We start from the raw sequence: 60,948 nt of genomic DNA on the forward strand, positions 1-60,948 counted from the left end.
TAAATATCGAAACAAAGCATAAACTGAATGTCAACCGAGAAATAAACAGCTGAATAAATTCTTATATGCCCATGCTGTAGAATTTATGACACTGTTAACATAATAAATTGTATGCTGTACTGGCAAACACATGCGCTAAAACTCTTTTTTTTTTGTGAAGATTTTATTTATTTATTCATGAGACACAGAGAGAGAGAAAGAGAGACACAGGCAAAGGGAGAAGCAGGCTCCCTGTGGGGAGCCCGATGTGGGACTCGATCCTGGGTCTCCAGGATCACGCCCTGAGCTGAAGGTGTCGCTAAACCACTGAGCCACCCGGGCTGCCCCTGCTAAAACTCTTCATGATAGAAGTGAGGTGGCTACACGGTGGCAGACTGGCAGCTCGAGGGCAAGCACGTCGTCTGGTTTGTTCATTGCTGTATCCCAGCATGCACAGAACAGTGCCTGGCACATAGTAGGTGCTCCATAAATATCTGTCGAGTTGAATTTCTGTCCTTAGTTTAAACACATTCATATGTAAATTCTCCTGTATCTTGAAAAGTAATTAGATCCAAGTGATTTATCTGGAGTAACATAAATTGAAAAAAAAATCTGATTGCAAATGCATCTATCGTATGATGGTATTTCAAAACACTAACAATTTTAAGACCATATAAATGTGTGTATGTTTTTTATTTATCCTTTTGAAAAATTGGAAGGTACACAGCAAACATAATGTTGGTGACTCTGGTGGATAGGGACTGGAAGGAGGGTGATACTCTTTTGAAATTATTTTAAAGTCTTTTTGGAAATTTTACTGTTTTCCTCCGCGTTTTGGTCAGCAATCCCAGTCTCAAGTCAACTTCCATCTGCGTATTGAAAAGAGCGTCGGAGTCCCAGGATCGAGTCCCATGTTGGGCTCCCTGCATGGAGCCTGCTTCTCCCTCTGCCTGTGACTCTGCCTCTCTCTCCCTCTCTCTGTGTATCTCATGAATAAATAAATAAAAATCTTAAAAAAAAAAAAAAGAAAGAAAAGAGCGTCGGGTGTGGAGTAAGATGACTTCGGTTTGATTGCTGACTCAGCCACTAATTGGTTTCTTTATGCAAAGCACTTAAAATCTTTGCATTTCAATTTTTATTATGTATAAAATGGGAATTAAAATACATCCCCCCCCCAAAAAATACATCCTTCCCAATGCTATGAGAATCAAATGAGAATATGGAAAGCATTTGAAAAAATAAATTACTTTTCAAATGTGAGGTGTTGTGGATGCTGTGCATTGAGGATAACATTTTGAGAACGGAATATTTCCTGTGCAAATGTGCAAAGGGCACGGGTATGTAGTATAACGGATCTGTGCTTGTATTCTTGTTCTGCTGATTATAAGCTGGTGACCTTGAACAACCCAAGCTACTTAACCTCTGAGGTCCCCAGGTTTTTCATTTGTTTAATGATAGTGGTAACATATATGATGCTCATGGAATCCAATGAGATTGTGTAAAGCAAGAGTATCAGTCACATAATAGATACTTAATAAATTGTAGCTATTTTTGTTTATTTGAAAATATGTTACTAGATTCTAAGGTCTCTAGTGTTATTACCTCAAATCTGATGTCCTTAAACGTTGTCTATCCACAGGGCCACCGTTATTGCTCTTCTTTTAGAGATTGGTAAGTTTAGCCCAAGTGAATGGTGCACATGGTAGAGGAATCAAGCTAATAATTTTCCATGTTCACGGTCCATTCTTTGGGCTAAATTCATATTATAGACTTCAAAAAGCAATCAGCATTATGACACAAGACGTAGCTGTGTGTGTAGGTGTGTGTGTATACATGTGCATATATATAAAGTCCAATCCCAGTACTCTTGGCTGCTTTCTTTTTCATTTAATCCATATTTAGCTACAGTTTGACATCTATAAGAGCTCTTTCTTTCTTTTTTTATTTTTTATTTATTTATTTTTAAAGATTTTTTAATTTATTATTCATGAGAGACACAGAGAAAGAGAGAGGCAGAGACGCAGGCAGTGGGAGAAGCAGGCTCCATGCAGGGAGCCCGACATGGGACCCGATCCCAGGACCTCGAGATCACACCCTGAGCTGAAGGTGGTGCTAAACCGCTGAGCCACCTGGGCTGCCCTCTTTCTTTTTTTTTTTAAATCAGTGTCAGTAATTTATGACGTACCAGACTCCTCCTGCTTCAGATGGACTTGGCATCAGAGATCTCAACTAGTTTACCCTCTATTTTAGACTTTAGACGACTTCCTCTCCTAGTTTCACTCGCTAGACTTGAAGTCAAAGCCGTTCTCCTAGGCCAATCCCAAAGAATCCACACCCTACGTTAGGCCCAAAGGATTTTGTAGTCACGGCGACCAGCAATGGGCCTCCTGTCGGTCTGCTGGACTCTTGGGGGAATTACCTTTATACACAGTTACTGTGCAGACTCTGGCTCAGGGATGCTGATCCTAACATCAATTCTTGCTTGCATTTGCTCTGGGCCAATTTAGCCTGAGAATTTACATCCAAATAAAACATTTGTTGATTCCTGCCATCGATGTTATCTGTGACCAACCAGGAGAACAGTACTCACTTTTTCTTCACAAATGTAAATAAATATTCAATGAAAGCTAGATTTCATAGAGATGGCTTTCCATTTGTTCTGCTATTAATACAGACCTTTAAAAAGCAATTGTGGTTAAAATACACATAATATAAAATTGACCATTTTAACCCGTTTTAAAAAAGTGTACAGTTCTGTGGCATTAAGAACATTCATCATTGTGCAAGCATCACTGACATCCAACTCTAGGATGTTTTCATCTTCCCCAACTCAAACTTTGAAAAACTAAGTTCCTGTTCTCCCCTCCTCCCAAATCCCTGTAATGCTATTCTTTTGCACTTCTGCGTTGCCTGTTTCTTTCTCTCCATTCAGGACCAAATGTTGCTCATTAGAAAGGCCTAAATTTAGCCTCCATGCCCCTACTTTATTATTTTTTTCAGAACATTTGTCAGCATCTGGAATTATAAAATATACATTTACTTGTCTACTTGTACACTTTTTACCAGCATGTAAATACCTTTAGGGCAGGGATTTTATCCTATTACAACCTTCTTCCCAGTACCTAGAAATGAGCACAGCAAATAATAGGTGCTTAATATTTGTTGAATGAATCAGTGAATGATTAATTTTTCAGAATTATTAGTAATTAACCCATCCACCAAAGCCCAAGTCAAGTCTTGCCTTCTCCTTAAAGCTGTTACTGAGTGGCCCAGCCCTCACCAATATTCCCTTCCTTCGAAGTCTTAGAGCAATCACAATATAGTCAACTGACAACTAATTGGAATATTGGGGGCAGTGGCAAACTACAAGAGGAAAAGATGGACATGGATAGCTCTAATTAATAATAAAATCTAGTCATAGTCAAAATCTAGTACAAAATGAATATGGTATTTATAGTACATCTAAAATTTAATTTAATTTAATTTATTTGCTTGTTTTTTAAGTAGGCTCCATGCCCAGTAGGTGCCCAATGCAGTGCTTGAACTCACAACCCTGAGATCAAGACCTGACTGAAGATCAAGAGTCCGAGCCTTAACCTACTGAGCTACCCAGGCACCGCAAGAGTACATCTAATATTTTAGAGCAATATTTTTTGCTTTATAGATTCCTTCCAAAAGGTGAAGGTTATACAACTACTTTTAGAGTCTCGGAGAAGCTATCTTCTCTTCTTTGACTGCAAAAATCTTTAGTTCAATGCAGAAGAAACCAGAGCAGGGCATTCACCGAGTCTCCTGTGATAGGTTCAAACCATCACCGTATTTTCCCTTCCAATAGGAACGCTTTTTAAAAAAATGGCCCCTCGCTTTTCTCACTGTGTTTAATGCAAATGACAAGGATGGAGATGGGTTGATCTTTTCCCCTCTTGCCGTTTTTCCATTTGTTCAAATATTTTGAAATTTTCTTCAATGTCAGGATGTCGACATTTTGAATCATACTTAAACTTTCAGATGTCCAACAAGAGAGTGTAGCTCAGATTTTCATAGGACAATGACAGAATGTCTGTCTATGGCACAATATTGTAGATTGTCTCTGTTTGGTGGGGGTTTAATGCTGAGCGTATGATAATAACTAATAGATGTCTTTTAACACGCAAGTGTTGTGGCCATTTTAATAATTTTTTTCACAAATGGAATATTGCTTGTTTATTTATTTATTTATTTATTTATTTATTTATTTATTTATTTATGTAGGCTTCATGCCCGGTGTGAATGTTCCATGGGGCTTGAGCTCACAACCATGGGATCAAGACCTGAGCAGACATCAAGAGCTGGACACTTAACCCATTGGGCCACTCAGGTGCCCTAGAATATTGCTTTCGAAATGTTCTTTAGCTAATGTCCACTTAATACACCACCAAGACATGGTTACTATGATAATTATATTTATGTGCTCTCTTACATAATTCTCTAATTTTTTTTGCATGTCTTGTGTTTCAGTCAGGCCATAATTTCCTGTTCTTTTATTTACACCATGACACATAGCACAGTTGAATTAGGATGAATTTGCAAGTGCTCACAAGTCAAGGAACTCAGTTCTAACCAGTTTAGGTAAAGACGGACTAGGTATCTGATGAAAACCAAAGGAAGAGTCTATGCAACAGCACATCGATGAGGAAAAGTATCAGCTGGACCTCAGGAATAACTAGAAATAGAACCCTTAGCACCAAAATGATTAGAGAGAGAGAATCAGTATCCAGAAGGGGTGCTGTTTCCTAAAGGAGGACCAGTGAAGACTCTGGTCAGGCAAAAGAACATATAAAAACAAAAATAAATGATGGAAGGGGACTTTGAGTGGAGATGGCCCAAGTCTGGTGCCTGAACTCTAAGGACAGTGCCTGGTAAGCCCATCACCACTGATAACCCTCGTCCACTAGACCTACATGGTCACTAGACCCTGTCTAATTTTGTAGAGGACATAGCTATGGATGTCAAACACCAGATGGGAATCTTTATTATTATTATTTTTTAAAGATAGCATTTATTTATTCATAGACACACAGAGAGAGAGGCAGAGACACAGGCAGAGGGAGAAGCAGGCTCCACGCAGGGAGCCCGACGCAGGATTCGATTCCGGGTCTCCAGGATTACACCCCAGGCCAAAGGCGGCGCCAAACTGCTGCACTACCGGGGCTGCCCAGATGGGAATCTTTAATGATCTCTTGAAGTTTCTTCTACATTTAGAGTTCTCTGATTAATTGAGAAACAAATTGAATAGGGGAAGTTAGAACAACTGGGTATTTCACGCTTCCTGAATCCCACCTCTCTTCTGCTTATGAGCTCACATGCCCACATGCTCAGGTGCCTGAAACTCCCTCACACTGAAGCAGAAGGTATAGAAGGTATCTGAGGACATTAGGAAGTTCCCATGCCCTGAAATCACAAAGTATGATGAAATCACGAGATGATTTCTTGCTAATGACAACTGGCCTGGCTCCAAGCTTCTGTGAGGGTCATGTGATTGGCTTGGCAGAGGGAGTATTATTATTATTATTATTATTATTACTATTATTGCTTTTCCTGCCTTATGTTTTACAAAATGTCATCTTGAATAACCACAGGACCTTTCATACTGAAGAGTGATAGTGGAATAGATCGTGCATTATAAGGAAAATCAGGTAACTGAAAAACAGCACAATTCTCTAAGAACTGGTACTTAAACTTCAATATACTGTCTGGAAAGAAACTGGAACACGTGAGAAGGAAAGATGACGAGTCACATAAGTAGGTTAGGAAGGAGCAGATTAATTTTTTTTTTTCTTGAGAGGGAAAAATGCTGTTAAACTACTAGATTCAGAAAATCCAACCAGTGTTTTATGGAAAATAATGTGCAAGGAACTTTTCCTCTCTCCTTTTACTAGTTCCATATGTGACACACAGACATTCCAAAGGCTCGAGTTAAGTCTCAATTTCAGGGAGTGTCTGGGTGCAGCAGGGTTCATGGACTGGGCACCCAGACAAAGGGTTGGGTTTTACATCAGAGCAGAGGGGGCTTGAGAACAGGGATATGGGAAGGGTTGGTGTCAGGATCCCAACAGATCTTGGTCACGCATAGACACTGCTTTACTTATTTCTGGACGCGTAAAAAGTGACCCCAAAACTTTGTAGCTGAAAACAACACACATTCATTACCGTACAGTTTCTGGGGGATCAGGTGTTCAGGAGGCCTTGGCTGGGGGGTTTTGGTGCAGAGTCTCTCATAAGGTTCCATTCAAGCCATTAGCCAAGGTTGCGGGGTGTGCTGCTAAACCTGCTCCCACGGGTGTGATCCAGAGGCCTTAGTCCCCCTCTGACTGTCGGCCGGAGGCTCCAGCTCCTCGCCGGGTGGGCCTCACCACACCCCACGGCAGATTCCGAGACACAGAGAGAGAGCATCCAAGACGGAAATCAGTCTTTATAACTCCCTCCTGGATGTGACATGCCATCACTTGTGCCATATGCTAGTGTCGCACGGGAGGGGTGCTAGCAGGAGGCGGGCGTCGCCGGGCGCTGACTTGGAGCTAGTCTTTATTAAGACTGTTCCCCCTCGGAAATGTCAGGTTAAATCTGAAATCTTCCTAATAAGGCAGCCCCAAAGCATACACACGTTTTTGTTTGAGCAAATAGCATTTTGAGGGAGGTGGTCACTGTGCTACAAATATTTATTTATTTATTATTTATTTATTTATTTATTTATTTATTTATTTATAAAAAAAAAAGTTTATTGATTGATTCATGAGAGACAGAGAGGGAGAGGCAGGCTCCCTGCGGGGAGCCCGACCTGGGACTCGATCCCTGATCCCCGATCCCCGAGGAGGACTCTCAATCGCTGAGCCACCCCGGCGTCCCGGTACAAATATTTAAAACATGGATCAGCAAACAATAGCCCTTGAGCCAGATTTGACCCTGCCTATTTTTGTATAGCCTGTGAACTAAGAACGGCTTTACATTTTTAAGTGGTTGGGGGAAAAAAAAGAAAAAAGAAAAATTTGTATCCGATGATGTGAAAATTACATGATTCAAATTTCAGTGTCCAGGGATCCCTGGGTGGCGCAGCGGTTTGGCGCCTGCCTTTGGCCCAGGGCGCGATCCTGGAGACCCAGGATCGAATCCCATGTCGGGCTCCCTGCATGGAGCCTGCTTCTCCCTCTGCCTATGTCTCTGCCTCTCTCTCACTGTGTGCCTATCATAAATAAATAAAAATTAAAAAAAAATTCAGTGTCCATAAATCAGGTTCTATTGGAACACAGCTCTACTGGAATGTGTGTGTGTGTGTGTGTGTATGGCAGGATAGGGGGCAACTTTCTAGAAGTTAATTAGATATAGTGCATTTAGCCTATCCAAAACTATAATATAGAAAATATAGAAATATAATATAGAAAATACCTTTCCCAAAGGTATTTTGACTGCCATAACCCTTTCCTCAGAACTAACATTGACATCACTGAGTGTACCAGGGTCCTATAAATGGGTGTTCCCATAGCTGCGGAGAAATACTGCAGGAGATAAACAGCTGAGGAGGGTGCCCGTTAGGTCTCGGGTGTCAATGATATGCAACAGATTCGCATCTGAATTTTTAAAATAAAAATTTAAAATTTTTATTTAAAAAAAATTTAAAATAAAAAAAACATCTACAGTGAATTTTTAAAATAAAAAGAATCAGCCTTTGTTTTGCTCTAGTTGTGTGTGAGGCACTCAGGGGGACTCTGGCCTCCCGCCCAGTGCGGACCCCTGTTCTCCCGTCCTCCAGATGCCCCCCGTCTTCGGTGGGGCAGGAAGGGCAGGAAGGGCATGCGGGCAGCCGATGCCCAGGAGCCCCCAGGAGAATGACAGTCAGTCCATGGTTTCTTTGTCACAGCAGCGGCATTAGGTTTGGGGCGACATAAATTCATTATTACCAGGTTTGGGCTACACAGGAGAGAGGAGGAAAAAACAGGTGGTGGCAGCGGTTCGAAACGCTTCCTTCTATTCATCCTGATTTTATGTCAGCAGAACCCCCGGTGCTCAGTGGACTGGCTCCCGGGCCCGCCCCACGCCGCGCAATCCTCGTGGGGCGCTGAATGCCTGCTTCACGCTGGCCAGGCCCCACGAAGAAAAGGAGTTTGGACACGAGTCAACCAATGGTCAAGTCCTGAGGAGGCCGGGATTTCCATCTCTGGGGCTGTAAACGGGGTTGCTGTCATTCTGAGGCCTGGGTGTTCCACTTGAATCGTGGGAGCCCTCCAGGAGCCTTCTAACGAGTAGATTTTACAGCTTCGGCAAGTGGGCGGTAGTGGAATCCCCCCCCCCCCCCCCAACACGCCTCGGTACCTTGGCATGATGATTACTTTGAACAGAAGGCAACTGAGAAGAGCCATACAAGGAAAACTCTCTGCGGTCTCCCCATTTGCCTAAAAAAAGGAGGACATACGCTTGTAAAGATGTAGCCCCTGGGGCACCTGGGGGCTCAGTGGTTGAGCGTCTGCCTTCGACTGGACTTGGGGGTCCCAGGATCGAGTCCCGCATCGGGTACCCGCATGGAGCCTGCTTCTCCCTCTGCCTGTGTCTCTGCTCCTCTCTCTGGGTCTCTCATGAATAAATAAATAAAATCTTAAAAAAAAAGAATAAACCCAAATTCTAACTACATTTTTGAGTTACTCGCCACTGAGTACTCCATGAGTTAAGTGTGATGTACATGTTACTAAACCTCTGTTTTTCTCTTGTTAATGCGTCTTTTGTTGGTCTATTTTGCAGGGACCCAGCTGATGAACATGTGATGGGTAGAAGAAAAGGAAAATTTTCTTCCTAAATTTCCTTCCCTACATAAGTCAGAGTCAGTTCTCCTATCTGGCAAGGAAATAACAATAGAGTAGGGGTGGGAGTGGGGATGGTGTAGTCAGAGGATATACACTAAGGTTTTAATAGGAACAGGCTTTTAAAAAATTTTCTTGCCTGTATTCCCTAACGAATATGAATAATGAATATGCATTACTTTTATGATACGAAGTGAAAGGATAATCATGTTATTTTTTACAAACAGGATGAGAGACAGAAATGGGACCTGGGATGTACTGGTTACCCCAATTGAGCCCTTAGTGTAGATCTGATTTTTCTGGGAGTTAAGGAAAAAAAATTGAGACAGGAAACATATGGGTTATTTAGTTTGATAAAAAGCAAACATCTTTTTCTAAAGAGATGTGGCTTTTCCTGGCATTGAATATAAGGAGAAATCTTTTAAGTGTGTGGGTTCTTGTTTAAGGGACGCTGAGTAATTTAATAGATATCTTGAAATGTCGTTTTGCGAAAGACAGAATGTTCTTCAAGTAGCTTCTTTATAGAAGTATGCTCTCTAAACCAAGAGGCTCCCATCAAATCTTAACATGGTGAAGACGCTTCAGCAACAGGCCAAAATAATAAGCTCAAGGTAAGTTTGATTGTCCAGATACTACCTGATGTAGGTGATGGACCCGAGCTCTCACACTCACCTCCCTCAGAGTCACATAATGAAGAACCTCATTGATTCATCCAAAGTAGACCCAAATCACATTATTCTTAACAATGGATGCATTTATGGTTAGTTTATGGCTCACATTTCTCAGCAAACAGTGGAAACGTAATAAAACTCATTCAGTAGAGCTCGTTTCTCTTTTCTGGTCTCCAGATCGCTCTGATGCCTCTGTGAGGACCAGGTACAGCTTTTGTCCTCAGCAGGGGACAACCTAGCTCCTGTCTATCTTATTCAATAAAGCAAAAGTCCAGTTTGGTTCATGGAACAGCTGCCGTTTATTAGGATCAAGCAGGAGCCTGAGGGCCTTACCAACCTACCAAAAATGACATCTGAAGGACTTCTGCTTTTGATATGCCGTTGCACCAGATAGTCTCAAGAGAGTTCTCCTCTTACAAAACAACTAGAACTTACATAACACCCAACTTTTATGACACTGCTTTTATCACAGAAAATAGGGAATTTTCCAAAGGAAAAAAAAAATCCCAGTGAAAACCCCATAAATTCCAGTGCCTCTAAGAAGGTAGACTTGAGCAGGAGCAAATGAAATTGCACTATGAGCCCTGCCATCCAGAAAGTAAGTTCTTGGGCCAGCTTCAAGATGGAGGGGAGGGGGGGTGAGGAATGAGCCTAGGGCTCCTCATGCTCCACATATGGGCTAAGAGTAGTTGTAGATTTGCAACAGTCCCTGGCTCCTCGAAGAAGTGAATAAAAAATCATATCTGGAGGAAGGAAGCATGCTCAACTTAGGCCACGCATAATTCAACAGATGAATATCAACCAAATACCGACTTTCAATCAAAGATCAACTAAACGTGGGGCACTTGGGTGGCTCAGTTGGTTAACCAGCTACCTTCAGCTCAGGTCACGATCTTTGGGTCCTGAGATCAAGCCCTGCGCTGGGCTCCCTGCTCAGTGGGGAGTCCGCTTCTCCCTTTCCCTCTCCTCCTCCTCAGGCTCTCTCTCAAATAAATAAATAAAATCTTAAAAAAAAAAATCAGTAAAACCACACAGATAGAAGATTGAGTTTCCACACATATAATTAACAGCAAACTTAGACCATCAGGAAATTCAAATGTTAGAATCTCGGATAGGAAATATAAAATGGTTATGAATTACATGTTTAAAAACTCAAAAGATGAAATCACAAAGATGATCTAGGTCGAAAGAGACTGTAGCTATGAAAAAGCATTTCAAACCTGATGGGACTGGGTGACAGCAATCTATTTCCAAAAAAAATCCCATAGATTTTGAGAAAGACTTGAATATCCGCCAACAATAGAATGGACAAATTTTGGACGAGAGAATACCATATTCAATGAAAATGAACAAACTCAGCTATATGCAATATCTCAATGCTAAACCCCAAAAAAACAAACCAAAACAAAAAACCAAAAAACCCAAACCCAAACCCAAACCCAAACCAAAACCAACACAAATCCCAAGCCAACAAAATCCTCAAGAGTACAAATAGGATTCTAATAGTTCCAAAATAAGCATAAATAAGCTAGAGTAGTCAAAATAGTTTGGCGTTGGCATAAAAGCAGACATGCAGACCAATGGAATAGAATAGAATAGAGAGCCCAGAAATAAACCCTTGCATTTATGGTCAAATGATTTTCAACAGGTGCCCAAACCCTTCAGTAGGGGAAAGGACAGTTCTTTTCAACAAATGATGCTGAGAAAAACTGGATAGCCATATGGAGAAGAATGAAGTGGGACCTTTACCCCCCCCAGCATATAAAAAAAAGTAACTGAAAATGGATCCAAACTATACCACCCTCAGAAGAAAACATAGGGGAAAACCTCCACGTTGGATTTGGCAGTGATGTTTTTGGTTATGATGTCAAAAATATAGGCAATAAAAATAAAAATAAATTGGACTGCTCCAAAATTAGAGACTTCTCTGGATGAAAGGACACAATCAATAGAATGACAAGGCAACCTATGGAAAGGGACAAAATGAGAGTCGTATTTCCGATAAGGGGTTAACATTCAGGATATATAAGGAGCTTCTACAACTCAGTAACCAAAAAACCCCCAGATAACTTCATTAAAGAATGGGCAAAAAAAAAAAAAAAAAAAAAAAGGAACAGGCAAAGAATTTGAATAGACATTTCTCCAAGGAAGATATGCAAATGGCCAATAGACATATGAAAAGATGCCGAGTGTCCCTAATCATTAGGGTAATGCACATCAAAACCACAACACAGTATCACCTCACATCCCTTAGGATGATTGTTACCCCAAAACACCCCAAAAAACCCCAAACCCCAAAACCAGAAAATAGCAGGTGCTGAAGAGGATGTGGAAAAATGAGAACTCTTGTGCACTCTTTGTGGGAATGTACAACGGGCAGCTGCCGTGGAAAACAGAAAAATTTCCGCAAAAAAATTAAGAAATAGAATTCCCCGTTTCTGGATACATACCCAAAAGAACTGAAAGAAGAGTCGTACAGTCACGTTCACAGCGGCAACATCCTCGATGGCCCAAAGGGGGGAGCAAACCAAGTGTCCACGCCAGGTGGATGGACCAGCGGGATGCGGTGTCCACGCACAGCGAGACATTACTCAGACCTAGAGCGGAGGGAAATTCGGATCCATGCTGCAACGTGCGTGAGCCTTGAGGATGCTCTTGCAGAAAAGCTGGTCACCAAAAGACAAACTAGTAGGATTTCGCTCAGACGAGGGATCTAAAGTCACCAACTCGCAGAGACAGCAGGCCTGGTGGTGACCAGGGACCCTGGGGGAGGGGGAAGGGGAGTGATTTAATGAGGATGAAATTTGGGGTCTGCAGGATGCAAAGTTCTAGGATCTGTTGCCCAACAATGTGGAGGCACCCAACATCACAGAACTAACTGTGCGCTCAAAAACGATCACGGCGGAAAACATTTGTGTTAACGCGAATCCCACCACCATGAAAACCTTTAGGAGAACAGGCAACATCGCCGTACGGTTTAGAAATCCACTCGTCTGGGATCCCTGGGTGGTGCAGCGGTTTAGTGCCTGCCTTTGGCCCAGGGCGCGATCCTGGAGACCCGGGATCGAATCCCACGTCAGGCTCCCGGTGCATATGGAGCCTGCTTCTCCCTCGGCCTATGTCTCTGCCTCTCTCTCTCTCTCTCTCTCTGTGACTATCATAAATAAATTTAAAAAAAAAATTAAAAAAAAAAACAAAAAAAGAAATCCACTCGTCTGTGGGCACTTAGGCGCCTGTGAATTGTGAAGGAAACCCTGAAAATGATGACCCTGGAGTCGGGCAGTTGTGGTCTCAGCGGGGAGGGAGGAACAGGAAGGGGAAGGGCCTAAGGGGGTGTGTAGGCTGTTGGGAATGTTCTATTTCTCTTGTGGGTGGCGGTTACCTACATATATTTAGTTCATAATTTTTCTTTGAACTGCTTATGTTGTATGTGTATATATGTGACTTTTTTTTATCTTCATAAAAACCATTTTCTTCAAGCTGTATGTGCCCCTAAGTGCATGTGGGTGTGTGTGCATCAGGTTTTCACTGCTGCTGGAACAAGTCACTAAAAAATTGGGAGTGTAAACAATACAAATTAATTATCAGACCGTTCGGAGGTCAAAAATCCTAAAATAGTGTGTTGGCAGGGCTGCTTTTTTTTTTTTTTTTGACAGCCACAGGGGAAAATATTTCCTTAACTTTTTTTAGCTTCTAGAGATGACTTGCATTCTTTGGTCATGGCTTTACCTTCTGTCTTCAAAGCCAGCAGCAGAGCATCTTCCAGTCTCTCTCTGGGTCTCATCATACTGTCTTTTCCTGACTGTGACCCTCCTGTCTCCCTTTTATAAGAAACCTTGTAATCACATTCGGCCCCATTGGATAATCCCTGATAATCTCAGGGTCTCGAGATCCTGACCCTAATCATATTTAAAGTCTCTTTTGCTGTGTGAGGTAATATATGTACAAACCGCAGGGGTTAGGATGTGGGCATCTCTAGGGGAGCCATTGGTTAGCCTATCACAAAATGTTTATTTTTTTAATTTTTAAATTAAAAAAAAAAGATTTTATTTATTTATCCATGAGACACAGAGAGAGAGAGGCAGAGACACAGGCAGAGGGAAAAGCAGGCTCCATGCAGGGAGCCCGATGCAGGACTCACTCCCGGGACCCCGGGGTCACGCCCTGAGCCCAAGGCAGACACTCAACCACTGAGCCCCCCAGGTGTCCCCCACAAAATGTTTTTTGTTTTTTTTTTAATTATTTTTTTTCTTCATTTATTTATGATAGTCACACACAGAGAGAGAGAGAGAGGCAGAGACACAGGCAGAGGGAGAAGCAGGCTCCATGCTCCGGGAGCCCGATGTGGGATTCGATCCCGGGTCTCCAGGATCGCGCCCTGGGCCAACGGCAGGCGCCAAACCACTGCGCCACCCAGGGATCCCGCCACAAAATGTTTATTAATTTTTCTTTTCCTCTTTTTTTTTTTTGTATTGACTTGTTAGTTTTATTATTACTGGGTTTTGAGACTTCCTCATGTAACCTAGATACAGTACAGAAATGCGGTCTGCAAATATTTTCTCCCAATCTGTGCCTTATCTTTCTGGTTTTCTTAGTGGTATCTTTTAAGGACACAAGTTGTTAATTTTGAAGAATTCTAATTCATCACTTTGTTTTCCTTATGGATCACGAATTTACCGTGGTATCGCAGAAATCTTTGCCTAACGTGAGGCTGCAGCATATTTTTCCTCTTTTTGTTCTGCAAGTTTTCTAGTTTTATGTTTTGCATTTAGAGATATTACACATTCCGTGTTAATCCTTGCGTAAGGTGCGAGGCACGTATCTTTTCTTAGGACCTCAAATCTTGAATGAATAATGCAAAGACTAAAATATGGTTGGAATTCGTTGGTGGAACCGGTGGATCGCGGTGTCTGTTCCGTAGGGGCAGCAGGCTCTTGGCCGTGTCCCCCCCCCCCCCCCCCCACCGAGGAGCCTCGATCTCTCTCCTCGAGGATGACAAGGCAACCGGGCTGATGATCAGGGTTGTGTTTGTGTTCAGCAAAACACGTCCAGTATCCCCAGATAACATCAACCACGGACGAAAGCATCTTCCTCAAAACCCAGCTTGAGATGATACATGCCCTTTACCTACCACCTTGAAAAAAATACTAAAATCGAGGATTTATTATAGGGACTGAACACGCATAAGGCTGCTTTACATCGCACCCTTTATTTGAGAAGTTATGAGAGGAAACCTAAGCGGAACAGCATAATTTTTATTTATCCCAATGATGTTAGATTGACATACACGCTGATGTCTCAGAATATTGCTCGTTTGGCCCATTCCTTAATGCACGTCTCTGTTGATGTGTCTCTTCTCAGAGATTTCCCCCTTATTATTATTATAGCCTAATATTACAGTTGCTATTTGCTTGACATTTGGGAAAGAAAGGAGATGGAGTATGAGTCTTCAAAACACTCTGGACCTTTATTTTATTTGATTTATTTTTTTACTTTATTTTTATTTTTAATTATTATTATTGTTTTTCTGCATTTTTAAATTTTAAATTCAATCTGCCAACACATAGTGTAACACCCAGTGCTCATCCCATCAAGTGCCCTCCCCAGTGTCCGCCCCTGGTTACCCCATCCCCCCTCCTGCCTCCCCTTCTGCAGTCCCGCTCTGGACCTTTAAGTGCTTAAACACGATTTCTAGGTTCACCTTTACTTTGATGCTGTTGTTCGACCCCCCGGTTGACACGGATACTTTCTGAGCGAGCACTCAGCAGCGCTAAATGCTCCAGGATCAGAGATGGGACAACAGGGCCTTGGCTCTGGGTCGATCGGGGTTTCCATCCGAGCCCTGGCACTCACCAGACCTTAGAGAGTTTCCTGGTCTCTCTGAGCCTCGGTTTTCTCTTCTGCAGAATGGGCGCACCGACACCCTCCCCGGGTGCACAGACCCTGCTTCATAAACACGGCTCTGGGGGGGAGGCCCCGAGGCTGGGAAGGGGCCGATGACATTCTGCAGGGCCCTGACCCCAGAGGGCTCCGGCCTGGCGCCCGTCCCCACTGTATTCTCTGCCTTTTGCTTTTTACCTACTTTTTTTTGTCTCGGTGACAAAGCACGCGGCCCTCCCCTGGCCGGCTCTGCTGTTCCCATAGCAACCCAGGTTCTATTTAGCCCCGGTTTGTGGCACCACAGATTGGCTTTGTGGCTTGTGAGATCTCACTCTCTAAAATAGGGGCCGAGCAGTCAAGCAGTCGCAGAAGCGGTGAGCACGCGGCATCTGTCCCCGAGGGGGAGCCTGGCCGCCTCGCCCTTACCTCTGGGGGGCCCCTCTGGCCCCCTGACCCCAGAAGATGCGGCCTGGCCACTGCCCTTAGCTCTTCCGTTTCCCTCCCCTGCAGTTTCCTTTTTCTGCACTGCCTGCTTTCTTAGCGGCCACCAAACCCCAGCTCTAGGCCCCTCACTGCTGTGAACCTGACTCTAGGGGTTTCCTGGGCATTAAACAAAGTTTCTTTCTTTCTTTTTTTTTTAAAAAAGATTTTATTTCTTTGAGAGAAACAGAGCTCAGGAGAGAGCTGGAGAGAGGGAGGGATGCAGGGGGAGGGGGCGGGAGAAGCAGGCTCCCCACTGAGCGGGGACCCCCCCCCAGGCTCCATCCCAGGACCCCGAGGTCATGACCTGAGCTGAAGGTGGACCCTTACCTGACCGAGCCACCCAGACGCGCCCTAAACACAATTTCTTATATTTCAGAAAAGTCTTTATTCTGGGAAATTTCATACATAAAGTAGTGGGTGGTATCGATCACCCCGATTGAGTGGGTATCATTCATGACCTCGGTGGCGCCCACCCACTGTGCTCCTCATATCTCTGACTTGAATTTCAAGCCACTGCACGTCACAGGCCACGATATTCCAACAGCACCGCCCAGACACACGGATCATCGCGGTCGCGGGCGTCTGTGCGGGTTTAACACGAGCACAAGGGCGACCGTGACCCCAGAGGTCGCCTTCCCCACCCTCGGAGGACGGGATGCGGGTGGCACAGCTCTTGCCCTGAAGGTCGAGCTGCAACGCGGATTTCCCGCCTGTCATAGCGCTGCCATTCAAACAGCAGGAGCAAAGCATGTTCAGGTGGGGACAGAGGTGGCAAAGCCTGGAACCCAGAGGAGGGGGACAAATAAGCCCGAGCCTGATCCTCGCACTGAGCGTCTGACGCCACTTGGGGCCCTGGGGTGGGAAGGAGAGCTGGACCCGGGCCTGGGGGCGCACCAAGGAGCAGAGTGACATGAGGGGACACTGGGGACCGAGGAGCAGAGTGACATCAGGGGACAGTGGGGACCGAGGAGCGGGGTGACACGGAGGGGATGGTGGGGACCGAGGGTGGGGCTGACATGGAGGGGACACTGGGGACCAAAGAGTGGGACTGACCCGGAGGGGACACTGGGGACTGAGGAGTGGGACTGACTCGGAGGGGACACTGGGGACCGAGGAGCGGGGCTGACCCGGAGGGGACACTGGGGACTGAGGGGACTGGGGACACTGTCCCCCAACACGTTGACGTGGAAGGGACAGTGGGGACTGAGGGGTGGAGCTGACCCGGAGGGGACAGTGCCTACGGTCACGGGCCATGGTGGCCGTGCTGGTGCCGAGGCTGACCGTGTCCGGGGAGCGTGCAGCCCGGTGGCCCGGTGGCACGACTGCCCCACGGAAGGGCTAATGCCACAAGGCGGCGGGAAGCCCGGGGGCGGGTCGTGGGCCGCGGGTGGCACAGTGGCCCGTCACCTGCTCCTGCGGAGGGGGGACCGCAGCCCGCCGGCCCCGGGACAGTCCGGGTGGGCGCAGCTCGGGGCGCCGGCAGGAGCTCGAGGCCGGGACAGCAGCCACCGCGCAGTGACCAGGCCGGGGACAGCCTGCGGAGGCCTGGTGGGGCGCCCGGTGTGCAGGCCGCAGGGCCCCCCTCAGTGTAGCTCTTAGTGGTGTTCACAGGTGCTGGATCATCTGCGCGCGTCTCCTCGTTGCTCCATTTATTCCATGGACGAGAGAAAACTAGAGTTTTCTGTGTAGGTACGAGTGTTTCAGCCGCTGTGGAGGAGAGGGGCCCGCTGCTGGCCACCAGCATCAAAGGGGAATATAGACCTGGGAGGCCAGTCCTCCTCCTCCTCCTCCTCCTCCTCCTCCTCCTTCTCTTCTCCTCCTCCTCCTCCTCCTTCTCTTCTCCTCCTTCTTCTCTTCTCCTCCTCCTCCTTCTCCTCCTCCTCCTCCTCCTCCTCCTCCTTCTCCTTCTCCAGCCCTTACCACAAAGCCTATTGATCGATTTTCAGCAACTTTGCAGGGAGGACCAGTCGGACGGAGTTCGTTATCTTGCAGCCTCCCTGTCCTGCGGGGACGAGCGGGCCCGCGCCCCCCGACACGCCTGTCCCCCCCTCCCGCCCCGCTCTTCAGCAGCGTCTGCTGGATGAGACTCCAGTTCAAAATCATCATCGCCTGCAAAATACGATCTCATCAATCGTCCGTGCATTTACATGTATGATGAAGCACACCAGCAACTGTTTTCCAGCAAAAACCTTTATTTATTTTTTAAAGATTTTATTTATTTATTCCTGAGAGACACGTAGACAGAGGCAGAGACACAGGCAGAGGGAGAAGCAGGCTCCCTGCAGGGAGCCCGACGCGGGACTCGATCCCGGGACCCCGGGGTCACGGCCTGGGCCCAAGGCAGTTGCTCCTCCACGGCTGAGCCACCCGGGCCTCCCATTTTCTGTCTTTATCTTATTTTTTTAATGTAAGTTCTTTTTTTTTTTTAAGAGTTCTTTTTTTTTAATTTTTATTTATTTATGATAGTCACACAGGGAGACAGAGAGGCAGAGACACAGGCAGAGGGAGAAGCAGGCTCCATGCACCGGGAGCCCGACGTGGGATTCGATCCCGGGTCTCCAGGATCGCGCCCTGGGCCAAAGGCAGGCACCAAACCGCTGTGCCACCCAGGGATCCCCTTTTTTTTTAATGTAAGTTCTTTATACACTAGGGAAATCAGCCTTTTGTGTGTGATGTTAGCATCATTTGTTTTCAGCTTGACATTTGTCTTTTCGATTCATTTGCAGTGCTTTCCGCAGACGGGATTTCTAACTTCTGTGCAGTTGAGCCCATCAGCCTCTTAGGGCATCCCCGTTCTGGGATCACAAGAATAATTTTATCCTGTGTTTTCTGATAGAGCTTTCCCGATATTTTTAATATGGACGTTTTTGATCCATCCGGAATTTATTTTGATATAAAGCGTGAGACGTGGAACTCACATTTACCAGTTTTCTTTTTCCTCAGGCTACGCAGGACACCCCCACTTACCGAAGGGCACCTCGCCATCCCGAGCATATGCGTCACCTGCCTGAGCAGCCACACTGGGGCCTTTGCCAAAGACTGTGACTTCGAACTTTCGGGTGCTCGACTTCGGTCTTGAGCATTGCGACGAAAAATGATTTGAAAGGAGGATTGTGTAAAGGATATTCATCTAAGGGTTCCCCCCGGGGGGGCTCAGCGGGTGAGCGGCTGCCTTGGGCTCAGGGCGTGACCCCGGGGTCCTGGGATCGAGTCCCGCCCGCGTCGGGCTCCCCGCAGGAGCCTGCTTCTCCCCCTCCGTCCAACACTCCCCTGCTCCTGCTCTCACTTGCTCTCTCTCTCAAATGAATAAATAAAGTTTTAAAAAAGGATATCCACCTCAGATTTTATCTATATGTGTATGGTTGTGTTTATTTATTTATTTATTTATCCACCAGTTTTATTTCTGGATTAAGATCGATGATTAGAGAGTTTTCTATATGACTCCTATCTTTTTTTTTTTAAAGATTTTATTTATTTATTCATGAGAGAGGCAGAGACACAGGCAGAGGTGCCCCAACTCCTATTGTTTCAATGGTCTTCAGAAGAGAAGCCTTTTTCTTTTTCTTTTTCTTTCTTTTTTTTTTTTTGAGAAGCCTTTTTCAAATGGAGCGTTTACTTCCTTACCTCAGATTTGTCAAGAGATTTTAAGACATTGGTACACAAAATCCAGGATTGTGTTTGTTGCAGGGATATTGTATTGATAGGTGTCTATACAAAAATACAGTGATTTTTTTTTTTTTTTTTTTTTTTAAGGAATGAAAGATCAAGGAAGCTTTGCTTCGCCTGTGGAAACGGTGGCTCTCTTTGGGGCTGATGTGAATTTAATTAATTAATTTTGGCTGCCACGTGCCATGGACTGGAGGTGACCATGGGCCAGGTATTGCGTGGAGCTTGCAGGTTCTTTTTTTTTTTCTTTTTTTTGAGCTTGCAGGTTCTGGAATGAGGCAGGCCTGGAGCAAATCCCAGCCCGCCTTCTGTATGAACTCCGCTGATGTGGGCAAGTCATTGAACTTCTCTGGGCTCGCTTTCTCCTCTGTAAGACGGGATGATGACCATACCTGGCTGGTTAGAGTGGGGGGGATTAATGAGTTTAAAATTAAGGATTTAACACAGTGCCAAGGCATAGTAAACATTCAATAAATGTAAGCTCTTATTATTGTGGATTCAGGTTGATCAAAGTGTTAAAGAGAACGTGATTCTGAAAACCATCGACAGCATTTGGGGAATTAACAGAAGCCTTAGGGGCACTGACATCCATCCCTCTCATAAAGAGGTGAATCATTTGACTTCTGTTTTCACTCTTAGAAACCGGGAGGGGGGGGCTTGAAAGTATCCTAGAAACTCTGGGCTTGGGGGCACCTGGGGGGCTCAGCGGTTGAGCATCTGCCTTCAGCCCAGGGCGTGACCCCGGGGCCCGGGATCGAGTCCCGCATCGGGCTCCCTGCATGGAGCCTGCCTCTCTCTCTGCCTGGGTCTCTGCCTCTCTGTGTCTCATGAATAAGTAAATAAAATCTTAAAAAAAAAAAAAAAAAAAAAAAAAGAAACTCTGGGCTTGAAGGAGATCCAACTACCCAAAACAAACCAAGCAAAATAGAAGCAAATCCTACTTATTTCCTAGAATTATAGAATCTAGGTGTTGGAACAGAACTTAGCTGTTGTCTAATCCAGCTTCCCTTCCCGGGGTTACTTGGTAAATATTTAAGTAAGCCCAGATTTTACCTTTTTTTTCTCTCCATAAGTGAGACCAAGGTATATCTTTTATTTTTTTATTTATTTTTTATTTTATTTTTATTTATGATAGTCACACAGAGAGAGAGAGAGGCAGAGGCACAGGCAGAGGGAGAAGCAGGCTCCATGCACCGGGAGCCCGACGTGGGACTCGATCCCGGGTCTCCAGGGTCACGCCCTGGGCTGAAGGCGGGCGCTAAACTGCTGCGCCACCCAGGGATCTCCAAGGTATATTTTTTAAAGAAATGGGAAATCTGTTTGAATCAGGATGAACTATATACAAATTATTTCTAAGCTTTTAACGTTTTCTTAGCTTTTTCAAAACATTTTCAGAACCAAGTTGTGATCAGAGATTTCATTTGGTCTAAATTCCATTGGGGAAAGAATTCCCTGCACCTGTCGTGGCAGGTCAGCCGCTGGAGGGTGCGTGATGTCACCCCGCTGCTGGTGCGTCCCCGCCCCACTGGGGACCCCACTGGGCCCCAGGGAGTCCGATGGTCACTGGCCTTCACGGTCGCTGCTGCACGACGAGGCCTGCAGACAAGACGTTGTGCTGACCTAGAAATAACAGCTCAGAGCTGATGATGTCACGAACTTTTAAAATAGTGTATCTAAAAATCGCTTCAGTAACCTTAGGCTGCTCTTTTTTTTTTTTTTTTAAGATTTTATTTATTTATGAGAGACACAGAGAGGCAGAGACCCAGGCAGAGGGAGAAGCAGGCTCCATGCAGGGAGCCCGATGCGGGACTCGATCCCGGAACCCCAGGGTCACACTCTAGGCTGAAGGCGGACACTCACCACTGGGCTACCCGGGCATCCAGACGCCAGGCTGCTCTTAACGCCCCTTAGCTCACCTGGAAGTGGCAGGAAGTGGCAGGAGGATGGGTGGCACCTGGAACTCCCAGCAGTTGCGATAGCTTCCGAAGCCCGTTTTAGGAAAGAACGGGTTTGAACGCTGGAAGGTTGAAGACACCCTCGGTGTGGGTGACCGTGATGCACATGCAGGCCCCCCGAGATGCAAGTCTGGGGCCCTGGCCGTGGGCACTGCACCTGGCACTTGGCAGCTGTGCGGACCCCCTGGGATGGGAGCCCCGGCCCGTCCCCTGGGCCCTGTGCACGGGATGACCCTGAGGGGGGGCTCTCGTGGGCCCGGGGCAGGGCCTGTCCGTCCCCCCGGGTCCCCTGCTCACCCTCCTGGGATTGTGGGCCCTGCGGGCAGTGGCACCCGGCGAGCCTGCTGCTGCTGGGGGTGCTGCCCCGAGAGCTGTGCTGACTCTTCTAGAGCCTTCCAGAAGCCAGCCACAGCAGGGGGCACGCTGGCATTGGCTGATGCCGCTCCTGTTAATTGGGCAACGAAACTATACCCGCAAGTCCCCAACACACTGTACCTCTACCTATTGAAATATTTATGGTCACTGTTAGATATGGCCTTATTAAAGATTTGACAGTTTATTTTTCAGCACCCAGATCGTCACAGGACCCCACCTCCTTTCAGCCTGACAATAGTTCCACGTTTGCGGCTTAAAAACTAGCACTTGAAGTCTCCAACCGGTTTGTGTCCTGCTTTTTCCGCTGATTCCTATCAAATGCCATTTATTTTATTCTATGCAGGGTTCATAAATCCCTCAACCAGGCTTTCATTCTTGTGTATTTAGAGATCCGCCCCCCCCCATCTTCTCATCACTATAAACCACACTGCAAAGAACATCCTTATGGCTGGACCCTCCCCCGCCCCCCAAAACTATCACTATTTCCTTAGATGGGAATATTCTTTTTTATTTTATTTTTATTTATTTTTATTATTTTTAAAAGATTTTGTTTATTCTTGAGAGACAGAGACACAGGCAGAGGGAGAAGCAGGCTCCATGCAGGGAGCCTGATGTGGGACTCGATCCCAGGACCCCCGGGATCATGACCTGCGCTGACCTCACATGTTTAACCCACTGAGACACCCAGATGCTCCCCCAAATCACTGGTTTTAATGGAAAACATTAATTCACCCTCTTCCATTTCCCTATTTATTTCCATCTTTTCTGTGCCTTTTGATATATTTACAGGTTCTCTTTTTTTTTTTGAAAATCCAAAAAAAATCCCCAAGTATATTTACAAGTACATTAGAACTGGAATAACCTCTAAGGAATGCCCTCTGTTCCCCCCCCAGCTGGGAAAAGGAAATTTGTTGTGTTTGTTGTAATATTTGCATACTGTGAAGTATTGAGAAAATGGTCCAAAATGTGTTGAGAATTTTTCTGTTGTGGTCTAGAATAGCCCACTGACCAGATTAAACGGAGTTCCATCTCTGGGATTAGAGGTCCAAAAAAGCCACACACACACACACACACACACACACACACACACACACAACCCAATCCCCCCCAAAAAACCCAAAACAGCCTTTGGGCTAAATCGAGCTTGCCACCTGTTTTTCTATGCCCTGCAAGCTAACAACGCCTCTTACATTTTTTTAATAGTGGAGAAAAATCGGAAGAGTGACATTTTGTGACACAGGAAGATGGTACGAAAGTCAGGTTTAGCGTCCACAAGCGAAGCTCCACCGGAAGGCAACTGCGCTCCGTCATCCAGGGGTGGCCTGCGGTGGCTTCTGCGCCACCTCAGCAGGGCCGAGTGATCGTGACAGAGATTGTATGACTCAGACCTGGAAACATTTACTCTCTGCCCTCTCACGGAAAACGTGTCCTACGCCCTGATTTAGATTTTCAGCTGAAAAATAGATTTGATTTTATTGCTAAGTGGACAAATCTGTTTACTAATGGATTTTTAAAGATGCATGAGCTCACGGTCGGTTTTAGAGAGGAACCAGACGCTTGAAGCGCAGACCACAAGTGACGTCTCGTAGGATGAGTGGGCATCTATTGTTTTTTTTGTGTTTTTGTTTTTTTGGTTTTTTTTTTTTTTTAGAAAGATCACTAGTCCTCTCTGGGATAAGCAAGTGTGGGGAGTGCGTGATCCTTGGGGTGTGTACTTGGTCTGTCTAAACAGCATGTATTTAAAATGTACCAGCACATGGCTCTCCACGGAGGCTTTTGCTAACTTCTATTTTCACTAATAGGATATGGGAGTGCCCTCGCACTCTCACCCATACGGGAAAGATTTTAAGTCTGGAGGCAACACAGGGCACATCCGAATTGTTTTAAGTTGCATTTCTTTAATTACAATTGAGACGGGCAAGTTTCTTCATAAGTAATGATACTTATTTTGTAAAAATGCTTTTTTGGCATCTTTTGACCATTTTTTCCCCTTGAATTTTCTTCTTCAGTTAGATTTGTAGTTCTTCTTATGTTATGAATAGTAACCTTTTGTAATTTGTGCTTATTCCAAATATTTTTGATTATTTTTTCCCCTTGAATTTTCTTCTACTGATAGATTTGTGGGAGCTCTTCCCATGTTATAAATACTAACTTTCTGTAATTTGTGCTTATTCCAAATATTTTGATCATTTTTCCCCTTGAATTTTCTTCTTCTGTTAGATTTGTAGTTCTTCTTATGTTATGAATAGTAACTTCTTGTATTTTTTACTTATTCCAAATATTTTTGATCATTTTTTCCCTTGCATTTTCTTTTTCTGTTAGATTTGTAGTTCTTCTTTTTTTATTTTATTTTATTTTTATTTATTTATGATAGTCACAGAGAGAGAGAGAGAGAGAGAGGCAGAGACACAGGCAGAGGGAGAAGCAGGCTCCATGCACCGAAAGCCTGACGTGGGATTCGATCCCGGGTCTCTAGGATCGCGCCCTGGGCCAAAGGCAGGCGCCAAACCACTGCGCCACCCAGGGATCCCAAGATTTGTAGTTCTTCTTATGTTACGAATAGTAACTTTTTGTAATTTGTGCTTATTCCAAATTTTTTTTCAGGTTGTCACTTATGCTTTAACTTAAAAAAAAAACCCACTAGGGGATCCCTGGGTGGCGCAGCGGTTTAGCGCCTGCCTTTGGCCCAGGGCGCGATCCTGGAGACCCGGGATCGAATCCCACGTCAGGCTCCCGGTGCATGGAGCCTGCTTCTCCCTCTGCCTGTGTCTCTGCCTCTCTCTCTCTCTCTGTGTGACTATCATAAAAAACAAAAACAAAAACAAAAACAAAAAAAAACACCACTAATACTATCTAGTATTCAGTAAGCACTTACTATGTACCGGACACTCACCTGAAAGCTGTGCATAATTATCTCATTTACTTCTCACAGCAAGTCTATGAGGGGGGAACTATTATTACCCTGGTGTTACAAACAAGTGCATTGAATCACAGGGAAGCCGAGTGACCTGCCCGAGGACACATGGCTAGGAAGTCGTGGAGCTCAGATTGGAGCTCAGCTGCTGGGTCGGGCACCAACGCGGTGCATCGCCGTGCAGGGCTGGGTCAGGGCCATGCACACCCAGGTCAGGGCTGACCCGAGCCGGCTACGGGCCCGGGGCCACTGAATGAGTAAGGCGACTCACGATGAGTCTACTTGAAAGACGTCTGCCTAGTAGGGCATCTTTCATGGTCCCTTACGTTGTTGTGAAAAGGAGGTTTTTGTTTTTTTTTTTAAGATTTTATTTATTTATTCCTGAGAGACACACAGAGAGGCAGAGACACAGGCAGAGGGAGAAGCAGGCTCCATGCAGGGAGCCTGATGTAGGACTCGATCCCAGGGACTCCGGGGTCAGGACCTGAGCTGAAGGCAGATGCTCAACCACTGAGCACCAAGGCATCCCAAAAAAAGGAGAAATTTTCAAATTAAGTTTCAGTGACATACAAGGATGAGGAATTAAGGCATGGTGCCTAATAGACTCTCCCCTGTGTCCCCAAGCCCTGGCGCTAAAGCAGCTGTCTCAGGGGTTCTCTGGAGGGACAGGTCTACTGAGACACCTTTCACCCTATACTCTGCCCCTTAGGCCCGGGAGAGATCAGAAAGTCGAACCTAGGAAATAGGGCGAGGGGAGGAGCCAGGACAGGATGAGAAGACCATTCATCTTCCTCTTTCATTCCAGGTTTCAAACCGGGGGGGAAGGGGGGGTCAGACTGTAAAGTAACAGAAGGATGTTTAGACTGTTTTATATTACACTGGACTAGACTTAGATGATCACCAGACTGGATTTTTTTCTAAAACTAAGAGTTCTTGGGAAACACGTGGAGCCTGCCACAGTTTTCATCCAAGGGGCTGAGGGAGAACTGATTGTCAGAGTGGGGAGCGCCGAGGAAAAGCGGGGGCTCTGTGATTGCACCTGCCCCGGTCCAGCTTCTTCACGAATGCGTTCCATTTGCACACAGTGTCCACTCTTCACGCATCTACTGATTTTTCTGTTGTCCTTAAGAAGAGGGATCCAGGGGATCCTTGGGTGGCTCAGCGGTTTGGCCCCTGCCTTTGGCCCAGGGCCTGATCCTAGAGTCCCGGGATCGAGTCCCACGTCGGGCTCCCTGCATGGAGCCTGCTTCTCCCTCTGCCTGTGTCTCTGCCTCTCTCTCTCTTACTCTCTCTAAGCCTATCATGAATAAATAAATAAATAAATCTTAAAAAAAAAAAGAAGAGGGGTCGATATATTTCAAAGTTGAGATGAGTTCTGTTCCTGTTCATAATATTCAAGCCCCAGTAAAGGGCGTAGGGAACATTCCGATGCAATATCATTATGTTTGGAAAGACTAGAGGCCTGGGGAGCCTGGGCAGCTCAGTCCGTGAAGTGTCAGACTCCGGATGTCAGCTCAGGTCGTGACCTTAGGGTCGTGAGATGGAGCCCTGCGTCAGGTGCACGCTCAGCGGGGGAGTCGGCTTGGGATTCTCTCTCTCTCTCTCCAATAAAAAAAATAAGACTTCGGTAGCCCGGAGGCTTCCTGGGACAGCAGCCAGGGGGTGGCCGTGAGGGTGCCCCCCGAAGTGCTGTTTATGCTGCAGCGGGCAGTGTCCTGGGAGGCAGGGGCTGGCCTACAGACGCGCTGAATTAGCACCGCCCCGGGCACAGAACTCCCAGGCCATCGAGCTCTATCTGCGGGAGGGGCCGATGGCACAAAAGAAGGCAGCCCTTGTCCAGGGCAACCTCGACCTGTGCTGGAGAACAGGAGGCTTATCGGACGCTGGGCCGGCCCGGGCACCAACGTGCACTCAACAGACGGCCCGGGAGTCAGTGAGGCCCCCCAGCTCCCGTCCTGGGTCCCCTCCGCCTCTTCAGGCCATCCCCTCTCTGCTCAAGCTGCCAGCTGGCGGCAGGTGCCCAGCGGGGCCGTCCACGCCCCTGGTTTGTCCGTCGCACTTTCCCGAATGTTCTAGGGCCTGGAACTGGCCGGCCAGCTCCCGGCTCCCAGCCATCCACACCCCCAGCAGCTGGTGCTCGCAGCGTGGCCGTGTTTGTGGGATTCTTCTGGGGATCTACCCTCTTAGGTTTCGGCTGTGGTTGGGGGTATAAGGCTCTTATTTCGTGGTATCTTCAAAAATAATGAATTTCGAGCGCTTTCCATCTTGAGACAGCTAGAGGATTTTCCGGGTCGTTACAATCTTCATCTTAACCAAGCCTCGCTGCTTAAGAAGAGGTCTTCTGGACCCTCATCGTCCTCGGAGGGCGAGGAAGACAGCTCCCACTGCAAGACAGTTCTTGCTGATTTCAAGCTTTTTATTATTATTATTATTATTACTATTTTGTCTGGAGGTATAATTAACATGTAGCGTTAGTTTCAGGTGCACAACATAATAATTCAATATTTGCATATTTTGAGAGACAATCACCACAATAAACCGAGTTAACATCCATTGCCATGCGTAGTCACCAAACAGGTTTTCCCTTGTCATGAGAGCTTTTCACGTTTATTCCCGTAACGACTTCCAGATACATAATGCAGTAGTATATCCCTAGGATTTATGTTTTTTAATAACTGGAAGTTTGTATCTTTTTGGCTTACTCCCCCCACTTCACGCCAGCTCACACTCCCACCTCTGGGATCGATCTGTTCTCTGTATCTATGAGCTTGGCTTTTGTTTTTGTTTTTTTAGATTCCATCTATACGTGAGATCGTAACGGCATCATCGCGGCATAATGCCCTCGAAGTCTCTTCATGTTGTCACAAGTGGCAAGATTTCCTTCCTTTTGTGCGGAGGAGCAATAGCTCACTATCCACGAATGCATATACACACCCTCGCCGCCTTCATCTGCGGATGGACACGTAGGCCGTGCCCTACCTTGCTACTGCGAATAATGCTGCAGAGAACGTGGAGATGCAGATACCTTCCCAAGTTAGCGAATTTAAAACCTTTCTGAACAAATGGAGCGTGAACATCACTATATGGAAATTGTTGTTGTGTGGGAATGTCCATCTGCACGTTATGAAAATTGAGAGGATGACAACGAAATAACCAATATCTCTACGTTATTATTAACTAAAGTCCATGCTTTTTAAGGTTTGCTTAGGTTTTTTCATCCTGTGCTGTCTCTGTTCTGGGATCCCAGCCAGGGTCTCACATCACATTTAGTTGTCATGCCTCTTTAGGCTCTTCTTAGCTGTGAGAGTTTCCCAGACTTTCCTTATTTTTGATGCCCTTGGCAGGTTTAAGGAGTGCTGGCCAAGAATTTAATAGAATGTCCCACCACTGAGGTCTGTGTAATGCTTTCCCCATGAGTGCACACTCTCGATCTGACTTATCACTGTTGATATTGGCTTTGATCACCTGGCTTAGGTAGTGTTCGTCAGCTTTCTCCACCATAAAATTACTTTTTTCCTCTTTGCATACTGTACTCCTTGAAGGGAAGTCGCCGCAAGCAGCCCACAGTAGTCAAGGAGCCGCGATATATGCTCCGTCGCTTGGAGGGGATAGTATTTACATAAATTATTTGGAATTCTTGGAATAGATTTGTATATTCTCTGTCATTTATTTATTTATTCAATCATTTATTTACCTATTTTTATACCTTGAGATATAACCCAATCCTGCTCTACTTATTTTGTTGCTCAAACTGTTCCAGTTTTGGCCTCTGGAATTTCTTTCAGTTGGCTCCTGTGTCCCTTTGACATGACCCATCATTGTGGTTTTGCCTTTTTAAAAAAGATTATTTATTTATTTATTTATTTATTTATTTATTTATTTATTTAACAGAGACAGAGATGGAGAAAGAGACAAAGAGAGAGCACAAGCAGGGGGAACAGCAGAGGGAGAGGGAGATTCAGGCTCCTTGCTGAGCAAGGAGCTGGATGAGGGACTCGATCCCAGGACCCCGGGATCACCCCCTGAGCCCAAGGCAGATGCCCAACCCCTGAGTCACTCAGGCACCTCATACTTTTTGTTTTTTAATAAAAAAAAAATCTTTTTCAGTGTTTCGTTCCTTTCTGGCGCTACAGGATGCTCCAGGCTCCTCTTGTGTATCTCCTGCTCCGGCCCTAGAATCGTCTATTTGTCCAAGGAGCCCACTGCCTTCTATTGGAGAATCGCAGACTGACATCTGGGCACTGGGGGGTCTCGGTCGGTTTAGGACGCTCTAACAAACTACCACAGACTGGGTGGCTTATAAACAACAGAGCTTTCTCACCGTTCTGGGGGCCGAGTGGCCGAGGTCGGGGTGCCAGCACAGCTGGGAGAGCCTCCTCCGGCTGCAGACGGCCGTCCTATCATCTTATCCTCGCGTGGTGGCAGAGGGAGAAGGCAAGCTCTCTAAGTCCCTAAGGGCACTAAGCCCCTTGATGCCCTAACTTTCTATTAAAGGCCCCCCTCACTTTCTAATACTGTCACTTTTGGCACTGGGATTTCAACATATGAATTTTGGGGAACACAGACATTTGGCCCCTACCATCATGCCCATTGCTACTGGGGTGTGGCTGCTTCTAGGTCCTCTGAGCTGGCAGTACGAGGAAATATATGCGTGGAAATACTCTCTTCGAAGCAAATGGGTATATGTATGTTCACACTTTTATATTTCTTCTATCACTTGCGCATAAATTGTGTGGAATTTTGTGTGTCCGTTGGGAGACAGCTGCACAGTATGTGGGCTTGGTTCCCCATCTTGAGCTGAAGACCCATTGGGCACCAACTGGATATTTTCTAGTGGGTTTAAATGAGCTAACGACATAAGGCTTTCCTTCTGTTGGGTGATAATGCTCCGTGGATCGTTTATCTTTCTCTGCAACTTGCAAGAAGAGGCACTAGCTCTTCAGGGGTATTTGTACAGTGAACAATAGCCTTGAAAGATAGAGATATTGTATTCTTTCAGGGCAAAGGGCAGATTTATTCAGTATAACTGAGATAATGTGGCAACTACTGAATGCAAATCATATACCTCCTAAGGGGTTAATATCTGAAGTATGTAAATAGCTCATCCAACTCAATAGCAAAAAAACCCCAGACAATCCGATTTAAAAAATGGGCAGAGGACATGAATAGACATTTTTCCAAAGAAGACATACAGGTGGCCAGCAAATGCCTGAATAGATGCCCAACAGCACTCATCATCAGGGCGGTGCAAATCAAAACCACGATGAGATGTCACTTCACGCCGGGTTGAATGGCTGTTATCAAAAAGTCAAGAAATAGGGACGCCTGGATGGCTCAGCGGTTGAGCATCTGCCCTTGGCTCAGGTTCTAATCCCGGGATCTGGGATCAAGTCCCACATCAGGCTCCTCCTTGCAGGGGCCCTGCTTCTCCCTCTGTCTATGTCTCTGCCTCTCTCTCTCTCTCTCTCTCTCTCTCTCTCACTCTCTCTGTCTTTCATGAATAAATAAATAAAATCTTTAAAAAAAAAGACAAGAAATAAGTGTTGGCGAGGATGTGGCGGGAAGGGAATGCTTGTGCACTGTTGGTGGGGAATGCAAACTGGTGTGGCCACTGTGGAAAACAGCATGGAATTTCCTCAAAAAATTAAAAATAGAACTACTCTATGATCCAGCAATTCCACTCTTGGGTATTTATCCAAAGGAAATGAAACTCCCAATTTGAAAAGCTACTTGCATCCTCATGTTCAGTGCAGCATTATTTATAGTGACCGAAACATAGAAACAACTTAAATGCCCACGGATGGATGAATGAATAAAGAAAATGTAATATGTTTGTTGAGTGGAATATTATTTGGCCATTAAAAAAAGAATGGAATCTTCCCATTTGTCACAACATGGATGGTCCTTGAGGGCAGTATGCTAGGCGAAATAAATCAGGGAGAAAATGAGAGATACTAATGTTAAAAAATCTAAATACTATTCTAAAAAACACTCCCAAACAAAACGAAACAAAAACACTGAGCTCATGGATATAGAGAACAAATTGGTGGTTGCCTGGGGCAGGGTTAGGGGTCTGTGAAATGGGTGAAGGGGTCAAAAGGTACAAAATTCCAGTTATAAAATGAGTAAGTCATGCAAATGTAACGCACAGCACGTTGATTATAGTCGACAATACCATATTGTGTATTTGGATGTAGTTTGGAGAGTGGATCTGGAAAGTTCTTGTCAAAAGGAAAAGAATTTGTGACTATGCATGATGACAATACGAACTGAATTTATCATTGTGATCCTTTTACGTGGAGTAAAATGTTCAAATCGATTTACAAATGGGCGAAAACCCAGCTTGTTTTAGTGCAGGGTAAGGTGGGGGTGGGGTGGGGAGGGTGAAGTGGATTGGAATCCAAAGAATCTATTGAAGTTTCATCAGAAAAATATATTTGCATGTTTATAGACAAGAATAATTTGCATTGCTATCAACGATCCACAATTTACAGAGTCGTGAGATAATTCAAGTACAAGGAAAAGCCCGACTTGCTCGGCGTCAGGTGGCCCGGAGCCGTGTGCGGAGAGTGACGCCCGCGTAGCTTTCCCCTGGAGACCCGCAGGTCGTCTTTTCTGCTTCTTCCAAAGTCTTAAATTTTCCTTACGCAGATACAACCTACTGTAGGAATGTTTCCAACGTGTGAGTCACACCCGGGAATTAAAAGGACAGGATGGGATTTTTAAAAAGTAAAGCCTCGACACACATACATGAACAAGATATTGGAAGAGGCTGTAATTATTTGATCTGGGGATGGGGCCCCACAGCGCCGAGGAGCAATTGCTCAGATGGGTAAGAGAAGGGTAGAGAGGGAGGTGGGCGAGGGGTGGGGGTGACTGGGTGACGGGCACTGAGGGGGGCACTTGATGGGATGAACACTGGGTATTATTCTATATGTTGGCAAATTGAACACCAATAAAAAATAAATTTATTTAAAAAAAAAGAGGGAGAGAGAGAAGGGAAGCCCTAAACACGCCGCTGATTCAGACAGTTCCTCTCCTGGCCACGAGGTGTTGCTAACCAGGCGCGATGACCCCAGGGGGCAGAAGCCCAAGCAGCAGCATCCGATCCATTTGTGGAACATTCTTTTTTTTTTTTTTTTTTTAAGCTTCTAGTTAATCTCTCTCTCTCTCTCTCTCTCTCTCTCTCTCTTTTTAGATTTAAATTCAATTTGCAAACAGAGAGTATAACATCCAGTGCTCATCCTGTCCGTGGTACGTTCAGCGGAGCAGCACATTGGGGTGCTCTGGGGGGCAAGACATTATGACCTCATCCAGCACCTGCCACAGGGTAACCATTAAACACGTATTTCTTGAGATGAATTATGCAGAATGCGGAGGATGCTTCTACGTTGTGGGCGGCCAGATAACACGACATTTCCTGGTGTAAGGAGTCTTTGAGGCCTCTTGTCCTATTGGGAAAACAGGAGAAAACATGATAAACTAGAAATCCCTTGCATGGAACAAAAGGAGATGGATTCAGCTGTGAGCTCAGACTTGGTAAATCCACGCACCGTTTCCATTGCCCACGGGGACGTACCCGGAGCAACAGTACTTGTTTGAATGCAGACATTGCAGACCACCCCTTTATGAGTTTCTGTTTCGCCCAAGGGCCATCAAATGTGGACTCTTCCACTCTTACTACCCCTTCTCCCCAGTTTTTGAATAATCTTGGCACAATGACAAACCGATGGCAAGCCATCTAGAATTCTACACAATCTGTGTTGGTGACAAGTGAGAACAGAAGGGCAATGACTGCAGGGTAGTCACGGAGCTGGAAGGAGGAAGGAGAGCAAGTCAGGAAGGTCTTAGAAAACCCCAAGAGCCCATCATCCTGCTCCCAACTTTCCTGGTTCCTCAGATGCCTTGTGGGGACATCAGTCTGTATTGCCTGCCTACGGCCTTTCACACTTAGGTTAATAGCTCATCCTTGATTTTCCCTCGGGGATGAGCCCCTGCCCCTGGGGCACTGTCCTGATGGGCTGTCAGTTCGAGGCCTCCCCTGCGGGTGGCCAACAGGTAAGCGCTAAGCCAAGCAAGGCCCGTCAATGGCTCCTTCTCTGGGAACCTGTAGAGCCTCAAATCCACTGGAAGCCTTTGAGCTTGGTGTCTCAAAGAGACCATTCATTAGTTCTGATTTCCTGGAACCCCACAGTTGCCCTGGTTTCTGTTTTTCCAAAGACTCTAGTTTTCATTTTCTTTTCCCCCAAGTCTGTGAGCCACTCTATATCCCTCCAGTCAATCAGCTAGAGTTGGTTTCTGTTGACTGCAGCCCAAGAATGGTGGCTGGTGGGATGAAGAATGGTGACTAGTAAAATAATCTAGCTCTGTGATTGCTTCCATGACCTCTGTTAAACTTAACGTTGAGAAAGATCTGCCCTAAGGTAATGGATGATCCCTGAAAATGGAGACTATGACGTCTACGGACACCTACTTTGTTCCGGACACTTTTAAAAAAACACTCACACGTGTTATCTTATTTCATCTTCAGAATCTTCAGAATGACTCGGTTGAATCGGTGTCACTGTCCCCATTTTGCAGATGAGAAAACCGAGGCATGGAGTGGTGAAAGAACCTGCCCATTGTCACACGGCCCAGGGAACCTTCTCAGTGTTTCTCCTGTAGAATGCCAGTTTTTCAGATTTGTAGCAATTTCCTGGGGCTGCTCTAAAAACGTACCACAAACAGGGCTTAAAAGAACAGAAATTTATTGCCTCACAGTTCTGAAGGCCAGGGGTCTAACATCAAGGTGTTGGTAGGACCACTCTCTCCGTGACTACTCTAGGGGGAGGATCCTTGCTTGCACCTTCCAGCGTCTGGTGTCCGTCAGCAGTCCTTGGCACAACCTGGCTCGGCGACGTATCACATCCCCTGCCATCCCACGGCCGTCTTCTCTCTGTATGTCTCACTTCTCACTCTTCTTCTAAGAAAACACTAGTCATAGTGGTCAAGGGTCCGTCAACTCCTGTATTGCTGCACCTTAACTAATTACATCCATTTCCAAATAAGGTCACATTCTACGGTGCTGGGGGTTAGGACTTCTTTTGAGGGGAACACAATTCAACCCATAACACGGATGGTAACAGAAATTGTTCGAAGAGGAATTCTGCGGCCGAGTATGTTTGGGAAACACAAGCTCGAACACCATCCCAGGAGGAGTCTTTGCTCTAGTACTTTGGGAGGAGCTTTAGTTTGTTCATCCGAAGGGGAGTCACAAAGCTGGGACTATAGGGATAAAACTTCTCAAAGATGTTTGCCCGTGGACTCCCTTTGACAGGTCCACTGTGGGCGACCGTTCTGTGTGCCGCCCAGTTCTCAGGTCAGATGTGGGGCAGCAGACTGGGTGAGGTCCCCCCCGGATCCACCTCTTAGCCAACTGGTGACCTTGAGACGATTGCTTTCTTCTCTGAGCCCGAGTTTCCTTATAGCTAAGAGAAAGACAGTAACATCACTTCCCCATGGGTTTCTTGTAAGAACTAAATGAAATGGGATTTTCTTGCTCATTTTCCTCTTCTTTCACTGTCTTTTTTTGTTTCCTCTTTAGGTGAATGGCTTTGTTTACAGCAGTAAAGATTTACCTGGGGTGACTATCCAACCCAACTGCACTCCCAATAAGTCTCCCAAGTTAGCAAAGAATGGGTAGTTTCTGCCTGCGGTTCCTTATTCTGGTCTTCCACCCCAGGGAGAGGAAGAGGATGTGATCATGCGATCGGGCCAGCAGATGGGAAGTTGTGAAAGGGAACTCGCTCTAGAAAAGCTGCCCACAACTGTCTCAGCTCTCAGAGGAGGCTGAGCTGCTCACGGGGCTCGGGGAGAGCGGACTCGCGGTCTGGTGGTCCACCTGCCATGGAGCCAAAACGGATCAGGGAGGGCTACCTGGTGAAGAGGGTAAGCAGAAGAGCCCCCCACCAGGGTCTCGCTGAAGATGGGGTTGGGGAGCAGTGGGGCGCACGCAGCCTGGGGCTCTCTACTCACTCACCTTAGGAATGTTCTCTACTGAACTCACTGGGCTGGCGTGGAGAGCAGCGCGGCAGGTGCAGCAAGGGAGGGGGGCCAGCACCGGATCCACGGATCCACAGCATCCTGGTTCCGACAGGTGGACAATCCAGCTCAGGCACGAGCGCAGCTTCATCTTGCAGGGATGAGAATTCTAGACTTCTAGGTGGGGGCCTCAGCAAAATCTACACCGTGATTTAGGAAACTCCTGTCAGGAGCTGCATGTGTACATTGTGCTTGAAGACTCGCACTCTTCTGCTCTAGACATTACTCAGAGAGATTATTTCTTTGTTACTTAAATTCCCATATTTATTTATTTATTTATTTATTTATTTATTTATTTATGGAGGAGAGGAAAGAGAAGGGGATTAAAGAGAAGCTGGTATAAAGACACAGCAATCGTAGCTGATCTCTTGGGCCGTCTCCTAAGAATGGGTGCATAAAAACCTTGCCTTTGTCTTAAGTTGGGCTCAAATCTCTTCATTCAGCATTCTGGGTCCATTTATCTGCTGTACTGCTAAGGTAGGAGGAAGTACTTCTACAGTTCAGGGGACAGGGACCCAAGATCACTCAAAAATGCTTTCGTCTCACTGGCTATGGCATGAAAAACTTGAATTTTCTTAGCACCGCTGGTTTTTCTCCTAACGCCGGGGACATGTCATGTCGTTGTGTGAATTCACACGCGGGGCTGGTTGGCATCCTGTGGGCAACACCTCCGTGAACAAGTGTTCTCACAATGACCCCAGTGGGCCCAGCGCATCAGAAGTAGACCGAACTCACTATAGTCTTTCAGACGCTCGACTCTTCAACGGAGCAAGCACCTAATGTGCCTGTTTTAGGTCATTTATGGGTTTAACATTTTAGCCCCAAATGCTCTACTTGTGAGGGGGTTAAGCCTGATTCTATTTTGACCTGACGCTGGAAGGGACATGACATCACCTGACCTCATTCTCCCATTTCCAGAAGAGGAAACAGACCAGGAAGCTGGGTGACTGCCCCCAGGTCACGTGGCTGTGACAGTTGACAAACCCACTTTCCGGCTCGGGTTTTGACTCATGGGGCTGAACTCTGCGCCCTCCACCACGATTTTCTTGAAGTCAGTGTAACGTGGGTTAAGGTTTGTAATGTATCTGTGGAAGTGAGAATCGTAAGTGGTGCCGGAGAAGAGAGGAGCCCGGGATGGTGTGCTCTTTAGCTCACATGGCATCTCTAGCTATTGTGAAAACTCCTTTGGAAAAGACACACATATACACGCGCAGAGGTGTGCATGGTTTTTTTGTTTTTTTGTTTTTTTTGCAGTAGGCGCCGACCATTCCCTGTGACTGTTGAGTAATAATCAAAGTTGTGTTTCTTCCCTGGTTGCTTGACCTACTATTTGGAGAAGAGCAAGTGAATGGAAACATATTGCGGTGAAAATTGCTGCTATTTAAGTTTGTATGTTCACATTTTAAACTCCATAAATTAAAAACAAAAAACAAAAAACAAAAAAAACCTCCATAAATTACAAAAAAATATAGAAGACTAAATCTCTACTAAGTGAGGCCGCCCCACTAGAAGGTGGGGGTGAAAGAGTTCGGTTTGCCAGGCTTACAGATTTATTTACATTAATAGTTTTTGATCAGCGAGAGTACTTCTCTCAGATTATGGCCTATTAAAGCCAATTTAGAAAATGTACCCAGGTAAAAGCATTAGTGGAATTTCATATTGACATTTTCACACATTCCATCTGCCTCATTTTCCTATCTATAATTTACATCTTCCGTAGTTTTTGCTTTTTTTCTCTGGGGCCTTTTAGAACAGTCTTTGTTGTACTGTGCTAAGATTCTCTAATTATCATTTTGAAGGCATGCTTGTCTCAGAAGTATTCCCTTCCTTGGCTATAGGACTGCACCTGGAGCCAGAATTTCCCAGGAATGTTTTTGGACGTTCAGTTTCCTTCGGTTACCTCATACATACAGATTAAAAACTATAGATGTCAGGAACCTAGTGCATAGTAGGTGCTACGTATGTGACCATGATTATTTATATTCGTCTTGATATGCGCTTCAGTAGATGAAGGTCCTTTTCTAGTTGCTAAGAGGGACATGCACTGGTTCTGGGTTGGTTGCCAAGGTAATAGTGAAGAAAAGACCATAGAAATATTGCTCTGGCAAGGCGGTTGGATGCCTTCCCTGTGGTTTTTGATGTTAGAGCATGACAAGCAATAGTATATGAATCTCCCTTCATTTATTTTTTTCTCTTATTCAGCTTAAGGTACCTGGGTAGTAATAAGGGACATCCCTTTCCCTATGTCTTGGTTTGTGAAATAACTTTATTGGAGATAAGATGTTTTGAGTGGCAAAATACAATATTAGAAAAGCTGGTGCAAGGATGTCGTTAAGTCAGAAATCTTGGGATCGACAGTCAATGGACTGACTATGAGATGTTCCTTTTTTTTTTCTTCTGTGCAGGGTGACCGCTCACATTTTACAATTCCAGTTTCCTCCTTTGCCCCCTGCCTTAGGTCTTTAAATAAAATGAGAGTTCGAGAAGGAGGAAAAATACATGATTTTATCCCCTTGCAATTTTGTCACTCTTAGTAAGACCTAGACCTCCTTGCCTCAGGATCTTGTCACTTTTGACTTTAAGGGGGAAAAAAAAGAGCACCTAGAGCTGACCAGACAGCAGCGGCTTAGCCACTGTGCGAACATGACCTCGTTCAATCCTAATCACCCTCTGTGATGGTATCCTTATTTCCATTTGCAGGCCTACCCAAGCCAGCGAAAGGGAGATTAGATGAATTTACCAGAACTCAAGTGAGGCCTGGACAAATTGTACCGTGGGCCAGATTGGGTTTAGTGACCTCAACCTCCCTTTCTCTCGGCTTGGGGATTAATTCCAACCAATAAACCTAGACATCTTTTGGACGTCCTTGAGAGCACCCTGCTGATCTGGATGTATTTGTAATCGTTCGTAGCTTAAAAAAAAAAAAAAAAAAGGACAGAGGAGCAGTTTCCATGCAATGAATAAGCTGGACTCTACCGACTCATGTCCCAAACCAACCTATTCCTAGAGGTCAAGGGAGCAAAGTGATGTTGGCAGATCGACAACCAAGCAGCAGGCGCTGCGTTCAGCAGGGCGGATCCCGAGAGCAGCTTCGGGATTGGGGTGCTGTGCGAGGCTGGGCCAAGGCGCAGGAGTCGGGGCGGCGGGAAGGAGAAGGGTGGGAGGTGCTGGGGCAGGAAAGCAAAGGGCCGCAGAAGGCTGCGGAGGGAGGAAGAGAGCCTCGGGCGCAGGGCATCCCGAGAGCCAGGAGGCCCAGCCTAGGAACCCTTTGTCCAGCTACCTTTCCTTCCGGACACACCACCATCAGGGGTCCCCAGCAATTTGCATTTGTCGATTCATCATCCTCATAACAGCTACCAGCTGGTCCTTACCCTGCAGCAAAGAGAGATGGGAGCATTGCTCGCACCAGAGCATTTAATGTTCATAGCAACTCAACCCAGAGTGGGCCCAACTATTATCCTTACTTTTCAGAAGAGGAAACTGAGGTACAAGGGAGGCAAAAGGCTTGGCCCAACAGCACCCGGCTGTTAAGTGGTGGAGCTGCTCTGTAACTCAGCAGTGGCCTTGGGGTCGTGGAGGGCCAGGCCTACCTGGTGCTAGTGGTACCCGGGGCTCGTTTGGCAGTGATTTTCTTCTCCGGAGTGCTGTTGCCATGGTGGATGGTGCCCGGGACAAGCCTGGGTCCGAATGACTTCACCCCGCTGTCTACACACCGTGGGATCGTATCTGTCTACATGGTCACTGTTCTTTGAGCCCCTCCTGCCAGTTAGCCACTGTGCTAAGCCCATCAAGTACAGTATCTCAGTTAACCTTCGCAGCAATGGCAAGTAGGTGCCGTATTACTTTCATTTACAGGGGAGGAGACAAATGTTTCGAAAAATTAAATGACTTGACTAAGGCCACACGGCCTGGAGGAGGCGAAGTTGAAATTCGAATGTAAAGCCCTGGTGACTCCGGAAATCACTCTGTTGAGCATTTGGTTGGTGCCATTTCTCTATTGCTCACCTCCTCTGTTTTTATTGAGAAATTGTCCAACTTGTTTACTCATGCAGAAAATATCCTACTGAATAGATTAGTGTCCTTGCCTTCGAAGAACTTACGTAGGTGCCAAAATGACCATTTATCCGGGATGTCACGCGAGCGATTTCATGGATCGGTTCGGAAAACTGGGTGATACAATCTATGATGTAGCAGCAATAAGGGCTTAATTCAATGCACCATCTACTGAAACTGACACGTCCCCCGAGTCGGGGAGGTTAGGTGAGGCCTCCTCACAGTTCCACCGAAGTCAGTTACCGAGTTTTCCCCGTAATGTAATTTCCTTTCAATTCCAGCTAAGCGTCAACATCAATGTACGAAAGGAGAAGTCAGGGAAAGGGGAAGGAAGTGAAAGGGGGTGTCTGCACTCCGTGGGAGGCGTCTGGGAGGGGCTCGACACCACATTCAAATTCCCCTGCCCCGTAGCAGGGAGTCGTGGCTTCTTTCAGTGAAGCTACACAAGCAGGCGTGCCTCAGTCGGTGCAGTGGTCACTCTGACCTGGAGCTGTCCATCAAGGTCCCCCCCACCTCAGGGTGGGAACAGTGTAAGCAGAGCCTGCCTCGGGCACCGGGGCAGCCCCGCGGTGGAGCATCCGCCTTCAGCTCAGGCCGTGACCCCGGGGTCCTGGGATCGAGCCCTGCATCGGGCTCCGTGCAGGGAGCCTGCTTCTCCCTCTCTCTGTGTCTCTGCCTCTTTCTCCCTGTCTCTCATGAATAAATAAATAAAATCTTAAAAAAAAAAACAAAGAATCTGGGGATTGAAAGGAATACTGAGTATTTAAGAATTTTGTTGAACTGTGGCTTACACTTATTTAACTAATTCACTAACAAGCACGCTGGAATACCTCTTGCGACGGGGAACTCACTAATTTAAATTTCTCCCTTAAGTTATGCAGCAAACTTTTTATTTTTTTCAGAGACCTCCACCTGTTGAGCTTCCAAGCAGTCTATATTAATGTTTCACACCTTTGAAGACAGTCCTCATCTGCTCTGCTTGGCCCTGCTTATCTGCAGCTTTGAGGTTTCCTGAACATGAGGTCATTTTCCAGGTGCACTTAGAGGCACAGAATTACAGGGAATAGGGAGTATTCATTGGATGCTTACTGTGTTCTTTTAGCTGTTGCCCTAAGCAAGTTCCATGGAGTAGTTCACGTCACCTCCCAATAACGCTAAGAAATAGGTCGTAGCATTATTCCCATTAGCCAGATGTGGAAAATGAGGTTTAAAAACTTGTTCAAGGTCACATTGCTAGACTGTAGCAGAGCTGGGATTTGATCCTGGGCTATTCAGATCCAGATCCATGGTCACCTACTGGAAGTCCTCCATCTAAAGTTACAATATCACTTTCATCACTTCGGATTCTATGCCTCTATTTATATAGTCCTACAATGATTGAGTTTTTTTGACAGCCCACATCAAACTGCTGACTCACAGAGCTCCTTTTTTTCAAACGCTATTTCCCCAAACTCATCACTAGTACATTTTTATATATCTTTCTAAAAATCGCATTAAATAAAAAGATCGGATCTTATTTCATTTTAATTTGCATTTCTTCGAGCGCTGTTGAAGCAGTGCATTTTTTATGTTTATTCAATCCAGGCTTTTCTTCTGAGAATTGCCTGTGTATGTCATTTGCCCATTTAAGAAGTTAGGAGTGTTTGTTTATTTCTTATTGATTTTAAAGAGTTCAAAAAAATATTGAAAATATTAACCTTTAGTTATATGAGAATAGGTTATAAAATCCACATGTTTATACGTGTTTTCCAGTTGTTGCAGGATTTTTTTTTTTAATGTGTAGAGGTGTAATTTTTTATATGGCCAAATATCTTGTCCTTTAAGATTTCTCCCTTTGGTGTCAGGCGTTCTCAGACTCTTGTGCACTAAACTATAGCAGTTCCGTGATGATGAGCAGTTGTTTGACCCGAGATACTAAATCTGACTCAGCATCTAACACCTGCCTGTCGTGACTTGAAATTGTTTAGATTTTGGCCTATAATGGGAAAAAACACAAAAATGCTCTCTATATGTATGAAATCATAAAACATATCTATTATGTTTCTATAAAATGATATAATATGATTTAGATATATCTTATGATTATTTATATGATTGCTCTTACTCAATTATAAATAAGTCCCTATGTTTATGATTATGTAATGTACATTATATATTATACATTTATGATATATTCACATATATATGTATATATATATTTGAGCTTGTATATATGGCTAGCTAAGTGGTCTAAAAATTTTGATTTAGAATCCAGAATTACTTAGTTATGTAAGAACAGAAATGATGATGGCATCTGAGGGAAAATGGAAAGAGCATAAAATCGAGAACCAGGAGCCTGGATTCTAGTCGCAGTCCACATCAACTGGGCAGGTGGTCTAGGCCCAGTCACTTAAATGGGCCTCAACATTCTCACCTGTAGGATGAGAGTGTCGGCAGGTGATCCTAAATGCCTTTCTGGCTTGGATGCTCCTTTTTTTTTTTTTTAATTGGAGTTCAATTTGCCAACATATAGCATATCCTCGGATGCTCCTTGATCACACTTGCACGTGTGCTATTTGATGAGCATCAAGAGGCTTGGGGACAGAAGGGGTGAATAAAGGGGTGGCTGAGAGAGGTGCTGACAGCTAACTCCAGTGAGAAGCTGCGGTAATAGCCACGAGGAGAGAGCACATACCAAGTGCATCACCCCAACCTAATTAACCACAGCCAAGCCTGGAAGAAAGTTTCCACTTTATAAATGGTCAGATTTCTTTTGTTTTATAGAACTTCGGCCTCCTGGGTGTGCGTAATGAGCCCGAATCCCAGGGGACACATTCTCCTCTGAGTGAGTTGACAGGGTCCCTTAGGCTGCACTTGAATTAGGAAACTCAAATGAACTCATGTCGAACAGTTGGCTCCAGAGTAGCTGTATTTTAATTGTCCACAGAAGGAATGCAGTGTTGGCTGACCTCTCCCAGTGTACCCCAGTTCCAAGGTCAAAAGCCCTGAAGGACTACAGCCGTTATTAACCTTTGGTAGGCCTGAGGTAGGATATAGGATTTTGAACTTGAAAGGCATTTGCAGTCATCTAGCCCAACTTCTTACTCCTACCTCTGTGAATGTATCTTTGAATATTTTCAGTTTTTTTTTTTTTAAAAATTAAATAGACCTCCCATATTTCCCTAAAAGTATATCCTGAATTTTATTTTATTTTATTTTTTTATATATCCTGAATTTTAATGTATAATAGTGTCATGCGTTGTTCATTTATTTATCAATTTTTTTTCAATTATTATGAAAATTTTCAACCCACAGAGAAGTAGGAAAAATAGTAGATTACCTAGATTTATCAACTGTTAACAAAAGGATGCATTTGCTTTCTCTCTCCCTACCTCTGTATAAACTCACACACACACACACACATTTTTACACTGACATCCTTGAGGAAAGGTTGCAGGCATCATGCCACCTCACACCTGAATACTTCAACATGTATCTTCTAAGAATTAGGGCATTCTCCACAGCTTTCCAAATTGGATGGACAATTTTGCACTCCTGCCAGCCATGTATAGGAGTTCCGGTTACCATCCTTGCCAAATCTTGCTCTTCTTAATCTTTTTAATTTTAGATACTCTTGTGGGCGTGTACAGGTATCTCATTTGGTTTTAATCTACATTCCCCCGGTGAAAAGTGATTTTGAACACCTTTTCAAAGGCTTTTCGGATATTCTCTTTAATACAGTATCTCTTTCAGTTTTTTCCCGTTTAAAAAAAAAACAGATTGTATTTTATTTTTACTAATTTGCAGGGGCTCTTTATATTCTGAATATGAATTTCTTTCAGATAGATGTAAGACAGAAAGGCATTTGACTGACATTATTTCATGTGTCTTGACATTGCCTATTTTTTAAAAAGAGAAATAATCCAGTGTTAGTATGGAGAGCTATCCTGCCTGTGCAGAAAAGAGATACTGTGCTCTAATTTAAGATTATTTTTAAATTAGACTAAAACTAAGGAAACACTTGGACAAGCAAAACGATAGTCCCACCAGTATTTATCTTTGTTACATAAATAGTCTTCCTTTTGGGCAACTGGATCTTTTTTTTACAAATACTCTTTGTATTTTAAGATAAGCAGCAGGATCTGCTGGAAACTGGATGATAATTCTACTTTGTGGTAGTCATGACAAGGCGACACCACGGGTTCAAAGATGAGAAGCGAAAAAAAAAAAAGATGAGAAGCAAAGAACCACTTCCTTTTCCAAAGTTCTCCCATAATATAGATAAGAAAGAGACTTTCTTGATGTAGTCAGAATGGCTAATTTATTGCTACGAGTGCGGTTGGCATTAACCCCAACTGAAAACATTTTAAATAAGGATTTTCCTAAGGCCACATTGACATGGATAGTCTCACTCTGTCCTCCTAGAGCATTTTGCAAGTGATTTTCATATAACTTATTCATGCTCATACGCAAGGTGGCTCTTTGAGTTTCTTCTTGATGTTCACATCCAGAGAAAATCTGATCAGACCAAAGGATGGAAGTAACTGCAGCTAGCGTGTCACCACTTATGGCTTCCAAGCTGATGGCTTCCATCAGCTACTATTCAGTCTCAATTGACGCTCGAGATAGAATCTATTTGCCATCCCTAAGTGGAATGGACACAGGGGCAGGGTTGGGAGCAGAAAATGAGCCACAGAAAGCCAGACTGAAGCACACAAGGAGAATAGAGAGCCATACCATAATCCCTTGGTAATGGCCCCTGGGAAGCTGAAGGCCAGCTTGTGCATGTAAATACATTTTCTCTTAAAAAGCTTTTTTTTTTTTTTTTTTTTTTTAATTTCCATCTGAATGGCAGTCCCCTTCTTCCCTGAAGCTGCTTTCTTACCAGCCTGGTCATACGAATGTGCATCATTTGCGTCCACTCTGGCCAAAGCGAGGCTATTTGCCAAGTTATGCCCCATTATTGAACAGTTTTGGAAAACATCATTGCGTAGCTCTTTTTGTTGTCGTTACAGGGAAGTGTGTTCAACACCTGGAAACCCATGTGGGTTGTACTGTTAGAAGATGGAATTGAGTTCTACAAGAAGAAAAGTGACAACAGCCCCAAAGGAATGATTCCCCTGAAAGGAAGCACACTGACTAGCCCTTGTCAAGACTTTGGCAAAAGGATGGTGAGTCAACATCATTAGCCACAGTGGACACCTTGCCATGCACTGACCTTTAAGCCTGCGCATAGCCTGCAATGGGAATGGTGCTCCCTGGGTCTGTCCCTCTCACCACCACTCACTTTCCACCCTGGGCATTTGGGTTTCTGTTGGCCAAGCACTTCACTTCCAGAATGGGGTTGCTTCATAAGGGACCTCAGCTCTTCGAAAGGAATCATTTCTAATGGGATGTGCTTTGATTTTTAGTTTGTGTTTAAGATCACTACGACCAAACAGCAGGACCACTTCTTCCAAGCAGCCTTCCTGGAGGAGAGAGATTCCTGGGTTCGGGACACCAAGAAGGCCATTAAATGCATTGAAGGAGGTCAAAAGTTCGCAAGGAAATCCACCAGGAGGTCCATTCGACTGCCAGAAACCGTTGACTTAGGGTGATTTTCTGTGTTTGCTTTACTCCCCCCTTCCTCATCCCCCCGCCCCTGGCTCCCCATTATGGAAAGCTCACAACAGATCCTGCTACAAGGCTTGCTTCGGTCACCTTGGAAGGCTGTATCCACTCTTCCAAGTTGATACTGGCGCTTGGTATACTGAGGTGTTTCCATGAGTCTGAAGGAGAGTGATCATAGCCTCTCCAAGCTCTAGCAGATGAGGAGAAGAGGCTAATAGAGTATAAATTCCCTCGTTTTGGGTAATCTTGGCAGAGAGAGAGAGACAGAGAAAGAGAGAGAACGCATAAGTGCATTTATGAAGTAGCCATAATAATGTAGCCTTGAAAGTAAGGTTCAGGATCTCTAGATAGGTGGGGGCTATGTGTCCAAGCAGGTATTGTTTCAAGTTCAGGGTCATGCACTTATACAGCCAACAAGAGCCAGTCAGGGTGAATATCCCTTCTGGGCAGAAGCTATTGGTGCCCTAACTTGGTTTCATGGTCTCTTATGTTTGCTGGTTTGGATTAGCAGGTGATAGTTGCTGCCTGAAGGTTTTCAGAGGCTCACGGGTAAATTTGGCATCGACCAGTGGTTGGGGTCAGGGTTTTTTTCCTTCCTGCATGCTCCACATCTGCTACCACACGAGCCTCTTGCCCTTAGAATCTCTTCGCTTCTTGTTAGTTTTGCTTTTATGTTGAACATACCCTGAAGCAGGAGCCCTGGTAGGAAGAATTCCATGTTGGTTGCTTAACACATCCAACGAGGATTCTGTTTACAAAATGGGGAGAATTTCTGGGAGAGGAGAGAAGAAACCCCTTCTGCAAGCCCAACACAGGTCTTAGCACGTCACAGGGATTTAATAAAGTCTGTGCTTTGAGCTTGGTGAGAATAAGCACCTTCCCTCACCAAGAAAACTTTTTGGTGATGACCCAAGAGGCAGTGCCCGGTGCAGCTAGGGTTGCTGGGTGCGGCTGTCCAGTGACCGTGTATGTGGCTGCAGCTGTCAGTGCTAAATGGGAATAATCCTTGTGTTCTGTGCAGCCACAGGATACATGAAAGTAGCCTTCTATTTTGCTGTCTGCAATTTCTCTGGCAAGGCCATCTTTTGTTTATTATTTCAAGTAAAAAAAATGAGAACTTGCCATCCCTCATAATTTTTAGAGTAAAAGATAAGCTTAGTCAGAACATTCCTTTCCTTGGAGGCAATTATCAACAACAGATGGTCTCTTGAAGGACTCTTAAGGAACTGACACATGAGGACTGAGGGCAATTAAAGATCTAGAATGTGTATGGACAATTGGCCCTGAGAACCTCTCATCTTAGCACCTCGCAGGGGCAACTCTCTACTCAGGTACTAGGAGTTCAATTACCAAAGAGCTTAAAGAATGTAAGATATTAAGTACTTTCCTGGTATATTTTGCTCAATGCTATATAAGCCACAGAGTCACCCAAATATGAACCCGACCCTTTGCTTCTGTTCCAATGGAGATACTAGGCTCAGGGGCCACCTGAGAATGGGGGAAGCTTGTGGTCATGGCCAGTCTCTCCAAGGTGGTGACTCCCAGAGAGGATTCGCCATTCTGGAAGGTTCCCCACTCACCTGTCTGTTTCCATCTCTGCACAGTGCCTTGTATCTGTCCATGAAAGATATCGAGAAAGGAATAAAAGAACTCAATCTAGAGAAGGACAAGAAGATATTTAATCACTGCTTCACAGGTAAAAGGCCTTGCAAGTCTGAAATGGGGCACCTGGGGAAGGCAATATAGAGTTCTCGCTCAGCCTCACATGTGGGAGGGGGCGTGAAGCGTGGTGGGCAAATGGGGTCATAGAACACAGATTGGTGAACATAAGAAATTGAACTTCGCCAGGATGGAAACAGAAAGAAAGGTGGAAAAGAACTCTGTTGGTCAAGCTAAAGGTTCAGAAGTTCTAGCTAATCAATCAAAGGGTCTCTCCCCGACCTCCACTCCCTAAATAAATGGCATGATGTTGAAATAGACACAGCGTTGAAACGAACTAGGGGTGGTGGAAGGGGAGGAGGGCGGGAGGTGGGGGTGAATGGGTGACGGGCACTGAGGGGGGCACTTGACGGGATGAGCACTGGGTGTTATTCTGTATGTTGGCTAATTGAACACCAATAAAAAATAAATTTATTATATAAAAAATAAAAACTGATGAGAATAAGAAAAAAAAGATGATAAACAGGAATCAAGGTATACAATGAAAGATTTAAGTGAAAATGTGAGAGATGCTTGAGGCTGTGCAGGGTCAGGCAAGTAGTGTCTTGAGTTTAGGTAGATGGCACAGAGGTTCAAAACATGTTCTTTGGAGCCAGATTGCCTTAGTTCAAATCCTGGCTCTGCCACTTACTTGCTGTAAAGCCTTAGATCAATGACTTAGCCTCCCTGTGCTTCACTTTTGTAGTCCATAAAAAGGGGATAATCCTAGGGCATCTACTTCATAGGCTTGCTGCAATGCGTTTGGGATGGCGCCTGGTACACACTAGATACTATATGGTGCGAGCTCTCAGGGTGGTTAATATTAAGAGGTCATATGTCTGCATGGACAATTCTGAGTTCAGAAAAGAAAGAACCTGAGAAAGAACTCAGGATGAATATAAATCGGTGCCTAACTTTTACCCAAAGAGTTGGTGGCATTTCATTAAGTATGGTGAGGACAAAGGTATGGGGCAGAGATATCCAGAACATGCATTTGGGAAAAGAAAATGACCAGCTTGGTGAGGCTCATAGTCCATCAGGGGGCCAAATGGGACATGCACTTTGCAGCTAGACTGTTAGACGCTGGGCATGCCTTACAGTAACAGAAGAGATCAAGAGAGGAAAACTCTAAGAAGACACAACAGATGTAGAATCTGAGGGGTTAAGCAGTCAATAGATGGTTCATGAAAATGGTCCAGGTCAAAGTCAGAAAGGTAGAGTGTGATGTGCAGTGGGAGGGCAGTATCCAATGGGAATCAGCCTCGGAGAGTAAGGTTGTGGCCTAATAGCATCAGACAGTCAGGGCTGACATTTAGGACGGAGATTCCAAGCTGTGGGAGTGATAAGGGAAAGCAGGGCCCTGACTCCAGCAGGAGTGACGTCACTAAGGCAGATCCTCTCGCAAAGGAAGGGGACAAGGAGGAGGTTCCAAAATAGATGCGGGCACCAGGTCTAGGCCATACTCATTCCCTGTGCAGCGTGTTACTGACTCCCAGAGTACAGGGCTGGAACTTCTCAAGTCCTGTCCACTGAGGCTCAGGGTGGGTCCTAGAATCCAGGTGGGGTCAAGGTGTCATGTGGGAGCCTCGTGGTCTCGGTGGGGAAACGAGACTAAGGCAGAGACAGGGACTCTTGTACCGCTGACAAGTGACAGAGGACCTTGAGCGTCGGATGACGGGGAGCCTGAACTGGTCTTTCCAAGCTTCAGCACACCTGACCGAGCACACCTGGGCTCTAGGGCTAGAACACTTGGGCGACAGGCCATCTCTGTGTAGCTCAGGCCTAACGTCACTTAAACTCACTGGGCCCTAATTTTCTCATTCTCCAATGAGGTCTGTCATTACCGCCCCGACTCTTCTAGAGGCTCACTCTGAGGCCTAGGAGCAGAAATGCAGTGTTAATGAGTTTATCCTTCTACGAGAAAAGTGGGTAGAAAGCCTTTCATATACGAAATTCCCAGAAGGCTCACGAACCAACTCCTGTTTCAAAAGTTAGCAATATCCTACCACTCTTGCTTTGATGACGCGGAACTTGTTGCCTGTTAGGTTGGCTCGCTGGGTGGCTCCCTTCGTACAGAACATGCCATTTTTAATACAAACCTTTATTGTAGCCTGCTGAGAACACAACTGACGGGTCAGTTCCCTCTTCTGGGTAGTTTCCTTGTCTCCTCTTGGCAATCCTCTCTTGAGGCAGCCGTTGGATTAGATGACTTCTCAGGGTCACTGCTAGGCCTGCAAATGATGTGATCAAGATTTGCAATGAGTCTTCATGCCGTCAAAGCTCCCCGACTCACCTCGTGCCTTCCTCTCTCTCTCCCTCTCTCTCTCTGTCGTTTAGCCTTCTTCTTACAAGCTCTGACCTCCACCCCCCAAAGGGGCTGCTTCACGCCTGTGTGCCTCGGTTCCCATGCGCTGCTCCCTCGGCCTGTGCAGGTTCCCCTCAGCTCTCGTTGCGTGTACCTGGCAAACATATACTCATATTTTAAGCTTGAGCGCTGTGCTACTTCCTCCCTGAATCTTTTCCCACCAGTGCCCACCAGCGCCCCCCACCCTATCACCCCTTTCACCCCACCTTCCTGCAGATTTGACCCTGTAGCTCTAGGGCACCACACCGATCTGCAGCAGAACGCTTGTCCCAATCCTTAAGTACAGCCCATCTCTTCCTTTTAGATTCCCCGAGGGAGCATCCCCAGTAGCCATCTCAGCACTTAGCACCTAGTGGATGCTCAATAAGTGTCTGCTCATTTATTTATTTTTTATTATTTTTTAAATCATTTATTTATTTTTTATTTTTTTAGTGTCTGCTCATTAACAGAGTCAATGAGTGAGTCAGTAAAACCTGTTTCTTTGATGCATGTGTTGCTCCTTAAGGAGCATGTAGATGCTCGTAAAAGCTCTTTACAAGATACCTTTTGTTTCCAAGAGTCTATCCCACTGATTTCACTTTTCCTTCTTGGAATCACGGGGAAGACGAGACAAGTCAGACACGTGGATACTCTGGAACTCTTGAGGGGTAACTGTCGGTGGCTTGTTCTCTGGTACTTCGGTAGCACATTAACCTTCCTTCTGCTGGTCCCATCCAGGAAACTGTGTCATCGACTGGCTGGTGTCCAATAAGTCTGTTCGGAATCGCCAGGAAGGCCTCATGATTGCGTCCTCGCTGCTCGGTGAAGGGTACCTGCAGCCCGCTGGGGAATTGTCCAAGAATGCAGCGGATGGGATGGCTGAACACCCTTTCCTGGACAACCCTGATGCATTCTACTACTTTGTAAGTGAGAAATGCTACCCGCTTACTCTTCCTGTCTTGGGGGCTGCCCCGCGCACATTGTGGGTTGATTTGAATTCACACCCACATGTGCAAAAGAAAGGACCCAGCCCCGACTTGGCCTCCTCTGCAATGCCTGCTGTATCCAGTGAGTCACTTTGAAGAAAAATGTTGTCTCGTTGCACATTGTTTTTAAGTGAACGTTTAAAACTTTATTCTTATTCCAAGCAATAATTCATTTAAAGAAAAACAACCCTATTAGGCCCTAGTACATTCCAGGCACGCTCCTAGACAAAGGAGACAACAGCAGTGAAAAAAAGAATAATTGGGCAAAAATTGTGGCCCTGAGGGAGCTTCCTTTCTAGAGGGAGATTTGTAAATTCATGATGTGCCAGTTGTATTTTGACGACTCTTGACACAAAATGTGTTTCTCCACGTCCCCTCGCCCAATCATCTTCCCCCCCCCCCGCCCCCATTCGTCTTATCTTCCGTATATGCGTACCACGGATTGGGAAAGGATACGTTGCACAATACGGACCTAATCTTGGGCCATATAAGAAAGCCAGCCACTGCGGATTTCTAGGGGGATTTTGGCAGTTTTGTTTCAACTCGGGGTCAGAGCGCAAAAGTTAGGAAACTACTTAAGAGAACCACTTTCTTACAAAAATGAAGTGAATATCCCCAAGCGAGTTTCATTTCACTTGGGGCAAGTTCCACTGCCAGTTTTTGTTTTGTTTTGTTTTTTTTTCCAGACCTTTGATCTGGTTGTTTATAGCCATTTAAATGTGGGATTCTAAAAATACCCACCCGAGCAACGCTTCTTCCTCTGCATGATTCATTACCTGCGTATAGCTGAGCAGGTCCCAGTTCCCTCTTGACCTCAGAACAGGAGGCTGGATGGACACGTCATGCTCTTGGTCTCCTCAAAGTCGAAGGGGCTAAACAGTAAAGATCATAATGGAGATTGTGTCACGCAGTGTCTTGTAAATTAGCCAACTCCGCTTCTAAGGACTTGGCCATGAGGCGCCCAGAGGAGGAAGGCTTTGAACAAGGAAGAACTGTGCCGAGCTGGACTTGGAACATAGCTTGGGGAGCCCGAGAAAAGGAAAGGCTAGGTATTGCCAAGGTCACACTTGGGTGGAGATGAGGAAGCATCTAGAAGCGAGGACAAGCAGCCAGAGACAAGACACGGGGGAGGGGAAATGAGCAGGCCAAGAACAACCTTTATTTTTTTTTATTTTTTTATTTTTTAAAGATTTTATTTATGTACTCGAGAGAGAGAGAGAGAGAGAGAGAGAGAGAGAGAGAGGCAGAGGCAGAGGGAGAAGCAGGCCCCATGCGGGGAGCCCGACGTGGGACTCGAGCCTGGGACCCCAGGGTCATGACCTGCTCCGAAGGCAGATGCTCAACCGCTGAGCGCCCGGGTGTCCCGCCAAGGACAACCTTTAAAGTTTAGGTTGGGGTAGGAAGGAGCAAAGGAGCCTACTGCAGTCGCTGGAGGGGGCAGGCAGAGAGGAGACCTGGCAAGTAGCCACCTGCCGAGGCTGGTGACCACACTGAGCGCTTGGTGTCCCAACAGCCGGACAGCGGGTTCTTCTGTGAGGAGAATTCCAGCGATGACGACGTGATTCTGAAGGAAGAGTTCCGAGGGGTCATCATCAAGCAGGGCTGTCTGCTGAAGCAGGTGCGTGCTTCCCCGCCCCGTCTTCTCGCCCTCACCAGGCCTCCTAACTCCTCCGTTCCCAACGGCTTTGGTTTTGTTCGGCCAAGTCCCCGGCCCCTAGACGGAGCGGGCGGAGCGGGAGCCAGCGCGGCCTAGGCGGGAGGCGGGGAGCAGGCCGGGCCCAGGCGCGCCTCCCAACGGGGCAGCTCTTCGGTAGCCACTTCGCGGGGCAAAGAGAGGTTTCCAGAAAGTGGTGCCCTTCTCACCACCGGAGAAGGAACCGATGGGCCAAGTGCTTGTCCTCGCCTACCCGTCGTGGGGCAGAGTGGCCCGGAAACAAGGAGAAGCCAGCGTGCCCCCGGCAGCGGGGGATCATGATCTGGATTGTGGGGGGACGGCGGGAGCCGGGCGGGCCAGCTCCGGAGCCCCACTGTCCCGGGAGCAGGGACGCCGCGGGTCTGCGGGCTCGGCTGCCGTCGGGGGAGGCCGCGGCCGGCTGGGCGAGCCCGGGGGGCGGCAGCTGCCAAGGCCGGGGGGCCGGGGCAGGGGGATGCGAGGGCGGGGGCTGAGGAGAAGTCGGGGCTGGCCACGGTGAAAGCTGATCCCGCACCTGGTGCCAGAGAAAGGCGGGCCCTGGGGCTGTGCTGGGGAGAGCCGTCTGCGGGCGGCTCGCGGGCCGCAGGGGAGAAGCCGCGGGCTTGGGCTCACTCTTAAAAACAGGAACCCGGGATGGGGTCGGCATGAGGTGTAGACACGGACTTGGAGTTCCTCAAGGGAAGCGGGGCGCCCGTTGGAAGACTCCCCTTCACAGCAGGTTTTGAGAGTTCAGGGCCCTGAGAGAACTAGAGCGAGGGCTTGCCAAAGAACGTGCAGGGGACCCTAACGACGTCGGTGCCCCGGTGACCGCCCACCAGGTTAGAGGGAAAGGGAGGACCGGGCCGCCTCCGATACGGAAGGCTCTGGCCAGGGCCTGTGCGCCGAGTTCGCCCGTCGCCAGCAACCTCCGGGCCTGCCCAACGTTGCCGTGTTCCCGGCTCTTTGATTATAGGTGCCACAAGGTGGACTTTTTATTTTTTAAAGATTCTTATTTATTTATTCATGAGAGATAGAGATAGAGGGAGAGGCAGAGACCCAGGCAGAGGGAGAGGCAGGCTCCGTGCCGGGAGCCCGACGTGGGACTCGATCCCGGGACCCCAGGGTCACGCCCTGGGCCGAAGGCAGTGCTAAACCGCTGCGCCACCCGGGCTGCCCCAGAAGGTGGATGTTAAGACAAGAGGAGCTTGGGAAGGAATTCTGTGATTTCCCTATTTTCCCGATTCCGCCTGTAACTCTATCTTGCTGTCAACTGCGACTTCCTTGGGTTGGTTGATGGGACGAGGCTTAGTCTAGAGTCGAGGGAGCCCTGAGGAGACTGACCGTGAAGGCTGAACGCGGGTAGACGAAGTCTGGGCTGGACGGATGTCAGGTCTGGGCGAAGCACCCCAGGCCATACCCCGGGTGGTCGAGACATGGTTATCTGAGTGTGTGTGGAAGACAGTGGGGACGGGAAGTAGGCTTGCTTCTGGGCTCTTCTTCGCCTTCCTCTACCTGACCTTTGATAACTACAATTTAGCCGCAGCTAGCCCACTTGGCACACATTTGAATCCTCCAGGGATCTGTTAAAAATTCACCCCAGGCCAATTAGGTCGGAGTCTCCGGATTTCAGAGCTCTGCAAATGATTCTGATGTGTGGGGCCAAGGCTGAGAACCACAGAGCTGGCCTTTTTCTTAAAAGCTGGCCTTTTTCTTTATTTAAAGAGTCATCCCTCTTAGCCACCTTTTAACAGAAAACAGAAATCTATGTGCATTCGGAAATTTTGCTCTTTTACAATATCATTTCCCCTAATTTCGGGGAGTGGGGAGGGACAGGGAACAGAAACCTCTTCTATTTTGGTTGACGGCCTGCCTCCTTTAACGTTTCCATCCTCTTAGCTCGGGAGTTTATAACCTGGTTCCTATCAGACTCACCTGAGGGGATTAAAAAAAATTCTTCGAGTATCATGAAGCGAAACTGCTCTGTGTCTGCTCCTGGGAGTTGGCCAGGGTTAACGTGTGTAGGAGGCTCATGATGAAAAAGGACACCTGAGTCCCACACCTCACAGGTGGGAAGTGGCTGTGTCCAACTGGAGGTCACTCCTCCCCCCATTCTTCCTACTTCCCCCGTCCCACAGGAAATAATTCTACTCGGGGGATGTAGCAAGTTTGAGGATGAATGATAGTAATTTATGTTCAACGTAATCCCTTTAATCTAATTCATTCTTTTATGAAAGAATGAATAAAATATCTCATTTGTCGACCATATGTAGGTTTTCTGATGAGGAAGGACAATGCATTATGTGTTTTTCTCCTATCTGTTGCGTAGTTCAGCATCCTTGGTCTGTAATAGATAATGAACCTTTGTAGAGAAAATTTTGAAAGATATTTTATGTATTTATTCATGAGAGACACAGAAAGGGAGGCAGAGACCCAGGCAGAGGGAGAAGCAGGCTCGCTGCAGGGAGCCCGATGTGGGACTCGATCCCAGGACCCCGGGAGGGTCCTGAAGGCAGACGCTCAACCACGGAGCCACCCGGGTGTCCCTGTAGAGCAAATTAAATTAAATATAAGTAGCTGGAAGATCCACAACAATTCTCCGAAACCCCAGGCATTCATTCACACATGCCTTAACCCCTCCCAGAAATACTCATTAAATGAAAGACGACCCGATCCCCACTTACTAACATTAAACTTCTCCATGCGTCCCATCGTCGATGTCAGGGAGGGCTTGACGGCGATCGGCAGTTGGCCAGGGTTGGCTGATTTCACATCCTCCTGTTACCTCCCTCTTCCACGATTCATAAGAACTTGTCATTCCCCCAGTGGTGGCATGAGAGACCCTGAAGTGTGTGTCCACAGGTCCACAGGAGGAAATGGCGTCAGGCAGAAACTTTAGTAATCTCGTCTCACGGGCAACATTAGCCAAGGCAAAGGGCAAGAATTCAGTAAAGGGATTTTAGAAGTCGATGCTTTGCAGAAGTATTTTTGGATATGATGTATGCAGAGAAATAGCCTGTGTCCTCCCATAGGACTCTGTAGCTTCCTGGCTCCATCCTTCAAGCAAGTAAAAGCCTCTTTGGAGGGGAGCTCCTTGACCGAGTGCTTGGCCAAATAACCGAGGCCCATTCGTGGCAGCTCCCTTTAAACTCCTCTGACCTGGTGTTATGAAGGACGCATTGTTTGCTAAAACCACAAATGCTTCACTTTTCCCTATATGAGCACGTGGAAAGTATTGGAAGATTTGTATACGTGCCTGCCAACACGTGGGGCTTGAGAATGAACGAATAAAACGCGGCATATTGGCAAGATGGAAACTATACATCTTCTAGTCTAATACATATATATACACCTATTATATAGCTCCTGGAGATATTTAAGTCATTTGAACTTTCCATGGGAAATCAGGTTTTCCGTGACATTTTAAAAATCTTGAGAAACTGGGTAATTCAAGGCAATTACGCACAAACATGAAGCAGCTTCTGGGGTGAGAGTCCCCGTGCCAGGCCCAGGGCTGGGCGCCGGGGGAACAAAGGTAAACCAGACACGAACCCCACTGACCGAACTCACGGTCTGAACGCCGTCGTCCTGTTTCGGAGGCCCAGGGCCTCCTCGCCTTCATCACGTCTGTCCCGGTGTGGATTTCTTCCCATTTCCGCTGCCGCCGCCCGATGCTAGTCCCTAGTGATTCTACGTGGATGCTCGCGATCGCTTCCCGATGACCTTCTGTTTACCTTCTCCGCTTTCCCCTGGCTTAGCTTTCCCCTGGCCCGCTGGCCGGCCCTCCGTGAGGCCGCCACGTTAATCTTCCTAAAATGTGACTTCCCGCCTCTGACTCAGAAGCTATCAGCAACGACCCTCACCTTGTGCCTTAGAGTCTCTTTCCCTTTCCCGAATTTGCCTCTGCCGTTCCCCGGCACCCCCGTGCGCTAGCCGTCCCGGTCTCAGTCACCAGAGTCTGCATACGCCTGGCAGGTTCCCACTGCTGCGTCTTTGTTGTCAGGTCGTCCCACCTCCTTCTCACCCATCCGACTCCCGTGGGTCCTCTGGGGGTAAGTCCAGATCTTAATGAGTCTCTTTGACCCCCCAAACCCACAATTACATATCCCACATTTAATTCCCTTGAAATCCATTATCCGTACCAATTACTGCAGTTGGACATTTGCTAGTTTATTCGTCTACATGGGTTGTAAACTCTCTGAAGAGGAGGGCTATGTCCTAACCTCTGCATCGCCCCTTGGATGTCCGTACCTTGGCACAGCACCATCACATATAATACTGAAGCGGGAAGACAATCTTAGCAGCAACTAATCCAGGAGGCACATGAGGAGCTCAGTTGGCTAAGCAACTGGTTCTTGGTTTCCGTCAGATCGTGATCTTGGGGTCCTGGGATCGAGCCCCGCTGCAGGCTCTGGGCTCAGTGTGGAGTCTCCTTGTCCCTCTCCCTCTGTTCCTCCTCCCAGGTGTGCTCTCTCTCTTCCTCATAAATAAAGTCTTTAAAAACAAAAAGAAACAACTAATCCATAATATCCCAACACCCGAATTGTTCACTGGTCCTAGTGCTATCTCCCTGGCAAAGACCTGGGTTGGGGCCTGGTTCTGGTGGTGGGGTTAATATTTTACCTGTTTTTTGTTTGTTTCAAGTGCACTAAGACTTATTACAGAGCGATTCCAGGAACTCATCATTCCTTTTCTTCTATTGATCCTGAACACAGGGGCACAGGAGGAAAAACTGGAAAGTGAGGAAGTTTATTCTGAGAGAAGACCCTGCCTACCTGCACTACTACGACCCCGCCGCCGGGGTGAGGGCCTGTGGGCAACAAACCCGTTGCGCTCAAAGCCTCCACTGCTCTGCTAGCTGTGCTTCCTGTTCTCCTTTCTGCTTGTTTCTCTCCCCATTTTTTTTTAACCCTCCCATGTCTTCTTCTCCGACCCTCCTCTACCTTCTCCTCTCCCCTCTCACTGGGAAGGTGTGAGGCCTTATGCTTTGAGACCAGCATAAGCTCAGGGCTGAAAGAAAATATCACCGTATTGTCATTTATTTTGGTCAACTCAACATAATTTTTGCTTTGTTTGTCCCAATCCGATATTTTCAGAGGAACTCAACCAGTCCAAGTCATGTTTTCATGGGCAAAAAAGTGATGATTCCTCCTCTGGGCCGGTTTGGATGAGAGTATTGAGTGAGTCACAGCCATTTGGGCTGTTGGCTACTCAGAAGAGGGCCTTTTCCTTAATAAAAGAGGCCAAGTCTAAGGTGTAAAGACAGCTCCATCAAGGGTGGGTGTCAGCCTCCGATCGCAGGGCAGAGCTCCTTGATTCCCTCCTGCGAGGGTTAGGCCGCTGTGTCAGGTGCATGGGGCCAAAGAATTCTGGAAACATGCAACAGCTCGATCATGCAACATGGCGATGCGGTCTCTCCACCTGCCCTTCACCTTCCTCCAGAAATGGAACTTGGATTGGCTTGTGTCTCTTCATCCAGCCTCCCCGAGTGAAGTGGGGGGTCGGGGATCTGGAAGGGGCTTTCTTCGGCCTCCTTCTGTTCTTACCCATTTTGATGCCCTAATCTGTGCCGGGAGGGTCTGGGCGGCTTCCGTGCCCACAGGATGAGGTGGATTCGTACACTGGAAACCTAACGAGGGGCTCGTCTCTTCTCCAGGGAGAAGAACCTCTGGGAGCAATTCACTTGAGAGGCTGTGTCGTGACTTCCGTGGAGAGCAACCCAGATGGTAAGAATGAAGTTTTGTTTGAGAGACGTGTGTCTGCCGAGGCTTCCTTCCCACCCCTGGCCGTCCGGAGCCAACAGCAATCCTCAATCAATCAATCAATCCCTTAGGGAGGACCCTGGACGCGTGCAGACCAGGGATCTCCCACAGCAAGCAGGGTCTGTGCAGTAGTGAGGGGCACCTGCCTGCGGTTGATTAGTGGCAAGATCTTGGGTGAATCACTTAACGCATCTGGGCCTTAGCTCCTCCTCTGGAATGAGGGGTCACCTGACAGGTCGCAAGTCTATGGTGTGGTGTGCGGAATAATGGTGCCGGTGCAGGCGGACTTCACCGGGGGCAGGTGGTTTAGACATCCCGGCCCTGGGTTTACTGCATCATTTTGGGTCTATGGTGCTACAGAGGCTGATGGGGAAAACACTACAGCTGCAAAAGCTAGATTTTCACTACCCCTGGGTATGCTCACCGTCCTCTCCTGATACAATTATGATTTCTTATTTGATGTGGATGTTTTAATCACACTCTTGGCCAGTTCGCTATTTTTTGATGTTTCAGCAGAGACTCTAACTTAGACCGTGATAAAAACAAGGCTGTCCCGGCGGTCCTGGGAGTGGGTCTACGTTTTTTGTTTTGTTTTTGTTTTTGTTTTTAATTTTAAGATATTTGAGTCAGCTCTTGGTTTATATTATGAGCAGAGGGAAAGTATTCAGTAGGCACCATGTGAGGTACTCATTAGAGATGGCTGATGTGCAAAAGTGAGAAATCTAGTTTGCTTGTAAAGGATAAAAGGAAATGTTTGTCCTTGAGTATTTTACTCATTTCTTTTTTAAAAATTTTTTTAAATTTTTAATTTTTTTTTATTTTACTCCTTTCTTAAGCACACTCACACTCACACAAGCACACAAGCATACTCTGTACCTATCTGTATAAATACTACATACTTATAATTATACAATGACTATATATGATCACACAGGGATGGTGAATCTGCAAACCACACACTTCATTCTCTCAGAACACTGAAAACATTAAGATTGCATCCCTCTCCAAAGGAGGGAGGGCTGGGCGGCCTTTCTGGGGCACCTGCGCCGTAATTCACTGTCTTTTTTCACCAGTCAGGAAGAGTGAAGAAGAGAACCTCTTTGAGATCATCACGGCTGATGAAGTTCACTATTTCTTGCAAGCGGCCACCCCCAAGGAGCGCACCGAGTGGATCAAAGCCATCCAGGTGGCCTCCCGGACTGGGAAGTGAGACTATTCCTGCAGCTCATCGTCATTCTCCCGAAGGAACCCGATGAATTAGCTTGGTCCGGGACCTGTCCACTTCTGGGGACAAATCAACGAGGAAGGCCCCAGGGTTGTGCAGGGTTTTGTCTGCAGAGGCTCTGAATGTAACTAACCACACGCCGCGTCCTGTTCCCCCGCGCCGACACACGGCTCCCTGAAGCCTCTCTGTGGCCCCCACGCAGATATAATAAGCTGTGCGGCCTGGCCCCACTGCTTAAGCTCCCCAGGCCCGAGCTTCAAAACCCAAAGCCCTGATATGCCACCAGCCGGGGAAGTGGAAATGCCTCTAGTCGCCCAGTGGGAGCGTGTCACTGCTGTGGGCTCAATCTTGGCCTTCAGAAGGCGACGCAGTGGGGACCGGGGTCTGCTCGGGGGGTCTCGGCACAAACCTCCTGTTCTCGTTTGCCACCTTCTCCTCCTCTTTGCAGTTAGATCATCTATCACGAAGAGCTTCCTTCTTTCCTCACTCTGACCCAAAACTTCCCCAAAGGGAGCGCCACAGTGGCCGCTTTTAGGTGGAAGCCTTCCATCACTAACTATGACCTGGAGAGTCCCATCTTCTGGGAAAATGACCCAAGGAAGCCAGGAGCAGCCGGGGGTCTTTGCGGCGCCCGGAGGCACGGCCCACTGCCACCAGAGGCGGGTCTGAGACGGGGCCATGCTCGTCCCCTTCCAGAGCGTTTCCCTACCATAGGTTGGAATTAGGACGGGGGACTCCAGTCCTTGAGGTTCTGTTTCGATTGAATGTTTGTAGGAAAAGGCATCGGATGGGTCACCAGGGGGGTGAGGGGCCTGGGGGCCTGGCTGGCTGACGTTTACCCCCCAAGTTCCAGAGGCTTCGGGGGCTGGATTGAAAGCCGCCAGACTGGGCTTATACGAAGGGAGCGTTGAGATGACCTACGTCTACACAGAACTCGCAGAGGTGGCCGTCCGCGCTGTGCGGCGCCTCCAATTCTTGGGTCAACGATAACTGTGGTTGTTTCTGAGCTTTGGGCACCAGCCTGCTTGGCCTCTTCAGGGCCTCGTGAACCGATTACCAACCGGAGCGGTCTGACCCAGGTTCACTTTGGGTACCCGCCCTCCACCTTGACCCTGCCCACCAACCAGGGATTCTCACCCCGAAATGAGGAAAAAAACAAAACCCCAGGTGCGTGTGTGAAGGTGCATTTTCCAATTTCAGATTTCTGAGTTTAAGGGTCTCGTGAGAAAAGGAGTGCAGATTTTTCCTGATTCTATCAAGTCCTCTCTTTCCCTCTCCCGGTTGCACATAACGTCCGTGAGGCTGTTCCTACTCCCAGATTGTCGTCTCAACGGCCTGGGCGTAGAAGGTCACCTTTCCTCCGGTTCTTTAGCAAGCACAGTAGGTTTTCTACATTCAGTGTCAAAAGTATTTATTAATATGGACTCAACTTTATGTTTTGAAATAAACGTGACCGTGTTCAGCGTCTCTTTGGTGTGATGGTTCTGATGTTTTTCACCAAGGACTCTCCTTTTCTACAACCCACTTCCTGAGGGTAATACCTCGCACGTCAGCTCGATGACTTTAGAACATTAAAACAACAACAACAACAAAAAAAAAACAAAACACAAACAAAAAACACAACAAAATCAGTCTATTCCAGGGAATAATAATACAAATACGGGGGGAATGAAGACTAAGTATCACTAATTTTTAATTCACATGACCTTGATTATAATGCTCGGGCAAGCAGAAGCATCTATAAATGGCCATCGACTATGAAGGACACAGAAAACTCTCTACTTTAGGGGAAAATGAGTTTCCTACAGAAGGGCTGCTATGTATGGTTGAGCGAGATGTGCACGGATTTAACCCCAGAGGTGCAGCTTAGGCGACGGTCGCTCCTTGGGATTTGCATGACACGCTCTGCGAATGTGTACCCAGTGGTGCGTGGACAAGTCAAAGCGTCATTATGGCTTCCCAAGGTGGGCGGTTGGTTCTTCCTGGTGAAAGGGAAGTGTCCCTGGCCAAAGTGGATTTTTAGAGTGTAGCCCTAGGCGGGTGGAGAATACAGTGCTGGCCGCGGATGTCCAGTGTCTCTCCTAGACAGACAGGCAGACAGACACATACCGCGGCTAACGCTCCACCGGCAGGGCCCGGCTTTCAAAATGAGGAACTTGCTTAGATTAAAAATAACGAGCAGTTTCCCGGTGCTCGTTCGTAGACATCAGAAAAAGCTAAGGGGGCCTGGGTGGGTCACTGGGTTAAGGGTCTGACTCTTGATTTCAGCTCAGGTCATGAAATCGAGCCCCACGTCAGGCTGTGCAGTCAGTGCGGAATCTCCTTGAGATTCTCTCTCCTCCTCCCCTCTGCCCCTCCCTCTGCTCTTTCTCTCTCTAAATAAATAAATAAAATCCTAAAAAAATTAAAAAAAAAAAAAGGAAAGAAAAAGCTAAACAGAGCATGGACATCATTTCCTTTGGATTTTGGGGAAAAAGTCTACCGTGGACAAAAACTCCCCTGTTGCCACCCTACGTCCGCTGTAGGGTAAAAGAAAACCATGGATGGAACTATTTAAGATTCCAGGCTCCATTTCCTGTCCTACTCTGAAAATGTAGAGTTTTGAAAAGTCGCCAGAGTGGATTAGGGGGCATGGGAGAGAGAAGGGTGGGGGACACAGAAAGTTGGGAGAAGCCTGCTTTACAAGACAAACTGAGCTTGGAGTGAGGGCCCTCGGCGGTTGGGCTCCACTGGGGCAGGTGGGAGGGGAGGCCGAGGGCGCCGGGAGGAGGCCGTGGTTGTCCCCGGGGGT

At 46.6% G+C, this 60,948-nt stretch overlaps 1 protein-coding gene and 2 long non-coding RNA genes across 4 annotated transcripts; 1 reads left to right on the forward strand and 2 right to left on the reverse strand.

Annotated features, from left to right (window-relative positions):
* Window positions 1-31,201: 31,201 nt before the first annotated feature.
* On the reverse strand, window positions 31,202-50,555 carry LOC112673964 (uncharacterized). Of its 2 annotated transcripts, XR_007413834.1 has the most exons (5): window positions 50,278-50,555; window positions 49,080-49,358; window positions 48,271-48,402; window positions 32,072-32,202; window positions 31,209-31,409 (listed from the first exon to the last, which is right to left on the reverse strand). It is a non-coding gene; the product is annotated as an uncharacterized LOC112673964 (long non-coding RNA). The 2 variants fall into 2 exon arrangements; XR_003145160.3 differs by having other exon boundaries at window positions 31,202-32,202.
* On the forward strand, window positions 34,520-59,624 carry PLEK (pleckstrin). Its single transcript, XM_025470086.3, has 9 exons — window positions 34,520-34,678; window positions 43,879-44,034; window positions 44,275-44,456; window positions 46,078-46,169; window positions 49,254-49,438; window positions 51,015-51,119; window positions 55,886-55,972; window positions 56,827-56,896; window positions 58,006-59,624. The coding sequence occupies exons 1-9, from the start codon at window positions 34,637-34,639 to the stop codon at window positions 58,140-58,142; spliced, it is 1,056 nt and encodes a 351-aa protein (XP_025325871.1). The 5' UTR covers window positions 34,520-34,636; the 3' UTR covers window positions 58,143-59,624.
* LOC125756012 (uncharacterized) lies at window positions 53,547-54,348 on the reverse strand. The gene is made up of 2 exons (XR_007413832.1): window positions 53,859-54,348; window positions 53,547-53,716 (listed from the first exon to the last, which is right to left on the reverse strand). It is a non-coding gene; the product is annotated as an uncharacterized LOC125756012 (long non-coding RNA).
* Window positions 59,625-60,948: the final 1,324 nt, after the last annotated feature.

Source organism: Canis lupus, chromosome 10 (assembly GCF_003254725.2).
Source record: "Canis lupus dingo isolate Sandy chromosome 10, ASM325472v2, whole genome shotgun sequence".
Taxonomy (NCBI): domain Eukaryota; kingdom Metazoa; phylum Chordata; class Mammalia; order Carnivora; family Canidae; genus Canis; species Canis lupus.

What these genes read in the sequence shown, in the direction of transcription:
- PLEK (XM_025470086.3), top strand. Translation starts at nt 34,637, where the DNA reads ATGGAGCCAAAACGGATCAGGGAGGGCTACCTGGTGAAGAGG. An exon ending in AGGGCTGTCTGCTGAAGCAG is followed by an intron (nt 51,120 to 55,885) that starts GTGCGTGCTTCC and finishes TCCTGAACACAG; the next exon opens with GGGCACAGGAGGAAAAACTG. An exon ending in ACTACGACCCCGCCGCCGGG is followed by an intron (nt 55,973 to 56,826) that starts GTGAGGGCCTGT and finishes TCTCTTCTCCAG; the next exon opens with GGAGAAGAACCTCTGGGAGC.